Below are 64,274 nucleotides of genomic sequence, written 5' to 3'. Positions count from 1 at the left end.
TCTGCTGAGCCTGTATATCCAAATCTGTCATGTGGGATATGAGCCTGTGTATCTAATCCTGTCATGTGCGATACTGCCTGATGAGCCTGTGTATCTAATCCTGTCATGTGCGATACTGTCTGCTGAGCCTGTGTATCTAATCCTGTCATGTGCGATACTGTCTGCTGAGCCTGTGTATCTAATCCTGTCATGTGTGATACTGTCTGCTGAGCCTGAACCCCTCCCCTTTTGTAGCCCCCCCCCCCCCACATTCTGAGGGAAAGGTGGCAACCCTAATACATACACATACATAGATTCACTTGCTCACATATATAGGCATATACATAGAGATAGACACACACACACACATACATACATACACATACAAAGATTCACTTGCTCATATATATAGGCATATACATAGAGATAGACACACACACACATATACACACATACATACATACATAGATTCACTTGCTCATATATACACACATATACATACATGCATGGATGCATACATACACACATACATACATACACACACACATACATACATACACACATACATACACATATACATACACACACATACATACATACATACACATACATAGATTCACTTGCTCACATATATAGGCATATACATAGAGATAGACACATACACATACACACACATATGTATACATACACACATATATACATAGATACACACATACATATATACATACACACACACTGACATACAATCACTCACATATATACATACACACACACTGACATACAATCACTCACATATATACATACACACACACTGACATACAATCACTCACATATATACATACACACACACTGACATACAATCACTCACATATATACATACACACACACTGACATACAATCACTCACATATATACATACACACACACTGACATACAATCACTCACATATATTTACAGTTACTTACAGTAAGGGCTGCACAGGCTGAAGTCTGTGTCAGGACATGCTGTGGGCGGGGCTTCTCTCTGCCTCTGCTCCTGTCTCCTCTGTGTGGAGAGAAGCAGATAATGACAGGGTGAGTGGTGCCCCCTTGCTGCAGGGAGGGCACAGCACCCTCCATAAACCCCATACAAATCTCCCAGCAATGGATCCTTTTTACTTCACCTGTCACCCTGAGTCTGCAGCTCCTTTTGTGAGGGCACTAGAGGGGCAGGTGAGGAAAAGGGCAGGGCTCCAGCCCCCTTTCACTCCTATGTGTGCACGTCCCTGACCCTATTGATTCCAACATAACATGTGCCTGCAGCGAGCATGGTGTTTTTTTTCTGTCAAACACGCCAAGTGTAATCCCAGCCGAAATGAATGTTTTCACAATAAGTTGGGACAGGCAGCAGGCTGTGCTATATATTTGCATAGTTGCGGCGTACAGCACGTACCACATTTATACGGCTGCATTCTGATGGCATATATCGCTCGTGACCTTTTGGCTAAGATCAAGCGTAGTATCTGTTCTTATCGGTGGTTTAGTCTCTGCCATTGATGTAGGATGGATGCTGTATGGAGGGGGCAGGTGCCCCGGGGCTGGTTCTGAGGAATCAGCTCGACGGCTGCTCTGATGTGACCTGTTCGCTCCAGGTCTCACCGTGAGGCTGAGGAGGTTGAAGGCCGAGGTACTTCTGTGACCCTGAGGTGCCAAAACTCACTGGGTGTAATAGCTTACTGAGTGGAAGCACTGCACCACGTACTCTTCACATTTGGCAATCATCCTGGCCTTCTGGCTATGATCGGGGACATTTTTATAGATTGGGCCGTACGTCACGGCGCACATTCACTTAACCCCTTAACGACCACGGATGTAAATGTACGTCCTGGTTTGGCAGAACATACATTTACGTCCTGTGTATGACCGCGAGCATCGGAGCGGTACTCGCGTCATACACGGCAGGTTCCGGCTGCTATCCGCACCAGGGCACCCGCCGGTAATGGCCGACATCCGCGATCGCGCAGATGTCCGCCATTAACTCCTCAGATGCCGTGATCTGTAAATTAACCCCTCAGATGCCGTGATCTGCGGCATAATAAAACAGATGATCTGATGGCCCACAGCGCTGCCGCGGCGATCCGATCATCTGTAATGGCGGCCGGAGGTCCCCTGACCTTGCTCCGGCCATCTCCTGGCGTCTCCTGCTCTGGTCTGAGATCGAGCAGACCAGAGCAGGAGATAGCCGATAATACTGATCAGTGCTATGTCCTATACATAGCACTGAACAGTATTAGCAATCAAAGGATTGTTATAGATAGTCCCCTATGGGGACATAAAAAGTGTGAAAAAAAGTTGAAAAATTTAAAAATAAAAAGTAAAAAAAAGTGAAAAATCCCCTCCCCAATGAAAATTAAAATTGTCCATTTTTCCCATTTTACCCCCAAAAAGCGTAAAGTTTTTTTTTTAATAAACATATTTGGTATCGCCGCGTGCGTAAATGTCCAAACTATCAAAATATAATGTTAATGATCCCGTACGGTGAACGACGTAAATGTAAAAATTTTTAAAAAAAGGCCAAAAATGCAGCTTTTTTGTTACATTTTATAAAAAAATTATAAAAAATTATATAAAAGTTTTATATATGCAAATGTGGTATCGATAAAAAGTTCAGATGACGGCGCAAAAAATGAGAAAGTTATAGGTGGTCACAATAGGGCGATTTTAGATTACTGATTTTGTACAAAAAGTTTTAGAATTTTTTTTTTTTAAGCGGTACAAAAATATAAGTATGTAGCCATGGGTATAATTTTAATCGTATTGACCCACAGAATAAAGTACACAAGTCATTTTTACCGTAAATTGTACAGTGTGAAAACGAAACCCTCCAAAATGTGCAAAATTGTGGTTTTCATTTAAATTTCCTCCCTAAAAAAACATTTTACGGTAAAATCTGAGAATTCATTACTAAGTACAATTGGTCACGCAAAAAACAAGCCCTTATATGGGTCTGTAGATGGAAATATGAAAGAGTTATGGATTTTAGAAGGAGAGGAGGAAAAAACGAAAATGAAAAAATAAAATTGGCCTGGTTCTTACGGTGAAAATGGGCTTGGTCCTTAAGGGATTAAAGGGGTACTCCAGTGGAAACCTTTTTTCTTTTAAATCAACTGGTGGCAGAAAGTTAAACATATTTGTTAATTACTTCCATTAAAAAATCTTAATCCTTCCAGTACTTATTATCTGCTGAATGCTACAGAGGAAATTCCTTTCTTTTTGGATCACTGATGACATCACGAGCACAGTGCTCTCTGCTGACATCTCTGTCCATTTTAGCAACCATGCATAGCAGATCTATGCTAAGGGTAGCGTGGTGGCTAAGGGGTTAGCACTGCTGCCTTGCAGTGCTGGGGACGTGGGTTCAAATCCCACTAAGCACAACAATAAATAAAGTGTTATTATTATTATAATAACATCAGCAGAGAGAACTTTGCTCGTGATGTCATCAGAGAGCATTCCAAAAAGAAAAGGGTTTCCTCTGTATTATTCAGCAGCTAATAAGTACAGGAAGGATTAAGATTTTTTAATAGAAGTAATTTACAAATATAGAAGTCATTTAAAAAAAAGGGTTTTCACCAGAGTACCCCTTTAAAGGGGTTCTCGACCTTTTGGCTAAGATCAAGTGTAGTATCTGTTCTTATCAGTTTCATGCTGGTGGCAGGCGACGCCAGTGTGGAGCTGGTGGGGATGGGTGCTGCATGGTAGGGAGCAGGTGTACTGGGGCGTTCCAGGGCTGGTTCTGAGGAATCAGCCTGACGGCTGCCCCGATGTTACTTGCTTCCTCCGGGTCTCGCAATGAGGCTGAGAGGGTTTAGAGCCGAGGTACTTTTGTGCCTCAGGGAGTGGTGACCCCGAGGTGCCGAAACTCACTGGGTGTACTGGCTAACTGAGTGGAAGCATGGGCACCATAATCTCTTCACCTTGTGGCACTCACCTCTTGATTCCCGGCCTTCTGGCTAGGATCAGAGACATTTTTATAGATCCGGCTGGATGTCCGGGCAGTATATCTGCACACATTCACTTATTTCTTTTTGTCTCACTGTGTCACTTTTTGCGTGTTGTGTGTCCACAGGATTTGTCAGAAGCCCTTTTGGGTGTCCCTCCTGGCGGTCTAGGCGAGGTGTGTGTGGCCATTAGGTTCCGCACCTCCCTGCAAACACCCCTGGTACTCCTGCCTTGGCAGGGTACCTACCGTTATCGGCTCTGCGGGCAGATACCTTGGCTAATGCAAAGGGGGATGCCGGGAGCATTTGTGGTCCCTTAGTAGCTTCGGCGAAAAGGGACATCGAACCTGGAACCTCGCAGGTACCTTTTGGTCCGGAGACGAAGGGTAAGGTTTGTTGGGGGGCCTCTCTCCTATCAGAGAAGGGCTTGCGATAGACCGCATCCTCTGTGCACATTTTTTTTTGTTTAACACGTTTGCACTTTTTCTTGCACTTTGGGTGATTCGAGAGCATGTTCCTTGGCTCTTAGATAAAAAAAAAAAAAAAAAAAAAAGATTGTGGTTATTCTTTACTTAAGATAGACATATGTAGGTCAATTGGTACTTAGGAAAGTGTTTGAACTGGGGTCAAGTGGATTCCATATATGGGCAACTAGGTCAATTGGAACAGGAAGGATTGTATAAAGTGTAATGTAGTAGGAATGAATGGAGGGGTTGTAAATTACACAGTTCGCCAGTAGATGGCAGCAAAACATTACAATTTAGCAGGAGATGGTATAATGCATAGAAATAAGTCAGACACCCAGTTTTTTGGGATAGCTAGGTGTTTGTGTGGATAATGGTGTTATCATAACTATAAAAAATGTAAACAAAAATAAAGAAAAAAAATAAAGTAATATAAATAAAACTAAGGGAAAAAAAAACGTAGTAGTGGCATCAAATAATAATAGTGTTAAAATAATAACATCATAGTATCTTACCAGCTTGCATGAGGTAGTTTAATAGGATAGATAAGAAAAAACTATTTTTTATTGGAGGAATTCTCCGTATAATTTTGGGAATCTGGGTACATGATCAATGGGGCAAATCGTAAAGGGGTCTTCTTCATCATCCGGGTGCTGTTCGGTACAATGTCTTGAGATACTGTGACGTAAAAATGTCTTTTTACTGTTGTTCCTATGTTTATTAAGGCTACAGTGGAGTTCCTGTGTTGTCCTTCCCACATATTGCTTCTTGCATTTGCAGGTGATCAGACATATGATGAAGCTGGATTTGCAGTTAAAAAAGCTTTTGATTGGGAATTCCTCACCATTGGTGGTGCTTTTACAGGTTTTTTGATTGTGTGCTATGTTCTTACAGCATAGACATTTTGTGCTCCCGCATTTACATGTTCCCTTTTATGGGTAAGGTACTGATATTGTTTTTGAGTTTGATCTGTTGCTTCGGTTTACTTGGGACCAACATATTTCGTAGGGTTGGGGCTCTTCTGAAGGTAATGTTGGGTTTGTCCGGAAGAATGGGTTTCAGTACTGGGTCAGTTTGTAGTATGTACCAATGTTTGCTGAGTGCTGTGCGAATGGCATTGTGTGCACAGTTGTATGTGGGGATGAAGTTCAAACAGATGTTTTCTGTTGTGTCGGGGAACACGGTTTGGGGTTCTTTTGGTTTGAGACAGTCATCTTGAGTGAGTATCTTTTAGGAGGGGTTCAGGGTATCCTTTTGCTTTGAATCTGTTCTGTAGGGTTTTGGCTTGTTGTTCGAAAATGTTATTCCTGGTACAGTTTTTGCGAATTCGCTTGTAATGACTGAATGGTACGTTTGTGCGCCACATTTTGTAGTGTCCACTGTCGAATGCCAAGTAGCTATTTGAATGTACTTTCTTGAAATGGGTTGCTGTGATTTCTCCATTTTCATTGCTGATCTCGAGGTCAAGGAATTCTATTTTCTCGCTGGAATGATTGGATGTAAGTTTGATCACCCAGTCGTTGTGGTTGATGTTCCCCTCAAAAAGTCGGATGAGGTGTGGGGGCCCTTTCCATACCAGGAAGAGGTCGTCTATGTAGCGTCGGTATAAGTGAATAGGCTGGATCTATAAGATTGTGATATTTTTTTTGCCCATTGAAGCCAATAGGCCCATTGTGGTCTATGGAGAGCTTGCAGCAAGTGGGGCAGACAGCTAAACAGCAAGGTCCTGGTAGTAGTGTGGATGGGAGACCCCAGTGTGGGTTCAAGTCCCGGGTTGAGATTTAATATTGTGGTTATTCTTTCGCCTCCCCCTTACTTTTCGCGTGGCCCCCTTGCAACTTGCACCACACGCACCGCTCTTGTACACTGTAATGTGGTCTGCGACACATGAATACAGTCCGTTACTTTCTGAGGGGGAGTACAATTTCAATAGTGGCAACAGCAGTAGGCACACACCCGAATCCTGTTCGTGCGATGCCAAAAAGGCTATGTGGTAACCTTGGGCCTTGTGGGGTGTAGGGTAGTTAGGATGTTGCTGTGCTGTTCAGAATAATAAAGGGCGCTGTTAACCCTTGTCACTCGTGACGCCAGGGTGCAGGTTAAATTCTGTAATCTTGATAGGCCTATTGCCACCCTTCCCAAGAGCAATAGGTGATGCAGAAATAAAGGATTGTCCACAACCACTGTTAACTGAAAACTTGCAGGAACTTTTACTGAAGAATTTCTGTACATGTAGTAATAGTAACAGTCCAGATAACAGAGTCTCTATAGATATAGCTGAGCAGCGATTGACATTTGGTTGGGATCAGATAAGCTCAATTTAGCTTCTTAGGGATTTTGTAGCATTGATCCGCTGGATTTAAGGGTGCGTTTAGGTCCAGTGATCTTGCGGTCAGTAGCGGGGAATTGCTTAGTATATCCGCTATGTTAGAGGCCGAGGCCGCAAGGCTTTGGCCTAGTAAATTGTCTTGTAAGCTGCGGAGGTCCTACCTCTTCCAGAATCAGCAACCCAAGACAGAGATCAAGATGGCGCAGTTCCCCTATATGGGCAGGGGCTGGCCGTTTTGGATTGGTCCATAACAACTGTCACTCACCGTTACAGTGCATTGTGGGTGAACACGTCATGGAAACCTCCAAAGGTCCTGTAGCAAAACCATAGAGTTGTAACCTAATCACGTGATCCGCAGGTCCTGCTACACTGAACAGGTAGGCAATTAAATATATACACATTTATACTTATATTTATAAGAACATCTATATAGTCATAGACTAACTGAGGGGTGACAAGGGGATAACTATAGGAGAGGGACCCTGACGTTCCTAGGGACTCTGACTGTGGGGACCTCTACAAAGGTAACGTATTAAATACGGTACCGGGGCACCACATCAGTGTACAGGGCCCCGCTTGTCCTCGGTGTACAGGGCCCCGCTTGTCCTCGGTGTTCAGATCCCTGCCTGTCCTCGGTGTACAGATCCCTGCCTGTCCTCGGTGTACAGATTCCTGCCTGTCCTCGGTGTACAGATCCCCGCCTGTCCTCGGTGTACAGATCCCCGCCTGTCCTCGGTGTACAGATCCCCGCCTGTCATCGGTGTACAGATCCCCGCCTGTCCTCGGTGTACAGATCCCCGCCTGTCCTCGGTGTACAGATCCCCGCCTTTCCTCGGTGTACAGATCCCCGCCTGTCCTCGGTGTACAGAGCCCCGCCTGTCCTCGGTGTACAGAGCCCCGCCTGTCCTCGGTGTACAGAGCCCCGCCTGTCCTCTGTGTACAGAGCCCCGCCTGTCCTCGGTGTACAGAGCCCCGCTTGTCCTCGGTGTACAGAGCCCCGCTTGTCCTCGGTGTACAGAGCCCCGCTTGTCCTCGGTGTACAGAGCCCCGCTTGTCCTCGGTGTACAGAGCCCCGCTTGTCCTCGGTGTACAGAGCCCCGCTTGTCCTCGGTGTACAGAGCCCCGCTTTTGCTCGGTGTACAGATCCCCGCCTGTCCTCGGTGTACAGATCCCTGCCTGTCCTCTGTGTACAGAGCCCCCCTTGTACTCGGTGTACAGAGCTCTGCCGAAGAAGTGCCCTGATCTCTCTGCCAGCTTTCTCAGTCGGCATCTGCATGGACACATAAACAGGCTAACCTGGCCAGGTGGGTGGCTTATGAATTGTATAATTGTATGTATCTTCTACCTGCCTTTCACCGCTCCCTACATGATGGAACAGTCTGACTTAGTTATATGTGAAATATAACTTATATCTCTGACTGTGCCATCATGTAGGGGGCGGTAAAAGGCAGATAGAAGATGGAGTAGGCTTCCCAGCAGCACAGAGTATCTCAGACAGTCTGCCTCACTACGGTTCCCTCCAGAAATACTCTGTGCTGCTGTGCTATTTCTGTAATAAATCTAAGAGGCCTCACCCAAGCAGGAGGCAAAAAGGCAAAGTGTGTGGCTTATAAATGGACTAGTTGCTATTTTCTACCTGCCTTTCACCGCTCACTATATTATGACACAGTCAGAGATGAGTTATATATCTGACTGTGCCATCATGTAGTGAGCAGTGAAAGGCAGGTACTCCGGTGAAAAACTGTTTTTTTATTTTTTTTATAAATCAACTGGTACCAGAAAGTTAAAGGGGTACTCCCATGGGAAACTTTTTTTTTTTTTTTTAAATCAACTGGTGCCAGAAAGTTAAACAGATTTGTAAATCACTTCTATTAAAAAAATCTTAATCCTTCCATTACTTTTTAGGGGCTGTATACTAAAGAGAAATCCAAAAAAGAAATGCATTTCCTCTGATGTCATGACCACAGAGCTCTCTGCTGACATCATGACCACAGTGCTCTCTGCTGACATCTCTGTCCATTTTAGGAACTGTCCTGAGCAGCATATGTTTGCTATGGGGAATTTCTCCTGCTCTGGACAGTTCCTAAAATGGACAGCAGAGGTCAGCAGAGAGCACTGTGGTCATGACATCAGAGGAAATGCATTTCTTTTTTGGATTTCTCTTTAGTATTCAGCCCCTAAAAAGTACTGGAAGGATTGAGATTTTTTAATAGAAGTTATTTACAAATCTGTTTAACTTTCTGGCACCAGTTGATTTAAAAAAAAAGTTTTCCACCGGAGTACCCCTTTAAAGGTGAGTGGAGGCTGGAGTCAAGTTGGACTGGGTATCGCAGACAGAGATCCCAAGTTGGCACAAAAAGGAGGAGTTCAGTGTTTTAAGGCACTTGGGGGGAGATTCATCAAAACCTGTCCAGAAGAAAAGTTGCTGAGTTGCCCATAGCAACCAATCAGATCATTGCTTTCATTTTTGAAAAGGCCTCAGAAAAATGAGAGAAGCAATCTGACTGGTTGCTATGGGCAACTGGACAACTTTTCCTCTGCACAAGTTTTGATAAATCTCCCCCTCGGTGTAGTTAAGGTGATTGGCATTGCCATCCCTCAAAGTACCCCATAGCCTCAAGCGCACTGCACCCCCTATTCCTTTCTATGGCAAATATTCATATGCATACTGGGCGGGAATAGGGGTGGGGCAGAGGTGGGGCCAGGGGTGGAGTCTTGCTGGGGGCCCTTGCTTTATTTGGTCTGGGGCCCTGGGTGGTGTCGGTCCTCCCCTGACAGGAAGTGATAGAAGAGATACAATTCATATGCAGGGGATTGAAATGGCACAGGAACCCTGCCTGTTTGGCAGCTCGGGCCATGGCCGCCAAGGCTGGTGCAAGGATTTTTGTCACCCTAGGCAATACCTCATTTTGCCGCCCCTTTGTCTCTGGCCCTTGGCCCTCACCCTTATTTGCACCGCCCCACCTTTTTAACCCCTTAAGGACCCAGCCAATTTTCACTGTAGGACCCGGCCATTTTTTGAACATCTGACCACTTTCACTTTAAGCATTAATAACTCTTGGATGCTTTTACCTTTCATTCTGATTCCGAGATTGTTTTTTCGTGACATATTCTACTCTATATTAGTGGTAAAATCTTGTTGATACTTGCATCGTTTCTTGGTGAAAAATTCAAAAATTTTATGAAAAAATAGAAAATTTTGCATTTTTTTTAACTTTGAAGAAAAATGAATATTCCAAATAAATTATATATTGATTCACATATACAACATGTCTACTTTATGATTGCATCATAAAGTTGACATATTTTTACTTTTGGAAGACACCAGAGGGCTTCAAAGTATAGCAGCAATTTTCCAATTTTTCACAAAATTTTCAAAATCGAAATTTTTCAGGGACCAGTTCTGTTTTGAAGTGGATTTGAAGGGCTTTTATATTTTATATTCGAAATGCCCCACAAATGACCCCATTATAAAAACTGCACCCCTCAAAGTATTCAAAATGACATTCAAAAGGTTTGTTAACCCTTTAGGTGTTTCACAGGAATAGCAGCAAATTGAAGGAGAAAATTCAAAATCTTCATTTTTTACACTCGCATGTTCTTGTAGACCCATTTTTTTAATTTTTACAAGGGGTAAAAGGAGAGAAATCTTCCTAAAATGTGTAACCCAATTTCTCTCGAGTAAGGAAATACCTCATGTGTATGTCAAGTGTTCGGCGGGTGCACTAGAGGGCTCAGAAGGGAAGGAATGACAGAGGGATTTTGGAGAGTGAGTTTTTCTGAAATGGTTTTTGGGGGCATGTTGCATTTAGGAAGCCCCTATGGTGTCAGGACAGTAAAAAAAAAAACCCACATGGCATACTATTTTGGAAACTACACCCCTAAAGGAACGTAACAAGGGGTCCAGTGAGCCTTAACACCCCACAGGGGTTTCACGACTTTTCGTTAAATTTGGATGTGTAAATGATTTTCTTTTTTTTTTCCACTAAAATTCGTTTCCCCCCAAATTTTAAATTTTTAAAAGGGTTAATAGGAGAAAATGCCCCCCAAAATGTGTAACCCCATCTCTTCTGAGTATGGAAACACCACATATGTGGAGGTCAAGTGCACTGCGGGCGCACTACAATGCTCAGAAGAGAAGGAGTCATATTTGGCTTTTGCAAATCAAATTTTGCTGAAATGGTTTTGGGGGGGCATGTCCCATTTAGGAAGCCCCTATGGTGCCAGGACAGCAAAAAAAAAAACACATTGCATACTATTTTGGAAACTACACCCCTCAAGGAACGTAACAAGGGGTACCGTGAGCCTTAACACCCCACAGGTGTTTGACGACTTTGGATGTGTAAATTAATTAAAAATTTTTTTTTTACTAAAATGCTGTTTTTCTCAAAACTTACATTCTTACAAGGTGTAATAGAAGAAAATGTCCCCCAAAATGTGAAACCCCATCTCTTCTGAGTATGGAAGTACCCCATGTAAGGATGTCAAGGGCTCTGCTGGCGCACTACAATGCTCAGAAGAGAAGGAGTCACATTTTGCTGAAATGGGGGGGCATGTCACATTTAGTGCCAGAACAGCAAAAAAAAATAAAAAATTGTAAATACATTTCTTTGGAGTAAGGACATACCTCATATCTGGGCGTAGATCGGTTCTGCTCACTGGTCACGGAGGAACAGGAGGGCAGTCAGGAGCCTGGAGCTTCTAGACAGCTGCCTATGGAGCCAGAACAGTGGGACCCCCCCCTCAAGGGGCATTATATGGGGTACACTAATAACTAACAAGGGTTACAGTGGGACATAAAATTATAAAACAGGATATGTTCCAAGAATGATGACCCAGAGCATAGCCAAAACTAAAAAAAATATGCCCACCCCAAACCCTATGCTCTGAATCATCATTCTGGGAATGTGACGTGTGTGGCCGTCCCTAACCTGTTGCCTCAAATGCGCACCCCGCTCAGGTGGAGAGAGCGCTGCGCATTTGAGGCAACATAAAAAGTCCCCGATGATAGTGACTCAGTGACCCATGACCCATTTTTGGAAAAAATACCCCCTGAGGTCTTATCAGTTTATTTATTTTTTTTTTTTTTATGAAATAGTTTTTTGGGGCAATTTAGTGGTTTTATGGGGTTAAAATTTGGAATGTACTCTGGACTTGGTACATTGGGGTCAAATTATGGAAAATTTAAATGAAGAGGGAAAATTTTGTACTCCATGGAAGTGTGATACTCCCTGAAGCAGTCCTTAATGCAGAGGCCCGGATGATCGGGGCAAGTGTCACACTGAGTGGTGGTGTCCTTCCGTATCCCCCTCCTGTTACACACTCTGCATTTTTTCTGGGATCGTTCCTTCTTTCCAGTGTGGAGGACCTCACCTGGAAAGTGTTGGCCTGGGACGATCCTGGCACCTATTACTCCAGTTCCTTGGGAAGTCCGGCCTGCTCTTTCCCGGTCAGCAAAGATCAGGACCTTTAGGACTTCTTCTTGGAACTGGAGGTATGTCCCTGTGTTGCCAGCGTTCCCGTACAGTACAAAAGAGTTGTACATGGCAACCTGCACCAAGTAGACCGCAACTTTTTTGTACCATATACGTGTTTTCCGCATGGCCATGTATGGCTTGAGGACTTGATCTGAGAGATCAACTCCCCCCATATACTGATTGTAGTCCAGAATACAATCAGGCTTGAGGACCGTTGTTGTGGTACCTCGCACAGGGACAGGTGAGCTGCCGTTACCATGAATAGTGGTCAGCATAAGGACATCCCTCTTATCCTTATACTTGACCAGCAACAGGTTTTCATAGGTAAGGGCACGGGACTCACCCTTGGAAATAGGTGTCTGGATCAAATTTAGAGGGAGGCCTCTCTGGTTTCTCCGCACGGTCCCACAAGCGGACGTCGATCTGGCGGCAAGGGATGTGAAGAGAGGGATGCTGGTATAAAAGTTGTCCACGTACACGTGGTAACCCTTATACAGCAATGGGTACATAAGGTCCCAAACGATTTTCCCGCTAATACCCAGAGTGGGGGAACAATCTGGGGGTTCAATACGGGAATCTTGTCCCTCATACACCCTAAACTTGAGAGTGTACCCGGAGGTACTCTCACAAAGTTTATATAGCTTCACGCCATACCGCGCCCGCTTCGAGGGAATATACTGGCGGAAGATGAGTCTCCCCTTAAAACTGATAAGAGACTCATCAACCGAAAGCTCCCTAAGCGGTACGTAGGCCTCCAAAAATTTGGCCCCAAAGTGATCGATGACCGGCCTCACTTTGTAAAGCCGGTCATGGGCGGGATCACCTCGGGGTGGACATGCCTCATTATCTGCATAATGAAGGCATTTCCAAATAGCCTCGAACCGCTTACGTGTCATGGCCATACTGTACAGCGGGGTCTGGTATAGGATGTCCCCGCTCCAGTACTGTCTGACACTGGGCTTTTTGACCAGGCCCATATGCAGCAAGAGGCCCCAAAATGTCCTCATTTCTGCTGCACTGACGGCGTACCATTCATTGGACCTGGCCAAAAAAGAATCAGGGTGGTGGGCGATGAACTGCCTGGCGTACAGATTCGTCTGCTCCCCCATTAGATGGACCAGGCTGTCACTGAAAAAATAACTGAAATAGTCAAATTCAGTGAACCCAGCCGTGTCAATCCGGATTCCGGAGTCGCCAACAAACTCCGGAACCCGTGGCTGATAACCCTCTGGGGGTCTCCAGACAGGTTCACCGGAAGGGAGCTCTGGTAAATTCGCCTGGGGGGTCGGACTCCTAGTACGAGCGGCATCACCACTCGCACTAGTGCCAACCACTGGGGCACTTTCATGGGGGGTGCGTGGCCTCGCCTGGTGGCGTCTCCGCCGCCGTGCAAGGGGCTCATCATCACTACTAGATGATGAGGAGGACAAGGAAGAACACAGGAATGTTGGATCTTCCTCGTCCTCACTGGCAGATTCGGATTCGGAGGCAAGAAAAGCGTATGCCTCCGCTACCGAAAATGCCCGGCGAGCCATCGCCTTTTATCTACAGTGGAGGGGGGGGGGTGGTGGTGGTGGTGGTGGGGTTTGGGTGTGGGGGAGGGGGGGTGGTGTTGGTGGTGGTGGGGTTTGGGTGTGGGGGGGGGCGAGGGAGTGTGTAGTGAGTGCTTGGTGTAACTATGTATAACGGTGTGTGATTAGTAATCACACACCGTTATGTGAGCAAAAAACAAACAAACGCTGCGGCCCAAAATAAAAGGGGGGTGCAAATCACACCGCCCTGAACCCCTAATAGGGCCCGGGTCACGCTATAAAAAGATGAGACGTACTCTTGAGCCCTATTAGGGGGTCGGGGGGGTTTATTTTTTAAACTTTTTTTTTTACTTTTTTTTTAACTTTATTTACATGTATTTCCCTACCTTTCCCTCTGTTGATTCTGTCCCTGATCTAGGGAATCTTCGGGTCTCCTGAGGCGATCGGATGGGGCAGAGGGGGGGTCCCTGGCTCCTCTTGCAGCTCTGACCGCTGACTGAACCCAGCTAACGGTCAGCGCTGCAGAGGATGCCGTTTAACCCCTCCCCTGCCGGCTGCTATTGGCTGGACCATCGTCCAGCCAATAGCAGCTCTATTGAGGGGGTGGCGAAATCGCCACCTCCCCATAGATACAGTAGGTGATAGGGGGTGTATTCTACACCCCCGATCACCTTGTATCTCCGGGTCATCGGGTCACACGTGACCCGTAAGACCCGGAATTGCGCAAATCGCAAGTGCGATTTCACTTGCGATTTGCGCCGATCGCCGACATGGGGTGGCCTGATGACCCCCCTCGGCATTTGCGCGGGCTGCCTGCTGATTGATATCAGCAGTCACCCCAGTCCGATCCCTGCCCGGTGCGCGGTAGGGACCGGAATTCCCACGGGCGTACCTGTACGCCCTGGGTCCTTAAGACCCAGGTACAATAGGCGTATGCATACGCCCTAGGTCCTGTACGGGTTAATGACTGTTAGACTATGTTCACACGTTAGGTTTTCCATGCAGAATTGCACAGGAATATACTGTACGGAAATTCCACTGCAGCAGAGTCCCATTAATTTCAATGGGGTTCTGGCACACTGTGCACACAGCAGAATTTCTGCACAGGAAATATCTGGCACCGAAATTCAAATTCGGTCATCCGCAGAAAGAATAGACGTCTGTTCTTTCTGTGTATTCTGCTCAGAAATACATTGCCGCCTATGATAAAGCGAATTTATGAACAATCTTAGCGCCAGCATGTTCTGACACCGCTCCACTATCTTCAGAATATCCGCACATAAATTTTCTGTGTGGACATTCGAGCTTTACAATCAAAATTGAGTAGGTGGACCCTGTAAAAGTATGTCCTGATGTGATTGGATGTATATTTACACCCTGTACATGATGCAAACAATGGATCGGTGCTCGCATCATGTATGACAGGTCCTGGCAGCCAGAGACCTGCCAATAATGGCAATCATCAACGATCGCTCTAATGTTTGTCATTAACCCCTCAGATGCCCTGATCAAAGCAGGTTATGGCAATGTGGACATTATATTCAAGGATGGATTCACCTGTGGCGATCTGGTGATCATTCAAAATGGTGGATGGAGGTCCTCTCACCTTCATTCTCCGCTCTCCTAGGGTCCCGTTCATCAGAAAAAGGCTCATGCATGGAAATTGCTGGGTGTCCTATGGTTGCCACCCAGCATCAGTTGCCTCTCTCCGCACCGCATTATGCAGATCATTGCAGGAGAGCAACTTTGGACACTTAAAAAATAACCTCATGTCATCCACGTTTTGCTAACACTATTTTTCACACACAAATAAAATAAATGAGTCAAACAAGTTAAAGAATGGTTTAAAAAGGGGAACTTTATTTATTATATATTAAAATGTTTGTGTAGGGATTTTATGTAACCTCCATCACTCACAAAGAGCGTACAGTAACTAATACTCAGGACAGGAAAAACCTCCAGAGGGGAGAAAACCTGTAGGGAATCCATGGCTACTGTATTGCCCTTCCTCTGGGCATACTAAAGGAGGTTACCTCTAGAATTTGGGCCAATGTGTCTGTGTATGTGCGTGATTCGAGGGGCTGTGCCTTCATCCAAATTCTTGCTAGGTCTGGAAATCCACGTCTTCATCCAACGTCTTGCTGTAGGGCCGGAAATGCTACTCCACATCCTGGAAATAATGCATCTAAGATAGGAAAACAAAAGATAGATTATTTACATGTTTATTATAGAAAAGCACATTGAACTGCACTAAAGACCTTTTGGTCACAACAATGTGACACTTACCAGTCACAGTAGTGTATATGACTTTGCATTCTCGGTCCCTACAGTGTCCAGCATCAGCCCCTCACTGATGAAGAATGAGCAGGAGCAGTGTTATATCTGCTCATTGCTGCTCTCTGGTGGACAATGGCTATGACATCACATGTGTGACACGCGGTTACCTCCTGAGAGTTCTATTTCAGTAGTGCTGCTCTCTGATTGGCTGAAAAACAAAAAGCTTTCTATATTCTGCATGACTGTTATCTAAGGGATTTGGGGCAATTTTTTATTAAAATGGGGCTACTCCCTGTGGGTGCAATATACTTGTTTCTCCTAACCAGACACTCAGTATTTGTAATTATAATTTGGTGGCCCCAACAGCCTGGGCCCATAGGTTTCTTACACAGATCAGTGCGGCTCTGGCAGGCTTAATGAGCAGCGCTGGCTGCCGGGACATCTGACGAGTGACATCCCTGACGTTGTGGTCTGGAGCAAAGGATGTCACTTTGGAGTTTATCAAAACCTGTGAAGAGGGAAGTGGACCAGTTGCCCATAGCAACCAATCAGATCGCTTCTTTAATTTTTAAAACGGCCTCTGAAAAGTGAAAGAAGCGATCTGATTGGTTGCTATGGGCAACTGGTCAACTTTACCTCTGCACAGGTTTTCATACATCTCCCCTAATGTGCATAATAATAATAATTATTTTTATTATTTTCCCCCTGGCTTTTCTCATTATGACTCATGTGATTCTTTCATCATGTGACTCAAGGATTTCTATTAAAAACATTGGGAAGAAAAACACCAAAACTTCATAAAAAAAAAAACATGTTTTCGGCATCCCACAGATTTGATAGCCTAAAAAGACCATAAAAGGATGAAGAAAACACCATTAGTGTCTGGCATTTCATATTACCCTATTGATTCCAACATAACATGTGCCCGCAGCGAGCATGGTGTTTTTTTCTGTCAAACACGCCAAGTGTAATCCCAGCCGAAATGAATGTTTTCACAATAAGTTGGGACAGGCAGCAGGCTGTGCTATATATTTGCATAGTTGCGGCGTACAGCGCATACCACATTTATGCGGCTGCGTTCTGATGGCATATATGGCTCTTGGCCTTTTGGCTAAGATCAAGCGTAGTATCTGTTCTAATCGGTGGTTTAGTCTCTGCCATTGATGTAGGATGGATGCTGCATGGAGGGGGCAGGTGCCCCGGGGCATTCCGGGGCTGGTTCTGAGGAATCAGCTCGACGGCTGCTCTGATGTGACCTGTTCGCCACAGGTCTCACCGTGAGGCTGAGGAGGTTGAAGGCCGAGGTACTTCTGTGACCCTGAGGTGCCGAAATTCTTCACAATTCCGTACTCTTCACATTTGGCAATCACCCTGGCCTTCTGGCTAGGATCGGGGAAATTTCGATAGATTGAGCCGTACGTCACGGCGCACATTCACTTAACCCCTTAACGACCACGGATGTAAATGTACATCATGGTTTGGCAGGACATACATTTACGTCCTGTGTATGACCGCGAGCATCGGAGCGGTGCTAGCGTCATAAACGGCAGCCGGGCACCCGCCGGTAATGGCCGACATCCGCGATCGCGCTGATGTCAGCCATTAACTCCTCAGATGCCGTGATCTGTAAATTAACCCATCAGATGCCGTGATCTGCGGCATAATAAAATAGATGATCTAATCGCCCGCAGCGCTGCCGCGGCGATCCGATCGTCTGTAATGGCGTCCGGAGGTCCCCTGACCTTGCTCCGGCCATCTCCTGGCGTCTGAGATCGAGCAGACCAGAGCAGGAGATAGCCGATAATACTGATCAGTGCTATGTCCTATACATAGCACTGAACAGTATTAGCAATCAAAGGATTGTTATAGATAGTCCCCTATGGGGACATAAAAAGTGTGAAAAAAAGTTGGAAAATGTAAAAAGAAAAAGAAAAAAAAAGTTAAAAATCCCCTCCCCAATGAAAATAAAAATTGTCCGTTTTTCCCATTTTACCCCCAAAAAGCGTAAAGTTTTTTTTTATTTTTATAAACATATTTGGTATCGCCGCATGTGTTAATGTCCAAGCTATCAAAATATAATGTTAATGATCCCGTACGGTGAACAACGTAAATGTAAAAAATCACCCCCTTTAGTTATGTACTCACCTCCGCTCGGCGCTGGTCCGGTGCTGCAGGACTGTCCGGTGGGGAGGTCGTCCGGTGGGATAGTGGTTCTGGGCTGCCATCTTCATCGGGGGGCCTCTTCTCCGCGCTTCGGGCCCAGAATAGAGGCGTTGCCTTGACGATGATGCAGAGGTACGTTGGTAATGAACGTACCTCTGCGTCGTCGTCAAGGCAACGTGACTCTTCCGGGGCCGGGCCCGAAGCGCGGAGAAGAGGCCTCCCCGGTGAAGATAGCAGCCCGGAACCACTATCCCACCGGACGACCTCCCCACCGGACAGTCCTGCAGCACCGGACCAGCGCCGAGCGGAGGTGAGTACAGAACTAAAGGGGGTGAGAGGGGGCTGGATGATGTCGAAGGCCGCAGTGGTCTTTAACCTGCGGACCTCCAGAGGTTTCAAAACTACAACTCCCAGCAAGCCCGGACAGCCGATGGCTGCCCAGCCTTGCTGGGATTTGTAGTTTTGAAACCTCTGGAGGTCCGCAGGTTGAAGACCACTGAGGGCGGATAGTTCACAAGAGGATGATGACAAGAGGGGGGTGTTTTCGTGCTGAAAAACTCGGCTTATGCTCGAGTATATACGGTACTGATTTTGTACAAAAAATTTTAGATTTTTTTTTTAATCGGTACAAAAATATAAAAGTATGTAGCCATGGGTATAATTTTAATTGTATTGACCCACAGAATAAAGAACACATGTAATTTTTACCGTAAATTGTACAGTGTGAAAACGAAACCCTCCAAAATGCTCAAAAGTGTGGTTTTCATTTAAATTTCCTCCCTAAAAAAAATATTTTTTTGGGTTCGCCGTACATTTTACGGTAAAGTCTGAGGTTTCATTACAAAGTACAATTGGTCACGCAAAAAACAAGCCCTTATATGGGTCTGTATTTCCTTATATGGAAATATGAAAGAGTTATGGATTTTAGAAGGCGAGGAGGAAAAAACGAAAATGCAAAAATAAAATTGGCCTGGTCCTTAAGGTGAAAATGGGCTTGGTCCTTAAGGGGTTAAAGGGGTAATCCGGTGAAAACCTTTTTTCTTTTAAATCAACTGGTGGCAGAAAGTTAAACATATTTGTAAATTACTTCTATTAAAAAATCTTAATCCTTCCAGTACTTATTAGCTGCTGAATGCTATAGAGGAAATTCCTTTCTTTTTGGAACACTGATGACATCACGAGCACAGTGCTCTCTGCTGACCTCTCTGTCCATTTTAGCAACCATGCATAGCAAATCTATGCTAAGGGCAGCATGGTGGCTCAGTGGTTAGCACTGCTGCCTTGCAGTGCTGGGGACTTGGGTTCAAATCCCACTATTATAATGTCAGCAGAGAGAACTGTGCTCGTGATGTCATCAGAGAGCATTCCAAAAAGAAAAGTATTTCCTCTGTATTATTCAGCAGCTAATAAGTACAGGAAGGATTAAGATTTTTTAATAGAAGTAATTTACAAATATAGAAGTCATTTAAAAAAAAGGTTTTCACCGGAGTACCCCTTTAAAGGGGTTCTCGACCTTTTGGCTAAGATCAAGTGTAGTATCTGTTCTTATCAGTTTCATGCTGGTGGCAGGCGACGCCAGTGTGGAGCTGGTGGGGATGGGTGCTGCATGGTAGGGAGCAGGTGTACCGGGGCGTTCCAGGGCTGGTTCTGAGTAATCAGCCCGACGGCTGCCCCGATGTTACTTGCTTCCTCCGGGTCTCGCCATGAGGCTGAGAGGGTCTAGAGCCGAGGTACTTTTGTGCCTCAGGGAGTGGTGACCCCGAGGTGCCGAAACTCACTGGGTGTACTGGCTCACTGAGTGGAAGCATGGGCACCATAATCTCTTCCCCTTGTGGCACTCACCTCTTGATTCCCGGCCTTCTGGCTAGGATCAGAGACATTTTTATAGATCCGGCTGGATGTCCGGGCAGTATATCTGCACACATTCACTTATTTCTTTTTGTCTCACTGTGTCACTTTTTGCGTGTTGTGTGTCCACAGGATTTGTCAGGAGCCCTTTTGGGTGTCCCTCCTGGCGGTCTAGGGGAGGTGTGTATGGCCCTTAGGTTCCGCACCTCCCTGCAAACACCCCGGGTACTCCTGCCTTGGCAGGGTACCTACCGTTATCGGCTCTGCGGGCAGATACCTTGGCTAATGCCAAGGGGGATGCCGGGAGCATTTGTGGTCCCTTAGTAGCTTCGGCGAAAAGGGACATCGAACCTGGAACCTCGCAGGTACCTTTTGGTCCGGAGGCGAAGGGTAAGGTTTGTTGGGGGGCCTCTCTCCTATCAGAAAAGGGCTTGCGATAGACCGCATCCTCTGTGCACAGTGTAACACATTTGCACTTTTTCTTGCACTTTGGGTGATTCGAGAGCATGTTCCTTGGCTCTTAGATAAAAAAAAAAGAGCGTGGTTATTCTTTACTTAAGATAGACATATGTAGGTCAATTGGTACTTAGGAACGTGTTTGAACTGGGGTCAAGATTCCATATATGGGCAACTAGGTCAATTGGAACAGGAAGGATTGTATAAAGTGTAATGTAGTAGGAATGAATGGAGGGGTTGTAAATTACACAGCTCGCCAGTAGATGGCAGCAAAACATTACAATTTAGCAGGAGATGGTATAATGCATAGAAATAAGTCAGACACCCAGTTTTTTGGGATAGCTAGGTGTTTGTGTGGATAATGGTGTTATCAGAACTATAAAAATTGTAAACAAAAATAAAGAAAAAAAATAAAGTAATATAAATAAAACTAAGGGGAAAAAAAAACGTAGTAGTGGCATCAAATAATAATAGTGTTAAAATAATAACAGCATAGTTTCTTACCAGCTTGCATGAGGTAGTTTAATAGGAAAGATAAGAAGAAAAAAAAATTTATTGGAGGAATTCTCTGTATAATTTTGGGAATCTGGGTACATGATCAATGGGGCAAATCGTAAAGGGGTCTTCTTCATCATCCGGGTGCTGTTCGGTACAATGTCTGGAGATACTGTGAAGTAAAAATGTCTTTTTACTGTTGTTCCTATGTTTATTAAGGCTACAGTGGAGTTCCTGTGTTGTCCTTCCCACATATTGCTTCTTGCATTTGCAGGTGATCAGACATATGATGAAGCTGGATTTGCAGTTAACACCTTAAGGACCATGGACGTGTATACACGTCCAGGCTGGATGCACGTTCCGCCATTAGGACGTGTATACTCGTCCATGGCTCTCGTGGGTGCTGCCCAGTGCACCCACGAGATCGCAGCAGGGACTCTGCTGTAACACACAGCCGGGACCCTTACGCAATGCCGGGACTGAAGTAAACTTCAAAAACTTTAATGCCCAGGGCGGGAAAAGGGGTTAAATAAACCAAGAAAAACCTCCAAACCCCAGTCATGCGCGAGTCCTCACAGCGCTGATCGCGCATTGAACAGTGAGCCCGGAGATAGGGCGCATGCGCGATCTACGTAACGGAACATGTAAACAAAAGGAAAATACGGGTAAGTACGGCGACCCATGAATGTCATTAACAAGCGCCGGAAGTTATCCTTTAACCCCAGTTACCTGTAATAAACGGTCAAGTGATAGGTGGCATAGGAACAGGTAAGTTCATGTGTGATCATGATTGGCTCTAAGGTATGGGGAGTGTCCAGAGGACGTTATAAAAGGAAGCACTTGCATATACACGTGGCCATTTGTCTCTTAACCCCTGAGGACGTGGGTCATACCACGAAACATGTAGGGGAGACAGATTGATTACATTTTATTTGCAGCACTTTCCCCAATCGACAGTGGTCTGCAGCCACTGTCAAGTACATATTACTGTGAACTCCAGATAGGAGAAGTTACACTAGTTGAGGGAATAGCCTGCTAATTTTATTCACTACAGGGGACTTTTTTAATTATAGTGAAATAAAAGTGAAGTTTTATATTTACAGTTAGGGAGGGAATTTTCAATAAGGGTTTTTTTTTTTACCCCGTCACCTTGGTGACTGGGGTTTGGAGGTTTTTCTTGAAGTAAACTTCAGTCCCGGCATTTTAACCCTTACAGCAGCGGTCGTAAGTGACCACGGGCTGTAAGTGTTATGACAGAGGGAGCTCCCTCTGTCACCCTTGCAGCACCCCGCAGCGCGATCGCGGGGTGCTGTGTGTAATCCCCGGCGGGCGGGGACCTGCGTTACTGCCGGGACAGAAGAAAACTTCGGTCCCGGCAGTTTAACCCTTACAGCCACGGTCTCTCTCCTGTAGAACCCCGCAACTATGCTTACCTGAGCAGCCGGGGGTCTTTACTAGGACCCCCAGGTCTGCCCCAGTTATTGCCTTACAGGACGTGCCTGAGGCATGTCCTGATATGCTGCCTGCCAGTGTAAAACTGGCAGACAGCATATAACTGCAATGCTTTGGAATACTAAGTATTCCAAAGCATAAAAAAAAAGTCTCAAAATAAAATAAATAAAAGTGTAAAAAAGAAAGTGTAAAGACAATAAATGTAAAAAAAAAGTGTAAAAAAATGTAAAAAAGTGTAAAAAATATAAATAATAAAAATACTTTTATTAAATAAATATATCGTATTTATCGGGGTATACCACGCACCGGCCTATATCACGCACCCTCATTTTACCAAGGATATTTGGGTAAAAAAAGTTTTTTACCCAAATATCCTTGGTAAAATGAGGGTGCGTGTGTGTGCATGTGTATACCCCAATACACCTCCAGGAAAGGCAGGGGGAGAGAGGCCGTCGCTGCCCGCTTCTCTCCCCTGCCTTTCCTGGGGTTTAGAGCCCTTCTGCCGCTGCTTCTCTCCCGCTGGCTATCTGCGCCGCTGCCCGTTCTCTCCCCCTAACTATCGGTGCCGGCACCCCATTGCTGGCGCCCATAGCCAGGGGGAGAGAAGGGGCAGCGGCACCTATTGCCGGCACCGCTGCCCCGATGCCTCCCCCATCCCCGGTTGTATAATTATCTGTTACTGGGGTCGGGTCCGCGCTGCTTCAGGCCTCCGGTGTGCGTCCCATGCATCGTTGCTATGCACTGCACGGCGCAGCGCAATGACGAGTGACGTCATTGCGTCTCGCAGCGCATAGCCAGGACGGGCAGCGGCACCGATAGCCAGGGGGAGAGGAGGGCCGGCAGCAGGGCTCTAGACCCCAGGACAGGCAGGGGCAGAGAAGCCGGCAGCGACGGCAGGTCTCTGCACCTGCAAAGCTGCTGCAGTTCATTGATTTAAAGCGCCCGCTTTAAATCATTGAACTGCAGCGGCTTATCGGCGTATAACACGCAGGTAGACTTTAGGCTAAAAATTTTAGCCTAAAAAGTGCGTGTTATACGCCGATAAATACGGTAATCAAAAATAAAAATGCATAATGTGTAGGATCACAAGGCGCACACCCGCAGCATATTACATGCTGCAGATGCCCGGCAGCAGTCACAATGATGAGCTCCCTGCTGAGGCTAGGTAGCTTTGTGTGTCCACTCATAGCGGCGGATTTCCCGCCGGCAGTCATGAGCAGACACACTGAGCTACCCAGCCGCAGCAGTGATATCGCCCCTTGTGACTGCTGCCGGGGGCATCCGCAGAGTGAAATAAGCCGCGGATGTGCTCTATGTGAACCTACACTGCGTCCCGTTCATACTGCGATTGTGCAGTGTTAGAGGTATCTGTCAGCATCACGTCAAAAAGAGTGATGCTGATGTATACTGTAGCAGCTCCATTTATTTCTGAATGAGACTGCTACAATATACGTTGGCATCCCTTTTTTGACATGACAACGGACACCTATACTGCAGAAACGCAGTATGAATGGGGACTATTCATATAATGATGCCCTGAAAGCCAAAGGGGGCTCCTCTCCTTCTTGGTACTACCAGGCGGTCAGGCAACCAGATATAGCCTAATTAAATGTATTGCCCAGCCCGGGACGAACAGGGTGATAAAATATGGGGCGTAGTTCCTGCATTTCAAAGCTACTTACCAAAATGATGTCCCACAAATAAAGAATTTGTGGGCAAAAAAGCTAATTTCTATTTTTTTCTACTGACTTTGAAATAATTCTAGCCACACAATAAGGGCTCAACGTACTCACTTTTGCCCTGGGTGAATACTTTAGGGGGCGTAGTTTCGAAAATGGGGTCACTTCTGGGGGTGTGGTATTGTTTTGACAGCTAGAATGCTTTGCAAGATGAAGTGCGGCCTATAATTTGTATAATGATATCCTGAAGGCCAAATGGTGCTCCTCTCCTTTTGGGTCCCACTATGTGGCCATGCAACCAAATATGGTCTAAGCGGGGGTATTACCGAACACGGGACGAGCAGCGTAATAAAATATGGGGCGCATTTTCTACTTTTCAGATGCAATGTACAAAAAATATGTCCCACAAATGATGCAATTCCATGCAATTTCCACTGATTTTGTATCCATTCCAGCCACACAAAAAGGACTCAAAGTACTCCCTTTTGGTCTAGATGAATACTTTAGGGGGTGTAGTTTCCAAAATGGGGTCACTTGAGGGGGTTTTATATGGTTCTAGCAGCTAAAACCCTTTGCAGGCATGAAGTGCAGCCTACAATCCATTCGGCCTAAAATGATTCCCTGAAAGCCAAATGGCGCTCCTCTCCTTCTGGGTCCTACCACGCGGCCAAGGAACCAAATATGGCCTAAGTGGGGGTATTTCCAAACACTGGCCGAGCAGCGTAAGAAAATATAGGGTGCATTTCTTGCAATATCAGAAGTGATGTACAAAAAATATGTCCCTCAAATGATGCATTTGTGAAAAAATGCAAATTTTTAATTTTTAACACTGACTTTGTAATAATTCCTGCCAAAAAACTATGGTGTTAAAATACTCACTGTACCCTCAGCGAATACCTTGAAGGGTCTAGTTTTTAATATGGGGTCATTTTGGGGGTGTTCCTATGTTCTACCACCTTCAAATTTCTGCAAACCTTGCATAGCACATAAAAAAAGATGTACTTTTAAAGTTTTAAATTCTTAGGCTTCTAATTAATTTAAAATGTGAATTAAAAACAAAAAAAAATGCTGTCAAAATAAAGTAGACATCTAAAAGTATAAGTTTCATAAACTATTTGGTCAGTAAGTATAAATATATGCAACCTATTAGTGTTAAAATATGATATCGGCTTACTTTTACTATTTACATGAAGGACAACTTGTGACAAAAAAACAATGTCAAAAATATCATGATTGGCAAAATGTCACCAGAGTTATTCTCTAATAAAGACAGACATCCCCGATGTGAAAAAACAGGCCTGGCCTTTCAGGGGCGTACAGGTTTACTTGTGTTGGTCCTTAAGGGGTTAAAAAAGATTTTGATTGGGAATTCCTCACCATTGGTGGTGCTTTTACAGGTTTTTTGATTGTGTGCTATGTTCTTACAGCATAGACATTTTGTGCTCCCGCATTTACATGTTCCTTTTTATGGGTAGGGTACTGGTATTGTTTTTGACTTTGTTCTGTTGCTTCGGTTTACTTGGGACCAACATATTTCGTAGGGTTGGGGCACTTCTGAAGGTAATGTTGGGTTTGTCCGGAAGAATGGGTTTCAGTACTGGGTCAGTTTGTAGTATGTACCAATGTTTGCTGAGTGCTGTGCGAATGGCATTGTGTGCACAGTTGTATGTGGGGATGAAGTTCAAACGGATGTTTTCTGTTGTGTCGGGGAACACTGTTTGGGGTTCTTTTGGTTTGAGGCAGTCGTCTTGTGTGAGTGTCTTGTTTTTTTTCATAGGCCTCTTTTAGGAGGGGTTCAGGGTATCCTTTTGCTTAGAATCTGTTCTGTAGGGTTTTGGCTTGTTGTTCGAAAATTTTATTCCTGGCACAGTTTTAGCAAATTTGCTTGTACTGACTGAATGGTACGTTTGTGCGCCACTTTTTGTAGTGTCCACTGTCGAATGCCAAGTAGCTATTTGAATGTACTTTTCTCTATCGGGGACACAGACCATGGGTGTATGCTGCTGTCTCTAGGAGGTATGACACTATGGCAATAAAAAAGTCGGCTCCTCCCAGCAGGATATACCCGCCTCCAGGCCCTGAGCTAATCAGTTTTAAGCTTAGTGTCTAAGGAGGTGGACATGGTCTGGAGTTCTCTCCAGACCAGGTCTTAAGTTTTATTATTTTCCTAGATTTAGGGATGTGTTAGATTTTTTTATTCCATCTTCTTTCCTGTTTTCAGGTGGGGACTCAGGAACTGCGGCTCACTTTCCCCATTGCGAGTAAGGGGGCACAGACATTGCGTATATGCGCTGTTCACCCTCTCTCACGAACGGTCAGCGCCTGGGTTTGTACCTCATGGTTCCGGGTCCCCCTATCTCCCTGCTCGCCTCGCTCGCACATGGTAGCTCGGCATGATACAGGTGATAAAAGCTGGCTGAAGACTTCATAGGAAGACTTCATGAGGTAAGTTCTTCTGACTGAGGTGAGTATATTTCCCTTTCTCCTTAGGTGCAGATTTGCAACATCTGGAGACCCTTAGTTTTTGGCCCACTTTTCTCATGGATCTAATGGGGCTAGCCTGGACAGGGGGTCCTTTATTACTGGGGTGAGCAGTGGCAGTTTGAATGGGGCACAGTTTTTTCACTTTATTAATATATGTGTGTGTGTGTGTGTAAACGACTGTGTGTGTGTTTTTTCACATTGAAGCGGCTGACAGCCGCGGCGTTCTTCTATACGGGCGATCTGAGCACCGGCTTACTTTCACTTTCAGCAGCGGCTGCTGCCGGCAGCATCTAATCCGCTCAGTTCCCCGCGAGCCCACATGTGTTCGCATGTGCGCTCGGGGCAAGGAGCGGGCGCCATTAGCTGACTTCTTGTTAATACTTTAGCTTTAGCTAAGCTTCTCAGGGCGCGAACTGTCCACCAATCAGCGCTGTGCGCGCGATTATGGTGGCAGGGGCCATTCAGCAGTGCCCCCTGCTCCTAACACGCCCCTCACTTGCTATTGGCCGGCATTTCTCCTCTTTGACAGCCTGGAGACCACCACGGGTTCGAGTCTCGGGGTGGGACAGAGTGTTACAGTGTTGTGGTTTTATTTTAAAATAGGTCCATTGTGGTCTATGGGGATCTCAAGGCATGTGAAACAGTAAGATAAGCAGACTGTATCAGCAACACAGTGAAATGGAACACAGTCTTGGGTGAGAGAGGTCCAGATCAGCCTCCCTCTAAACAGTTAACTGGAGTGTTAGCCACTCCTTTTATCTGTTAATACTGTAACTCTAAACTGTCTGGTTCTGCTGAACCACTTGCTCTGGCTGCTCCACTGCTCCCCCAAACCCCCCTGCCACTCTACCCCGGTTGTTCTTCCAAACCCGGTGGGTTCGGCCGCCCCTCCAGCCTGGGTTCCCTCCCTCTCTCAGTCTATATCCGACTTGGCTCAGGTCTCCCGTTATGTGGTGACTGCCTTGGAGAGGCCCTCCCTACACCAGCCCTCCGGAAGGTCCCGCTCTCCCCCTATTCTAACGCTCTTGCAGCATCATAAGGGTGTGTCATCTGACTCATCCCCCGAGTGTTCTGGCAGGCATGGGTGCTCCCCTCGCAGGCATCACCCCGTTACTCCGACCTGTAGCAAGCGTCGCTCCTCTAGAGAATGCTCCCAGGGTCGCCGCTCTGGCTCTCCAGACCCGCGTACCAGGTCCGTCTCTCTCTCTCTTCTAGGGCCGCCTCACATGTTCCCATTCACCTGGAGAACTTGTGGAAGAAGTTTCTGATGGACCGCACGGATGTGCCTAATGTGGTGTACTCATTGGTTGCGGCCACAAGAGACACCTTCCAGCTAAAGGATCCAGGAACTTTGGACATGGTCCAGAAGTTTCCTTTCATCGTGTCCGACCCTTCCAGGGCTGCCTCACCCGATTTCCATTCACCTGGAGAATTTGTGGATGAGGTTTCTGATTCGGCCTCCGACTCAGAGGACCGCACGGATGTGCCTGATGTGGTGTACTCAGTGGTTGCGGCCATAAGAGACACCTTCCATCTAAAGGACCCAGGAACTTCGGAAGTGGCTCCAGAAGTCTCCTTTCTTTGTGCCCGACCGGCACTCAAGACTTTCAGCTCTCACGCTGAATTTTACGCCCTGCGGGTATCCGCCTGAAGTCACCCTGACAAGAAGTTTCAGGAAACGAAGAAGATTCAAGCGCGGTATTCCTTTGCCAAGGACCTCATTGCTCGGTGGACCTCCTCTCCAACTGTGGATCCGCTGGCCTCCCGCCTCTCTTAGGCGCTAACCCGGCCGTTGGCTGATGCGGCTGCCTTCATGAATCCAGCGGACATGAAGGTGGATACTTTGGCAATCTCTGCCTTTGAGGCAGCAGGTTCTTCCTGCTTTTGCTTCTGTCTGTGTGTCAAAGGCCCTTTTAGTATGGTCTTTCAACTCCGCCAGGGTAGTCTTCAAGATCCCTCTGGAGGATTTATTTAATCTAGCTCTCCGATGCTCCGCAGCCGGAGATTTTTGTGTTCTGCTTCCATGTGCAGCCACTGTGCTGCCTTTACCACAAGCTACCTGGTAGCCACCGTCCCTTCATGTGGCTTTAAGCCTGGAATGCGGACGCCACCTTCAGGAAGTGAGGCGTCGGGCGCAAAAAGAGTTCTTTATTACCTCTTTTAAGACTCACAGAACCGCTTTCCGTCGTAAGTCCTCCTTCCGGTTCTGCGGACCTTTGGTACCAACAAACGGTACCAACAAAGGGTCCAGCCAGGCGCCTTCATGGGAAGAGGGCTCCTCTTTCCAATCCCATTCCTCCCGGAGGTCGGCTATCCGTTCTGGACGTTTGGCGGCCCCATCAGGCACCCGTAGGCCTTCCTCGGCCTGAAGGGTCTCCCCCACCCGCCGACCTCTCTCGGGTGGTTGGTCGCCTCTTACCCTCCGGGATGCCTGGACATGCAGCTTCAATGGAACGTTTTCAAGGTTTATTCCAACCTCTTTGTGGTCTCCAAGAAAGGCGTTTCTGTTTGCCCAGTCTTGGTTCTCAAGTATCTCAGCCAGCATCTTGCGTTCCCATCCCGAATGGAGTCTCTCTGTTCGGTGCTGGCGTCCATGGTTCAAGGGGAGTTTTTCGTTCCTCGATGGACATCAAGGATGCCTGCCTCCACATCTCATTGTTTCCCGGTCATCAGCGGTACCTCCGCTCTGCAGTTCCGGACGGTCATTTTCTATTGTGGCTATCCATTTCGGTCTGACCACTTCTCCGCGGACCTTTACCAAAGTCCTGACGCCTGTGATAGCCTTTGTACGGACAACAGTTGTGTCCGTGATTCCTTATTTGGACTACCTCCTGATCTGAGCTCCAGCCAGGACCCAGATCCTGGAGAGTCTAAGTCTCAACCTCCAGACCTTGTCTCATTTCGGTTGGAGGGTCATTTGGGACAAGCCCAACCGCTCTCCTGTGGCTCCAGTTCGATGCGGCCTCTGCCCACTTTCGACTCCGCCCACTCGTTTCAAGAGTATGATGACTTCGGTTCCCTGCTCCAGTTTCCATTCGCTTTTGCATGGATGTCCTGGGTCGATTGGCGGTGGCCATTGAGGCCCTACCCTTTGCCCAGTTTCATCACCAACCTCTTCAACTGGTGATTTTCTTCCGGTGGGACAGGTCTCCATTGTCTCTTGACCGCAAGATCGTTCTCTCTCGTCAGTCTTGTCGGTCCTTTCTATGGTGGCTTTGTTTTCCCCTCATTTTTTTCGGGGGTGCTCCTTCCTGTCCATCCCTGCCAGTCTGTCAGGCTGGGGAGGTGTTTTCAGGGATCTTGGGGTCTTGGCCCCCCGAGAAGCTTTTTCCCCTTCAGTATTTTGGGGCCTAGCGCAATTCTTTCTTTGCTTGCTTCTTGGGAATTTCCCTCCTGGGCGGAACTCAGGTTTCCGGCCATCTCAGTTATCTTCAGTCTGGCCGTCCCTGGGATGTGGTCTTCTCGGCCGGTCCTCAGTCGTCCAAGACCACTGGTCCCTACATCCAGGGGTGTTTGCTGTGATCTGGGGCACTCCAGGCGTGGACCTCTGCTTGTCCCGTCACAACTGAAGCGTTCCTTTCTCTTGGTCGAGCCTTTCCCTACCTTGTCTATTTGGTGGTCGGCCTTTGCCCTACCATATGTTTCCTCCCTTTCTTCTCTTTTCGGGGTCCTGAGGAAACTCTGTGGGACGTTTCCACCATTCTAGTGGCCCAGCGGGCGTGGTACGTCATCATGGTCAGCCTCCTGAACGACTTAACGTTGCGCCTTCCCTATCGTCCAGACCTCCTATCTCAGGTCTCCTGTGCCACCACTATTACCGTCTCTGCTTTGACGACATGGCGGTCGAGACCGCGGTTTGGAGAGCCGCGGTTTCTCTTCCCAAGTCATTCGCATCATGCTCAGGGCTCGTAAGTCCTCCTCGGCAAAAAATTTACCACCGTACCTGCCGGTCTTATTTTAGTTGGTGTGAAGCTTAGGTCTTGTGTCCTGTTACCTTTTCGGTTTCCCGTCTTCTCTCTTTCTTGCAGTCGAGATTGGAACTGGGGTTGTCTCTCAGTTCCCTTAAGGGTCAGGTTTCGGTCCTTTCTATTCTTTTCCAGCGTCCTCTGGCTTCTAATTCTCATGTCCGGACCTTTCTTCAAGGAGTGGCGCATGCTGCCCCTCCTCATCGGTCACCTTCTCCCCCTTGGGACTTGAATCTGGTTCTGGGGGTCCTCCAAAGTGAACCTTTTGAACCCCTTAGGGAGGTGTCCCTGCGCCTCCTTTCTTGGAAAGTGGCGTTTCTTGTTGCTATCACCTCCATTCGGAGAGTGTCTGAATTGGCAGCTCTCTCCTGCCGTTCTCCTGCTTCACCAGGACAAGGTTGTCTTCCGCCAGATCCTTTCTTTTTGCCTAAGGTTGTTTTGGCCTTTCATCTCAATGAGGACATTGTTCTTCCGTCTTTTTGTCCCGCTCTTTCTCATCCTAAGGAGCATTTACTCACAAACTTGATGTGGTTCGGGCTGTTAGGCCTTACCTCTCTATCACTTCTTCGTTTCGTCAGTGTGATTCCTTTTTCGTCCTTACGTCTTTAGTCTTCCGAAATGGCAGACCGGATCCACCGAGAAATGGTGGCCTTGAAAGCAGGTTGTCCCTTGCGACGACCTGCTTTCAAGGCCACCATTTCTCGGTGGATCCGGTCTGCCATTTCGGAAGCCTATCGCTGTAGGGGGAGGGTTCCTCCCTTCAGGGTTGTGGCTCATTCTACCGTTCTGTTGGAGCATCCTGGGCTCTCCAGACCAAGGCCTTGGCCTCGCAGATTGGCAAGGCGGCTACTTGGTCGTCTTTGCACACTTTCTCGAGGTTCTACCTGGTTCATACCTTCGCATCAGCTGATGCTAGTCTGGGCCGTAAAGTGCTGCAGGCGGCAGTGGATCAACCGTCTGCCTAACTGATTATCTGCCCACCCAAGGGACAGCTTTGGTACGTCCCACGGTCTGTGTCCCCCAATGGAGCCGATAGAGAAAAGGAGATTTTTTTAACACTTACCGTAAAATCTCTTTCTCGAAGGATCCATTGGGGGACACAGATCCCGCCCTTTTGGGTTTCTCTTTGGTTTTCTTGTTCGTGTTTTTTCCTTGACCTGTCGGTCCTCTCCTATTGCTCTGGTACTAAAACTGATTAGCTCAGGGCCGGGAGGCGGGTATATCCTGTTGGGAGGAGCCGACTTTTTTGTTGCCTTAGTGTCATACCTCCTAGAGACAGCAGCATACACCCATGGTCTGTGTCCCCCAATGGATCCTTTGAGAAAGAGATTTTACGGTAAGTGTTAAAAAAAAAATCTCCTTTCTTGAAATGGGTTGCTGTGATAATTTCTCCATTTTCATTGCTGATCTCGAGGTCAAGGAATTCTATTTTCTCGCTGGAAGGATTGGATGTAAGTTTGATCCCCCAGTCGTTGTGGTTGATGTTCCCCACAAAAAGTTGGATGAGGTGTGGGGGCTCTTTCCATACCAGGAAGAGGTCGTCTATGTAGCGTCGGTAGATCTTTGTACAGTGTCTGGGTTGTTATGATTTTTCTTCAATGGCCCCCATAACCAAGTTAGCGTAAGACGGCGCCACCTGCCGTCGTATCTGAAGAAGTTGTTGGTGAGAATGGTCCAGAGGCAATCGAGAAGGAACTCTTTTTGATTGGGGGGTATAGTGGTGTCAATAAGTATGGTGTTTCTGATGCATTCTAAACCGATATTGTGTTTGATGTTTAAATACAGTGCAGTGACATCTAATGTGATGACTCTGTAGTCTTCTTGCCATTTCAGGGGGCGTAAAATTTTCATCAAGTCATCGGAGCTCTTTAACCCCTTAGGACTCGGGGGTTTTCCGTTTTTGCATTTTCTTTTTTTCCTCCTTACCTTTAAAAAATCATAACTCTTTCAATTTTGTACCTAAAAATGGCTTATTTTTTGCGCCAAGAATTCTACTTTGTAATGACATCATCAGTCATTTTACCCAAAAATGTACGACAAAACTGAAAAAAATAACCATTGTGAGACAAAATAGAAAAAAAAAAGCCATTTTGTAACTTTTAGGGGCTTATACCGCCCAGCCAAAGGAGAGGTTAAAATTTTTGAAAAGGGCGTATTTATCTGAGTTATTGTTCATTTTTGCTCTATCTTCAGTTTCTCTGTTAGGTTTTTCTAAAGTCTCCTTTCTTTCTTCTCGCTTCTATGGTTTTTCTCTTTCTTGGGGTGATTGGGAGGAAGAAATGTTCCCTCTTTTTCCGATGCGGTTTCAGGCTTACCTCTTGAAAATTCACAAAACAATTGGTTTCTGGTTCTCATCAACTCGAACCCACACTGGGGTCTCCCATCCATGCTACTACCAGGACCTTGCTGTTTAGCTGTCTGTCCCACTTGCTGCAAGATCTCCATAGACCACAATGGGCCTATTGGTTTCAATAGTCAGAAAAAAAATCACAATGTTATAGATCTAGCCCATTCATTCCTATACACCAACAGAACCTTTACAACAGACCCTGGAGGCTGACGTCACACTCAGCCTCCAATGGCTTCCAGTCCCGCCAAAATTCAAATGTATAATGTGTTATTTTATTCATGTATGTGAGTATATAAAAAAGATGCTTTACTTATACAATGTAACCTGGACCTGAGAAAGTAGCGAGCCCCTCCAAAACGCGTAGTCCAACCCTGTATGTCACTTTTTTATGATTAATTATAAAAAGTACTACTACTTTACACCCGACTCCTGTGTCATCACGCCAGTGTAGCGCTACAGTGCCACAATCGGATCTTCACTGGAAGGACAGGGAAACCCCTGCCGGTATTCCCACCTCCCACATCTGTACTCCTGCTTATCTGGTAGGTGACATTATGCAGCGTTATAAACAAGTCCATTCATTTTAACCTCCCACTAGTAGTATGGAAAATGTTCTTCTCTAATGATAAATAATCTGCTTTTAACATGGTGTTCAAACTATATAACATTTAGACCTTTTATGAAAGACATCTGAGAATCTTTGTAAGCTCTCCAGTCTCTCCTGAAGAGAAGCCAATCTTTGGATACAAATCAAGTACTAAGAATGCAATTTTTACATTTGTCTGTAGAGGCGCTGCAGGGAAAAAGGTTTTAGTTTCATTTGGTTGTCTAGGCTCCATCTTTTTGTTCTTACAGTAGTTGATGTTCCTGTCTCTCACATTGGCCTTCTTTGACAATTATCTGATTCCCATAAATCTTCTCCCCCCCCCCTCCCCCTCCATCACAGATGTGTCTGGCTGACTAGTAAATTGTTTGATTTTGAAAGGATTTTAAATTTGTTAAACTACTTTGTGTGTAGATGAGTGCAAAGTAGTTGAGCCTTTGTGTGTTCATGAGCCTTTGTGTAGATGAGGCTTGGCACTCCATGTAAAAACTAGATGTTTTTAAATTAGCCCACAATGCCACTTAAGTAACTAAATTCTTCCTTGTCTTGAATTATTTTTTCCCAGGTGTGGTTGTGTAACAATGCTAAAGTCTCCAAACAAAGCAATAGCAGTGAAGCAATGGGAGCAAAGATGGATTAAAACCTGCCTATGTGGAGGACTGTGGAGAAAAATGCCCCATACCTACTCATGACATCTCACCTTCCCCAAGTTTAAGAAAAAAAAAGACTGTTTGAATCTTGGCACTTGTGTTTGACTTAACAAAGTCCATATATCAAGTCTGTGGTTTAAAGTTTTTTAATAATTCTTTATCCATCTACCAGTTTCAGTCCATTGCTAAGTCTCCAAGGCTTTCTCGAGAGATCACCTAACTGTAAATATGAGTTACTGTATTAGGAATAAAAACTTCTTTTTTATATTTGGTGTCACTGTTAAGTAAAAGCAGATAACTTAGAATTAGTCTTGGGTAATATTTTCCTGTCCTTTTAATGGATATAAGTTAATTTACTATTCCTCCTTTAAGGGGTACTCCGCCCCTAGACATTTTCTCCCCTATCCAAAGGATAGGGGATAAGATGTCAGTACGCCGCGGTCCCGCTGCTGGGGACCCCTGGGATCCCCGCTGCGGCACCACGCTATCATTACAGCACAGAGCGAGTTCGCTCTGTGCGTAATGACGGGCGATACGGGGGACGAAGCAGCGTGACATCATGGCGCCGCCCCTCGTGACATCACGGCCCGTCCCCTTAATGCAAGTCTATGGGAGGAGGCGTGACGACCGCCACGCCCCCTCCCATAGACTTGTATTGAAAGGGGCGGACCGTGACGTAACGATGCTCCGGCCCCTGTACTGCCCATCATTACGTGCAGGGAGAACTCGCTCTGTGCTGTAATGATAGCGCGGTGCCGCAGCGGGGATCCCAGGGGTCCCCAGCAGCGGGACCGCGGCGTACTGACATCTTATCCCCTATCCTTTGGATAGGGGATAAGATGTCTAGGGGCGGAATACCCCTTTAAAGGGGTTATGCATAATTAGTAAATCAGATATGATTCTTTAAAAGAGCACCACACTAGGATCACGGCATCTCAAGAGTTAAAGGGGTACTCCGCCGGAAACTATTTTTTTTAATATCAACTGGCTCCGGAAAGTTAAACAGATTTGTAATTTACTTCTTTTAAAAAATCCTACTCCTTCCTTATCAGATGCTGTATGCTCCACAGGAAGTTATTTTCTTTTTGAATTTCTTTTCTGCCTGACCACAGTGCTCTCAGCTGACACCTCTTCATGAGCAAAGCCCCATAGCAAACCTATGCAGCTCTAGACAGTTCCTGACATGGACAGAGGGGTCAGCAGAGATCACTGTGGTCAGACTGAAATGAAATTCAAAAAGAAAAGACCACCACGCTGCTTTAATGCTTGGAGCAGCACCTCACCCAGTCGTGGAGGTTTATCTTGCCAGTAGAAGGATCTCAGAACACCACCCAACTTCACAAATAACCTCTTAGGGGGAATCAGGGGGGACAAATGGAAAACATACAGAAACGTAAGGAGATATATCATTTTGAAATTTTTTTATTCTACCCGATAATGAGGCAAGGAGGTCCAGGATTGCAATCCGGCAGCCATAGAGGCCAGAACAGGATTCAGATTGAACACCATATAATCCCTCAGACACGCAGTCACCTCTACTCCAAGATATCTAAATTGGGTAACCACCTGCAAACCATTGGGAAAGAGAGGGCAGAGGATCAGCAACCACCGACAAAGGCATCAGGGAAGATTTTGGCCAGTTAATCCTCAAGTCCGAGAAGGAACCAAAGCTTTCCAGAAGATCAAATAAAGCCTCCAGGGAACCACGAACATCCGCTAAGTAGACCAAAGTATCGTCTGCATACATGGAGACCTTCAAGGGACCCCCTACGTAACCCATGGATATCAGGTGAAGCTCTGATGGCCGCTGCCAACAGTTCAACAGCTTAAGCAAACAGAAACGGAGACGGCAGACACCCCTGCCTTTTACCCCTGCCCAGTAAAAAAAGAGTCAGAGATATCCAAATGTGTGCGTATTCTAGCCCTCGGATTATCGTATAGCAAACTTACCCAAGCTCTGAACCTCGGACCAAAAGGAAGGATCCTCAACACTGTCCAAAGATAAGGCCATTCTACTAAATCAAAAGCCTTATAAATGTCAAGACTGACCACGTAGCCCACAGGAGCATCATTCTCCGCAGCAGCAATATTAAGATGTGAGTGTTTAACATTAATGTCTGTAGCTCTCCCAGGCATAAATCCCATCTGATCAGGATGAACGATAACCGCTATGACCCCTTTAAGGCGATTAGCCAGAATCTTAGCCAAAAGTTTAATATCTACATTAAAGGGGTACTCCACCCCTAGACATCTTATCCCCTATCCAAAGGATAGGGGATAAGATGTCAGATCATCGCGGTCCCGCTGCTGGGGACCTCCGGGATTGCCGCTGCGGCACCCCGCTGTCATTACAGCACAGAGCGAGTTCGCTCTGCACGTAATGACAGGCAGTACAGGGGCTGAAGCATCGTTACGTCACGGCTCCGCCCCTCATGACGTCACGGCCCGCCCCCCTCAATACGAGTCTATGGGAGGGGGCGTGGTGGTCGTCACGCCCCTGCCATAGACTTGTATTAAGGGGGCGGGCTGTGATGTCACGAGGGGCGGAGCCATGAAGTCACTGCTCCGTCCCCTGTATCGCCCGTCATTACGCACAGAGCGAACTCGCTCTGTACAGTAATGACAGCGGGGTGCCGCAGTGGCAATCCCGGGGGTCCCCAGCAGTGGGACCGCGGCAATCTGACATCTTATCCCCTATCCTTTGGACAGGGAATAAGATGTCTAGGGGCGGAGTACCCCTTTAAGGAGGGAGATCAGTTGGTAAGAATCTGGCTGAGTCAGATCCTTCCCCGGCTTGGTGAGAACCACAATAAGGGCTTCCCTCATGGAGTCCGGAAGTTTCCCAGTCTCCGCAGCAACGCTAAAGAGATTTTGCAAAATAGGGATCAGCCTCTCCTCGTTCACCCTATACCAGTCCCCAATCGTACCGTCTAAACCCAGAGTTTTCCCCGTTTGCAGCGAAGCAATAAGCAGGGAGACTTCCTCAGCAGAAAAGGGGGCATCTAAAGCAGTTGCCTGTGCCTATTAGGCATTTAAGGGGCAATTCCCTCAAAAACAAGATTATGCCCTGTGGGATATCTGACAAGTCCCGCTAAACATAATTAATAAACAGCGGGTCCGTCTTCAACACCCCAGATTCTCCTTTAATACATGGACTGGATACCACCGGCCTACTCTCCCTAGTTTATACGCCAGCAGCTTACCATTTTTGTCTCCAAACTCAAAAAGGGCCGCCTCCCTATCCACCATCGTTTTCTGAATTCTCTCCTTCTGACTAATCAATAAAGCTCTCTGGGCCTTAACTCAATTCCTCTCTACTTCGGGGGAAGGGTTTCTCACCATTTCCGCCTCCAAAACCCCAATCTCCATCTGCAGTGCCCTACTCCCTAGCAGAATAACAATCCTCTGTCCCGCAACCCCTGCCATAAATGCACTCCTAACATGCGCCTTATAAGCATCCCACTGCACTAATTTGTAGGGGTGAGACCTGTTATGTTCCCCAAAACAATTATGAGCTTCATGCAATGAGGCAGCCACCACCTCCTCCTGCAGCCAGCCAGGGTGCATAAGCCAAATTCTAGAGGAACGACTAGGGACCAAACATAGGGTGAGTACAAGAGCTGAGTGGTCTGAGATCCCCCTAGTGGTGTACGTGATATCTCTTACCATACATAGGAAAGTGTTTGAACTGGGGTCAAATGGATTCCATATATGGGCAACTAGGTCAATTGGAACAGGAAGGACAGGAGATCTGATGACGCATACACTAAATCAATTCTGGAGGACATTTTATGGACTGCTTAATAAAAGAACACTGGGTCAGATGGGTGCTTCCACCATACCTCAGTAAGAGACAACGCAGAACTCCAGGCTTTAGACCAGGAGAGACAGAATCCACCGCACCAGTGTGATTGACAATTGGATTCGGAACTGCATTAAAATCACCTATAATAAGAACAGCAAGAGGGGGAAATGAAAGCATTTTAGACGTAATACACTCTAAGACATCAACATGAAACTCAGGGGGACATACACTGCCGCCAGGAGAAAACTAAAGGCATGTAAGGAGCAGTGGACAATCACATCTTCCAAAATGATCATAAGCCACCTGTTCAATTACCAGGTGGAGGGATTTAGACACTAACAGGGACACCCCCCTAGCGGAAGAAGAGAGTGATAACACCTTGCAATCCATGCCCTCTTTAGGGCTAAGATTGGTTGCCCTGTGATGTGAGTTCCCTGGGGCCTGGCGTTTGATAAAATCTAGACGCAGAAATCTTTTAAACTTAGAGTTGAGACCTCTGACATTCCAACTCAATACCTTTAAGCGTTCCCGTAATCCCAATAGAGAATAAAATATATCTGGAAAAACCAACTGGGCTGAAAACTCCTCCTTGGGGGGCTCTCTCCGACCACACACACCACATACACACCAACACAGCAGACATACGAACATTAGACCAAAACAACACAAAAACAAATAATATAGCAATAACATCCCCATTAAACCCTGTCTTACACTGGGAATAAATGTAAAACTAGACCCTAAACTCTAACAGATGGGCAGTAGCAAGAAGTCAAGTACTCGAACCATCCCACTCCCTCTCCCCAACCCAACCTCAACTAAAGTAGCTAAGTGGGCCAACTCTCTAAAAGGCCCCTTAAACTGGTCAGATACTTGTAGATGAGCGTCTGCAGGTTGTCTCTTAGCAGGGAAACCTTGGATAGAAACCCTAACTCCCTAGCCTAACAAGACTAACTAAAAGGCGGGGAGCAGCAGGAGTCTTGACATGGAAGTCTGTCCGGAGGGCCCGCCACAGGTGCAGCGTCCACCCACTGCAGTGCCTCAGCTGGCAAGTAAAGAACTGTGCATTCGCTTCATCCACCACTTGAAGCCTGGCCGGGAACAGCATCCCATAGCGGTACAGTATCCTTTAGTGCGCAGGCGAAGATGGACTTCCGTAATTTAATCCTCTGTTTACGGAGTTCAGTGGAGAAGTCCGGATAGAAGGCAGCCCTGGAGTCATTAAAGCGCACCTCTCCTTTGATGCGAACCGCCCCCAAGACAGGGGCGGATCCAGAGTAGAGTCTCGGGAGGGGCACTATTAGAGTATTTTGTGTTGGCGGACAGAAAATAAGATGTTGCTCACGGAACTTACAATATTATTAAATGTATCATACAGTCCTAACCTTGTTTAAGACTCTTAGGCCGTGCACACATGTCAGAATAATAATCAAATATACCAATTGCCACAGAATGGGAAAGTACTAAAGAGGTTTTTACCATTTAAAACTACAGCTCCCAGTATGACCTAAGTAGTGGTAAGGGGATGCTGGGAGTTGTTGTTTCACCCATCATTACTGCAGAACTTACAAGTGACTCCAGCTCTGATGGGAGACACACAGGAGGATACAGAATGATATCAGTGATTACAGTTGACGTCTTCTCTATAGTCTTTCCTTATCTAATTCAGATGTACTTACCACGGGACTTGTTCCAGCTAAATCTTTGCAGAACTTGACGCCCAGATAGCTCCTCACTACGATTCTGATCCTCTATATTCAAACAAATATTATTCTAAACCTGCCAGACACTGTATTCTTCGAATATAATACTGGCACATACCTTCTGAATATAATTCTGACACACTGTATCCCCTGAATAAACAACACACTGTACCCTCTGAATATAATACCGTGACACACCGTACCCTCTGAAAATAATACTATCATACACTGCACCCTCTGAATATAATACTACCACACACTGTGCCCTCTGAATATAATACTACCACACTGTGCCCTCTAAATTTAATACTACCAAACACTGCACTCTCTGAATATACTACCACACACTGCACTCTCTGAATATAATACTACCACACACTGCACTCTGAATATAATACTACCAAACACTGCACTCTCTGAATATAATACTACCACACACTGTACCTTCTGAATATAATACTATCATACACTGCACCCTCTGAATATAATACTACCACACACTGTGCCCTCTGAATATAATACTACCGAACACTGCACTCTCTGAATATAATACTAGGACACATTGCACTCTCTGAATATAATACTACCACACACTGCACTGTCTGAATATATCTTGCTGTGCAGTGCACCCTCTGAATAAAATACCCAAATGTATTGTTGCCCATAAAAAAAATGTACCACCCCAGAAATTCCTCATAATCTACAATATACTTCTGAAATACAAAACACTCTGTGCCTTCACATATAGTAATAATGCCCCATCTTGTGCCCCTACATATAATAATTATGACCCGTCCTGTCCCCCCCACATAATAATGCCCTGTGCCCCTAACATATATTGCCCCCTGTGCTGTGCCCCTCACATATAATGCCCCATCATGCGTCCCTCACATATAATGCCCCCATCATGTTCCCCTCACATATAATGCCCTTCGTGCTGTGCCCCTCACAAATAATGCTCCTGTTATATGCCCCACACATATAATGCCCCCTGTGCTGTGCCCTTCACATATAATGCCCCGTTCTTTTCCCCTCACATATAATGCCCCGATCATGTGCCCCTCGTATATAATGCCCCCATCATGCACCCCTCACATATAATGCCCCCATCATGCACCCCTCACATATAATGCCCCGTGCTGTGCCCTTCCCATATAATGCCCCCGTTCTTTGCCCCTCACATATAATGCCCCCATCATGCGCCCCCTCACATATAATGCCCCCTGTCCTGTCCCCTCAGGGGGCATTATATGTGAGGGGAACAGCACAGGGCGCATTATATGTTTGGGGCACATGACAGGAGCATTATATGTGAGGGGCGCATGATGGTGCATTATATATGAGGGGCATAGGATGGGGGCATTATATATGAGGGGCGCATGATGAGGGCATTATATGTGTGGGGCACAGCACAGGGGGCATTATATGTGTGGGGCACAGCACAGGGGGAATTATATCATATAATGCCCCCTGTGCTGTGCCCCTCACATATAATACCCCCTGTGCTGTGCCCCCCACACATATAATTTATATGTGTGGGAACAGCCCAGGGGCCATTATATGTGAGGGGCACAGCACAGGGGGCATTATATGTGAGGGGCACAGCACAGGGGGCCCCCTGTCATGTGCTCTTCACATATAGTGCCCCCAGTGCTTTGCCTTGCAGCCCCTCACATTAAAAATTCCCCTAAGTTTTTAAATCCTCCTCCCCCTCCTCCTGTACGATATAGTGCCCTTAACAGTGGCACATATTCTGTCCCCCAAATCCCCTGGGCCCTGAGCATACTCTAAGTACTTACTGTACGCTGGCCGCGGGGACGGAATTTCCAGGCGCCGACGCGATGATGTGACGTCATCGCGCCGGCCTGCAGTGGATTGCGACCCCGCAGCTCACATGCTGTGTACTCACAGCCAGTGGCGTTGCTAGGGTTTGTGTCACCCGTTGCGGTAGAAAATAGTGTCACCCCAACATGCTGGGAGTTGTAGTTTTGCAACAGCTGGAGGCACCCTGGTTGGGAAACACTGACATAGATAGATAGGGAATATATATAGACCAGGGGTTCTCACCTATTTTTAGTGAGGGTCCGCTTTTCCAGGTCTGCCATCCGGTAAAGGTCCAAGCTGTATGCTAATGCTTGGTGCACACCTAGCGGCCTCAGCGCCATGAAGGCAATAGCAAACTAACAACTGAAGTGTGGAGGATGTATAACCTGAATACTGCTGCACACTGTAACCACTGGATATAATACTGCCACACACTGTACCCACTGAATATAATACTGCCACACACTGTACCCCTGAATATAATACTATCATACACTGCACCCCCTGAATATAATATTGCCACACACTGTACCCCCTGAATATATTACTGCCACACACTGGGCCCCTGAATATAATACTGTCACACACTGTATCCATGAATATAATACTGCCACACACTGTACCCCCTGAATATAATACTGCCACACACTGTACCCCCTGAATATAATATTGACACACACTGTACCCCCTGAATATATTACTGCCACACACTGGGCCCCTGAATATAATACTGCCACACACTGTGCCTCTGCTATATTACTGCCACACACTGTACCCCTGAATATAATACTGCCACACACTGGGCCCCTGAATATAATACTGCCACACACTGCACTCTCTGAATATAATACTGCCACACACTGTACCCCCTGAATATAATATTGCCACACACTGTACACCCCGAAAATATTTCTGCCACACACTGGGCCCCTGAATATAATACTGCCACACACTGTGCCTCTGCTATATTACTGCCACACACTGTACCCCTGAATATAATACTGCCACACACTGGGCCCCTGAATATAATACTGCCACACACTGCACTCTCTGAATATAATACTGCCACACACTGTACCCCCTGAATATAATACTGCCACACACTGTACCCCTGAATATAATACTACCACACACTGGGCCCCTGAATATAATACTGGCACACACTGTACCCCTGAATATACTACTGCCACACACTGTATCCCTGAATATAATACTACCACATACTTTGCCCTGAATATAAACCTGCCACCCACTGTGCCCCTGGTATATTACTGCTACCCACTGTGCCCCTTAAAATAATACTGCCATTCACTGTGCCTCTGAAAATAATTCTGCCACACACTGGGCCCCTGTTATATTACTGCCACACACTGGGCCCCTGTTATATTACTGCCACACACTATTCCCCTGCAACATTACTTGCAGATGCTATGCTCTAACGCTGACTAATTGTACCTCTGTGTCTCTTAAAACAATAAAATGAAGCCACTGTGCCTATAGAATGAATGATGCCACTGTGACCCCAGAATTAATGATGCCACTGTACCCACAGAATTAATGATGCCACTGTACCCACAGAATTAATGATGCCACTGTGTCCCACATAAATAATGATGCCACTGTATCCCCAGAATTAATGATGTCACTGTGCCTACAGAATTAATGATGCCCCTGTGCCCCACAGAATTAATGATGCCACTGTGCCTACAGAATTAATGATGCCACTGTGACCACAGAATTAATGATGCCACTGTGACCACAGAATTAATGATGCCTCTGTGACCACAGAATTAATGATGCCACTGTACCCACAGAATTAATGATGCCTCTGTGACCACAGAATTAATGATGCCACTGTGCCCCATAGAATTAATGATGCCTCTGTGACCACAGAATTAATGATGCCTCTGTGACCACAGAATTAATGATGCCACTGTACCCACAGAATTAATGATGCATCTGTGACCACAGAATTAATGATGCCACTGTGCCCCACAGAATTAATGATGCCTCTGTGACCACAGAATTAATGATGCCACTAGGACCACAGAATAAGTGATGCCACTGTGACCACCGAATAAGTGATGCCACTGTACCCATATAATTAATGATGCCACTGTACCCACAGAATTAATGATGCCACTGTACCCACAGAATTAATCACACAACTGTATCTCCAGAATTAATGATGCCACTGTGCCTACAGAATTTATGATGCCATTGTGCCCACAGAAGTATTGATGCCACTGTGCCCCACAGAATTAATTATGCCACAGTACCCACAGAAATGATGATGCCACTGTGCCTACAGAATTAAGGATGCTACTGTGCCCCACAAAATTAAGGATGCCACTGTGACCACAGAATTTATGATGCCACTGTGCCCACAGAATTTAGGATGCCACTGTGCCCACATAATTAAGGATGCCACTATACCCACAGAATTAAGGATGCCACTATACCCACAGAATTAAGGATGCCACTGTGTTCCGCAAAATTAATGATGCCACTGTACCCACAGAATTAATGATGCCACTGTACCCCAGAATTAATGCCACTGTGCCCCCATATGAACTTTGCCACTGTAACTATCCATTTGTTGTAAAACTACAACTCCCATCATTCACAGACAAAAGGTCATGATGGTAGCTGTAGTTCTACAATAACTTGAGAGTCACAGATGGGGGAACCCAAACTTTTACCTGAGAGCTTAGGATCGCCGTCCCAGGTCCCGCACTGCTCCGCTGCTCTGGCCTCTTCTAGTCAGGCCTGGCCAGAGCAGATGATGCAGGCAGCTAATCGTGCTGCCTGCATCATAGGAGAAGCGCCGGGCAGGGACACAGCGCTCCTTTGCTCTGGGCCGCGGCTATTCATTTGTATTGGCGTCTCAAAGACACAGCTACAAATGAATAAGGTGAGATCCAGCGGATGGTCCGAACGACTGGCGGACGCAGTCCGGATCTGCCAGTTCAGTACCCCTGATATAGGACATAGATCAATGTTTCCTAACCAGGGTGACTCCATTTGTTGCAAAACTACAAAACTTACATTTTGTAGTTTTGAACAGCTGGAGGCACCTTGTTAAGGAAACACTGATCTATGTCCTATCTCAGTGTTTCCCAACCAGAGTGCCTCCAGCTGTTACAAAACTGCAACTCCCAGCATGCATGGACAGCAATGTAGCTTTGCTTTGGAGACACCTTGGTTGGGAAACAGGGAGGGATGATGCTGGAAAAGGGTGTGCATGGATGGTGGGGGGTAGTTTATCTTACCTGCCTTAGAACACTGCTGGGCTCCTGTATCCTCCAGGCACTTCCTGCTTGCTGGGGTCATGTGATGTTTTGGTGTCACATGACCCAAGCAGAGCAGTAGAAAGCTGCCAATCAGGAAGAAGAGAAGCCGAGTAAGTGCCCGATAACTCCACAGACTTACTGTGTGCACGCTCCCTCTGCACTGCAGACTGAGTATACAAAAATAGCTAATGATAGGGATGAACGCTGGGACAGGGTGTCACCCCACCATTCTAGGGGGCAGCAATCTCGGGGGGGGGGGGGGGGGCAATTGCCCCGTTGCCCCCCGCTGGATCCGCCACTGCCGCAAGATAGCGTCTTTGTCAAAATAATGAAACCAATGAAACCATTTTGCCAAGAACTGTCTGGGAGGGCCTCCCAGGGGAGGGGGTATGGCTGGGACCCTATGCTATGCGCCCTCTCTACGGTAAAGTAAGGTGTAAAGGTGTCAGCGGGTAGTATCTCCTTCATGGCATAACAAGGAAAATAGTCCGGCTCCCACGTGGATAAAATAGAATACTTTAATATACCAAAATAAAAATCCAAAACACACTGTGAATTAAAATTACAGGTGTACAGAACGAAACGCCCCCGACGCGTTTCGACTTAATAATAAGTCTTAGTCATGGAAGTAGCTATTCAAATACATGTTGCACCTTATATACCTGGGTAGCCAGTGGGCTGTTTGCTGGAAAAGCCAAGGCACGCCCCAAACACTCGGAAGTGAGGTAACCGTTCGGGTCAGAGCAAAACCAATGAAAATAACTTGCACCGGAACCATAAATATGCATACATATATATCAGTGCCATATTAAGAAAATATTCTAACTGTAATTAGTATATATAACTAAGATCATGTCTATAGTTCAGACCTGCTGGGAAGCGTGTGTCTAATCCAAAACGCTTCCCGTATGAATAGTGCTCTGTTCCAGTCTCCCTTCTCCGAGGTGGGTGCACCCTCTCCAGACCAGTCAATTCAATTTCAGGAATAATTCCTGCATGCCTCTCGAGTAGATGTTTAGAAAAACCTGACATGGATTGATTGCCGACCTTCTGAATGCCAGGTAAATTGAGATGTTCTTGAATCCGGATTTATAGTTTTCTACTCGTACATCCAATGTACTGTAAGTTGCATGTTTTACACACCAAGCTATATTTTTTACACTAACATGCTGGTGTTGCCCCAACTTTTCATTTTTATAAGAGGTAAAAGGAAAAAAAGACCCCCAAAATTTGTAACACACTTTCTCCCAAGTACGGAAATACCCCATATGTGGGCGTAAAATGCTCTGCGGGCGCACAACAAGACTCAGGAGTGAGAGCGCACTATGTACATTTGAGGCCTAAACTGGTGATTTGCACAGGGGTGGCTGCTGGTTACAGCGGTTCTGACATAAACGCAAAAAAAGAATACCCACATTTGACCCCATTTTGGAAACTACACCCCTCAAGGAATGTAACAAGGGGTGCAGTGAGCATTTACGCCCCCCACAGTTGTCTGATAGATTTTTGGAACAGTGGTCCTAGAAAAAGAAAAATGTAATTTTTCATTTGCACAGCCCGCTGTTACAAAGATCTGTCAAACGCCAGTGGGGTGTAAATGTTCACTGAACCCCTTGTTACATTCCTTGAGGGGTGTAGTTTCCCAAATAGTATGCCATGTGGGGTGGTTTTCGCTGTTCTGGCACTATGGGGCTTCCTAAGTGCGACATGCCCCCCAAAAACCATTCCAGCAAAATTTGCGAAAATTCGTCAAACACCTGTGGGGTGTTAAGGCTCGCTGTACCACTTTTTACGTTCCTTGAGGGGTGTAGTTTCCCAAATAGTATACCATGTGGGGTGTTTTTCACTGTTCTGGCACCATAGGGACTTCCTAAATGTGTCATGCCTCCCAAAAACCATTTCATCTAAATTCACTCTACAAAATCCCACTGTCGCTCCTTCTCTTCTGAGCCCTCTAATGCACCCACAGAACACTTAACATCCACATATGAGGTATTTCCTTACTCAAGAGAAATTGGGTTACAAATTTTGGGGGACGTTTTCTCCTTTTACCCCTTGTAAAAATTAAAAAATATGGGTCTACAAGAACATGTTAATGTGTAAAATGAAGATTTTGAATTTTCGCTTCCACATTGCTTCTATTCCTGTGAAACACCTAAAGGGTTAACACACTTACTGAATGTGATTTTGAATCTGTTGAAGGGTGCAGTTTTCATAATGGTGTCCATTATTGGGTATTTCTAACATAAAGACCCTCAAATTCACTTCAAAACTGAACTGGTCCCTGAAAAATTCAGAATTTGAAATTTACTTGAAAAATTTGAAAATTGCTGCTATAATTTGAAGCCCTCTGATGTTTTGAAAAAGTAAAAACATGTCACCTTTATGATGTCAACATAAAGTAGACATATTTTATATGTGAATTAATTTATCATTTATTTGGAATGTCTATTTTCCCTACAAGCAGAGAGGTGCAAATTTTTCATGAAATTTTGGATTTTCTCACCAAGAAATTATGCAAGTATCGATGGAAATTTACCACTAACATAAAGTAGAATATGTCACGAATATGTCGGAATCAAATTCATAAGTACAATCATCCCAGAGTTATTAATGCTTAACCCCTTCCCGCAGAATGTCATATATAAACGCTTGTGCAGTGCATTCGCGCATCCCGACGTTTATAAATGACATTCAGTTAACCCGGCGATGCGCAGCATCGCACAGGTTAACCAGCAAAAGTCCCGCTGTTTCCAGCAGGGGACAACTTCTGCTTCACCCCCCAGAACCATCAGATCCCCCGCACTGCCCGCCCGGGCAGAACGGGGGACGATGGCTGCGGGGGCTCGTGGGGACCTGCGGCATAGGAGGGGAACACGTGGGGACCGTGGCCTCACCTGGAGCAGCGGCGGGACCGGGGAGCAGCGCGGGACCGGCCACGTGGACGAGCAGCGGCGGGACTGGCAGGTAAGTAAATGGTCCTCAGAGGCAGCAGTGAAGATCTTCACTGCTGCTTCTAGGAGTCTGAAAACTACAACTCCCAGCATGCCTAGACAGCCTTTGGCTGTCTGGGCATGCTGGGAGTTGTAGTTTTGCAACATCTGGAGGGCCCCAGTTTGGAGACCATTGTATAATGGTCTCCAATCTGTGCTCTTCCAGCTGTTGCAAAAATACAACTCCCAGCATGCACTGACTGTCCAGGCATGCTGGGAGTTTTAGTTCAGCAACATCTGGCCCTTCAGATGTTGCCGAACTACAACTCCCAACATGCCCTTCAGCTGTCTGGGCATGCTGGGAGTTGTAGTTTTGCAACAACTGGAGACACACTGGTTGGGCAAGGGTTTTACAGTGGGTTTCTCGCTGCAAGTTTGAGATGCAGCAAATTTTGCGCTGGGAAACTCGCTGTAATCCCCCGCCCGTGTGACTGTACCCTAAAAACACTACACTACACTACCACAAAATAAAATAAAAAGTTAAAAACACTACTGTTAGGTTCGACCCCAAAGGCCGAGACGTCTTCTGCCGGCGGATGCCCAATTTGTGCGTGGAAAGCCTGTATGGGGCTGCAGTCCCCCAACGCTACCTGCCATTCAAAATCACGACACAAACACAAGTGTTGTCTCTGTAAGCTGAAGGCAGAACTGGCCTCTCTTTCTCAGTGTATTGCTTATATACATGATATTCAATTGGACTTGCGTAGATTTTAACAATGAAAGGAAGAAGGAAGCAATAAACCTTTACATAATCATCAGACTTAGTAAAAACAAAATAAGTTTGTTTGTTGAAGGTTCCCCTAAATTGTCTTCTGCTACAGATGTTAAGGAAAAGATAAGAAGTCTCTTGTTCAGCATTCTCTCCAGGATCTTGAATATATAAATCACTAAGTGTCTCTTTAGTCAAAGTTCAGAAGAAGGACACAAGTCAAAATTAAAGTCTTATATAGAATGAAGATGAAGTCTATAAAGAATCAAAATTGATTCTCCTCTGGCTCGGACCTATCATTTTCCCTCCTTTGACATCATCATCTGAAAGAACTGGATCCTCCAGGTCAGGTATGGTAGCAGGTCTTTCCTCAGGTACTATCCCAGACCGCGAGTTGTCTGAGGGAACCAAGTCTTCTTAAATTGTCTCCGTCCCCTGAGTAATGGACCGGCATCCTCACCAGGAAGAGTGTTTCAGGTGTGATGTCAATCTAGAAACAAAGGACAAAAAAGGAGGAGACATAAGCACCTAGAAACAAATGCTGAACACTATTTCTTCTATATCCTGGTAAAACAGCATAAAATGTTTATATTAACATATTCATTTGAAGTAAACAATACTCAGTATTTACTGATTCTATATTTACAGTGACTTATGCATATCATCAAAAGCTTAATAACTAAATAAGATAAAAGAATAACTACTGTGACTTGTAATATTATGGAGAAAGTATCTCCCCACCATTTATCTTTATTTTTGTCATTGTTTTTTAGCGTACTGTTCCCTTAGTTTTTGTATGTTCTCAAGTTGGTGGTGCATCTGGATGGTACCTGTGGTGTCTATGTAGTGACAGCAAGTGGGGCCTATAATCTGGCACATTCCCCCTTGAGGAGCTGTAAGGTAATCAAGAACTATTGTGTGCTGGATAGTTGTACAGACACAGAGGTGTTAGTGATTTCCAGAATGTCATATATTTGGTTGTCAAGGTAGTCAGTGGTCTCAACTAATTTGTCCCATATTTGCATCATCATGGGGTATACAAAGAGAGTGCTGAAGAGTTTATTGGCTGTTCCCATTTGAACTACATTTGGTCTTCCATTTTCTTTTTCCTTGTTGTCTGCTGCTCTCTGGTATAGCATGTGTCTTGGGACTGCTCTTATGTCAACGTCTTTGTTGTGTATCACAAAAGTCGAGGGAATGAGTCTGGCTAGGGTGCATGTACCATTAACCCCTACTGGCAACCACTTGTAGGGAGTGTGTCTGTTGGGAGTGGCGTTAGTCATGTAGCACCATCCGGGTTTCTGTCCTAATGTACCACAGTAACCTACATCTGGGTTATTACATGTCGGGTCATGGGGCTGGTAATATGAAGATTCACTACATTTTTGGTGTCTTGTCATGTTATGACACTCTTCTCCAGTACCTTGAGGAAAAAGTGTATTATTCAGCCAGTTTTTATCATGTAAGCACCTCTCTATTTGACTAGGCTTAAATGTATCAGTACTTACAGATGTTCTGCTAAAACTGACCTTTATCCCCTGTGTGGGTATTCGTCCTAGGTCTAGTATTTGTTTGACTTCACGTGCTACCCAGAAGCCCCCCTTAAAGGTCAGTATCTGCTGTGGTCCTTGTCCAAAACTGCTCAGGTTTCCCTGCCACCAGGGTTGCCCAATCCACCCCACTATTGGAATCCCTACTGAAAAGTTCCAATTTTTTGTGTACCGTGGCTTGTTGCTTGCTAATGTGTCGAAGCAATTCCCCTGGAACATCTCATGTGGTGGTACAGGGATAGCCAAATAAGGCATACTCTGGGCATATGTAGGAGCATGTGTGCATATCCAGCAATCTTTCACTGTGAGATTTTGTGCCAACATTAAGTGGTGTTTCAAGAATTTGTTATCTGGATGCTTTTCTAGCTCATCATGTAAGGTTGTGATGTAACATATTAGACAGTTAAACAGAAACCAAAGTATTGTCATGGTCAGATACCGCCCTCTTGCAGTGTGACGCATGAATCCAGCTGGCTGTAGTCAAGAGGACTTGATATGGTCCTTCAAATCAGGGCTCGAGGGACTTCCTGGTATATTTCTTTACATACACGTAGTCTCCAGGCTGTAGCGTGTGGGTTCCTTCAATGCTGTCCGGATCTGGGAAGGAAAGACAACACTTGCCCACATGTTAGTTTCAGATGCTTTCACAAGAACTGCACATATGAGGACAGATTCTCATACTAATGTTATAACTGTAATACATCCTCCCCATGGGGTAGGCCTCAGGTCAGCCTAAAGAGATCAACACACACCAAGACAAACACATAGCCTGAACAAGGGGTCAAGCTTATGTAATCTACCTGGACTCTCTAGAGCAGACAGAGTGGCTTTGGGTATACTTTCAGGGGGCTGGTATAGTCCTCCCTGGATTGTATAAAGCACAGGTCATACAGGCTTGAAGAAAAGCTACTACGGTAGTGGAGATACCAGGGGCTATCCAGGATTTGTCTATGACTTACAGCATGGCCCCTTTGGACAAAATGTGTTTTACCATGTATTACTTGGACTATCATTGGGAAGCAGAGTTCTAGGCAGGCAGACTTTTGCAGAAGTCCCCCATATGCCGTCTTTCCTCCTCTGTCCCTTAACATCCTCCAAGATTCTTTTTACAGCAACATCTGCCTGTTGTGAAGGGTTTTTTTTCCACACTCACCTTCACGTCTCTGACAGATATTACTGGCAGTGCGGCGACTGCCTCTGTAGTTGTGTCAGCCAACTAATTATTTTTGGCTTCTAAGGTACCAGTCTTAGTATGGACCCTAATTCTGACAATTCCCATCTCCTCTGACATTAGCAGCCTCTCCACGAGTGCTCCAATTCTCTGCATATTTTATTGGTCTGCCTGAAGAGGTGAGAAAAGTCTTTCAGATAAGTCTGTTAGCGGTTTTACCCCAGCCAAGTCTGTAAGTTCCAGTTAGTGCAGCCAACTCATTACCTTTCTGCCCCTGGCAAGCAGGTAGAGCGTTTGTTCTTTTGACTACTTGGTGTAATGCAGAATGCATACCCCATCATGTGAGAACCCTGCTGTCTCCTGTAATATTAACTCTATACAGGCATTCATCATCATCATCATTATTATTATTATTATACATATAGTTTGTAATTATATTATGCCCCTCTCCCATCATCTCTTCCCCTCTCCCATCATCTCTTCCCCCCTCTGAATCCAGTCATTCTCCACCAGAGAGCAATGAAGCTGGATTCAAGGGCCAGTTATCTAGTGTAGAGAGGAGTGTAATGGATTGGAAAGAAGTCCAGACTACCAAGCTGCTACAAGTCAGTGAATGGAATCAACAGGTTGACTCCCTCTCACAAACCAAAATGTAATTCTGAAATTATCTCAATCTTTCACAGGAACAGAATTTTAACCCAATAAGACAACAAGGTTTCAGCACTATGGCAAAATTACCCAAAATAAAAAGGTGACTTAATATTTTTATCATAACAGATAAACTACATTTAAATAATCACAAGAAAAGCAAAGGGAAACAAACTAGGAATGCCGCTCTCACACAGAAAGTCTTGAGAGATAAAGACAGGAAGGGGGGCTGCCCCCCTCTGCAGCGTCCGAGCTGTTCACACACAGCTTAGAATGCTGTGTCAGCTTTTACACCGGACAGACCGTAAAGACTCAAAAAATACAAACACAAAAAGGGATTCACATAGCAATAAATCACAGATTGCATGACAACTAGCCACCAGCCTATTCCTGAACTACAATACAAGAGTGTCAAAACAGAACAGCATAAGCAAGAGGCAAGGGTTAAATGACTAATCCAAGAATGATCAGTGACATACAATTAGGTATAGATAGGGAACACTAAAATATTAAACAGATATCGTGACACAGGATCAGGATTAATAAACAAAAAAGTCACAAAGACCTAGTGTTCAAACACAAACATTGAATATTATATTTGGAGATCAGAAATCACAACCAAACAAACCTAATAGTGACACAAAGATACATATATATATATATATATATATATATATATATATATATATATATTCGGACACAAAAGCTTATCAGTAGCCTTCTAAAACAGCCTCACTGAGAGATTATATTCCGCTTCATTCAACTAAAACATTGCATACTCCAGAATTTCCACTAATCCGGCAACTTCCACATTTACTAAAAAGTATTCACAAACTATCCCATAAGGTAAACACTTATTTCTTTGTCTACAGTATGTGACGTACAAGCTCCTCCTCTTGGAATTTTTGGCGCTGGCTAGTCCCTAGATGCCATATTTAAACCATAAAGGTATCATACCTCACATAAGAGAAAAAAAGAGTTACATTTCACGTTCTCTATTATCACAAGACTCACGTAAAAATGTAGCATGTCAGACACACCATGTCCTGCATACACAGTGGACAACACAACTTGACAAAACAAACAATTTGTACGGCAATAACAAACATACACATAGATTTCACAGAAAGCTTCCATTTCCTTCACTTAGCTTTAGTCAACTCAACTTGTCAACATTCCCATAACCTGCTATCTCTCCAAACGCTTATTACTCAGTATTCCATCACTGTAACATTCTGATTTCATTCTTAACTCCGTACATCCCTTTAGTCCTGCTTGTCACTCCCCTCGTCAACAATACGTTTTCTGCAGTTTTTTTTTATGTGTCCTGACTTGCCACAATAATAACAAATTGGGGGTTTCCGGGGTCTATCTCCTTTGTTATTCTGACCACCACCTTGGGATTTTTCAGAGACATATGCTATTGTAGTCTTTTTAGGGGCTCCCCGTAGGTCAGGTCCTATCCCCTGGGCTTTCAGTTGTTCCCTTATCTGGGGTCTTAAACCGTCCACAAAAGCACATACAAACTGTCTCTGTATTACTTCACTGTCCATGTCTAATCCTTCGTCTAAGTAATCTTGCTCTAGACCAAGGTAATAGTCAGATACAGTCTGGGTCGGGGTTTGAGTGCCCACTGCTACCGTCCCCCTCTCTCTCTGTCTTTGCATGCAAAAGGTTCTAAGAGAGTTAGTAAACGTCTGCCTGGAGGCCTCTCCCCTGGGTTCATTAGGTCTAGCTGCATGAGTGACAGTTATAAATTGAGAGAACATGGTGGGTGGAATTTTTAACCTGCAAAGGTTTTCCCCATCCTGCCATGTGGCATTATGAGATTCCACGACCTGAGTCAGGTACCTAAAAAAAAACAAAGGCTTAGTAAGTGGGTCAGGGGCATTTTGCACAAGAGCCATACATTCCGCAGGGCTCCATGATTTATACAGGTGCCTATTTAAAGGTACTGTCTGATACTGGTTATCTCCTATCATCTCTCTAACCTCGTCCCTCAGTAGGTGTACAGGGGCTAGGTTGACAACCTGTCCTTGCCGTGTAATTCTTCAAGGATTGTTTTAAGAGCGTGTATCTGGGGTTCTCCGTCTGCATTCTTGGACTTTTGCTGACCCATCTCTAGCCGACCGGTCCTAAGTAGCTTATTGGGGGGAACTTCGGAAAGTATGTCCCCCTCATTGCCTTCTCCTTAGGCGGCTAGTAGGTTAAAAAGGCTCTTTTGGCCTTTTTACCTGATTAAAAGGCTCTCCTGGCCTCTACCTGTGATGCATGACAATTCTGTATTAGATATTAGCTAACTCATACTAGCCGTCCGGTCCTAGGTAGCTTATTGGGGAAACCCTCGTAAGGTGTCTTTCCCTCGTTGCTGTCCTCCTAGGCGACTAATATGCTAAAAGGCTCACCTGGCCTTTTCACCGTCATCCACATCACTCTCATAGGGTCAGTGTCCGTTCTAGATGTGTTTTACCACACCTTATTCCCCCCCCAGACTACACGGGCTTATAACACGAATCCTGTCCTGGACTTATGATGTATTCCATGCTCATGCTAACAACCAGATAATGGTTTATATGATAATATGGGATTTAAGCATAATCTGTGACCCCGTTAGGCGCTTTCACAGATCAGTTCGGCAATACCCTCATAAAATCACATACCATCCTCTCTTGGCTCATACATTCATTCCATGTCTCCTTGCGGAGTAACACTGTACTCATCCAACCGACAGAAGGTGTATTGGTTCATTGTCTATTCAAATAGACCCACTATCACAGACCCACTAGCTATTCTAAAACCCAGTCTAAGTGCAGGACCCACAGCCACAGATCTCAGGAGGGCACAGATATAAGAAAAATAAAGCTTTTTCTTACCTGGCCAGGTGATTTCAATCTGTGGTCTCCGGAGGCCCGAGCCGTAGTGGTCCCGCACTAACTGAGATACTCCTTGTGATTTCAGCAGCAGGTCCCTGTTCGGGCGCCAAATAATGTTAGGTTCGACCCCAAAGGCCGAGACATCTTCTACCGGCGGATGCCCAATTTGTGCGTGGAAAGCCTGTATGGGGCTGCAGTCACCCAACGTTCCTTCCAACGCTACCTGCCATTCAAAATCACGACACAAACACAAGTGTTGTCTCTGTAAGCTGAAGGCAGAACTGGCCTCTCTTTCTCAGTGTATTGCTTATATACATGATTGTCACGATGCCGGCTGGCAGGAGGTGGATCCTCTGTGCCAGAGAGGGATGGCGAGGACCGTGCTAGTGGACCGGTTCTAAGTCACTACTGGTTTTCACCAGAGCCCGCCGCAAAGCGGGATGGTCTTGCTGCGGCGGTAGTGACCAGGTCGTATCCACTAGCAACGGCTCACCTCTCTGGCTGCTGAAGATAGGCGCGGTACAAGGGAGTAGACAGAAGCAAGGTCGGACGTAGCAGAAGGTCGGGGCAGGCAGCAAGGATCGTAGTCAGGGGCAACGGCAGGAGGTCTGGAACACAGGCTAGGAACACACAAGGAAACGCTTTCACTGGCACGATGGCAACAAGATCCGGCAAGGAAGTGCAGGGGAAGTGAGGTGATATAGGGAAGTGCACAGGTGATCAGACTAATTGGAACCACTGCGCAAATCAGCGGCGCAGTGGCCCTTTAAATCGCAAAGACCCGGCGCGCGCGCGCCCTAAGGAGCGGGGCCGCGCGCGCCGAGACAGGACCGACGGGGAGCGAGTCAGGTACGGGAGCCGGGGTGCGCATCGCGAGCGGGCGCTACCCGCATCGCGAATCGCATCCCGGCTGGAGGCGGTATCGCAGCGCCCCGGGTCAGTGGATCTGACCGGAGCGCTGCAGTGAGGAGAGTGTAGCGAGCGCTCCGGGGAGGAGCGGGGACCCGGAGCGCTCGGCGTAACAGTACCCCCCCCCTTGGGTCTCCCCCTCTTCTTAGAGCCTGAGAACCTGAGGAGCAGACTTTTGTCTAGGATATTGTCCTCAGGTTCCCAGGATCTCTGTTCTGGACCACAACCCTCCCAATCCACTAAAAAAAAGGTTTTCCCTCTGACCTTTTTGGATGCCAGAATTTCTTTGACGGAGAAGATGTCCGAGGAGCCGGAAACAGGAGTGGGAGGAACAGATTTGGGAGAGAAACGGTTGATGATAAGTGGTTTAAGAAGAGAAACGTGAAAGGCATTAGGAATACGAAGAGAAGGAGGAAGAAGAAGTTTGTAAGAGACAGGATTAATCTGGCACAAAATTTTGAAAGGACCAAGATAGCGTGGTCCCAACTTGTAGCTAGGGACACGGAAGCGGACATATTTAGCGGAAAGCCATACCTTGTCTCCAGGGGAAAAAATGGGAGGAGCTCTTCTTTTCTTATCCGCGAACTTCTTCATGCGTGATGAAGCCTGTAAGAGAGAATTTTGGGTCTCTCTCCCTATGATGGAGAGGTCACGAGAAATTTCATCCACAGCGGGCAGACCAGAGGGCAACGGGGTAGGGAGGGGGGGAAGAGGGTGACGGCCGTACACCACGAAAAATGGGGATTTGGAGGAAGATTCAGAGACTCTGAAGTTATACGAGAATTCGGCCCATGGAAGAAGATCTGCCCAGTCATCCTGGCGGGAGGAAACAAAATGTCGTAAATAATCACCCAAGACCTGGTTAACTCTTTCTACTTGTCCATTGGATTGAGGATGATATGCAGAAGAAAAATTTAATTTAATCTTGAGTTGTTTACAGAGAGCCCTCCAGAATTTAGACACGAATTGGACGCCTCTATCCGAGACGATCTGCGTAGGCAACCCGTGAAGACGAAAAATGTGTACAAAAAATTGTTTAGCCAACTGAGGCGCTGAAGGAAGACCAGGAAGAGGGATGAAATGTGCCATTTTGGAGAATCGATCAACGACCACCCAAATAACAGTGTTGCCACGGGAAGGGGGTAAATCAGTAATAAAATCCATACCAATCAGAGACCAAGGCTGTTCGGGGACAGGCAGAGGATGAAGAAAACCAGCGGGCTTCTGGCGAGGAGTCTTATCCCGGGCACAGATAGTGCAGGCTCGCACAAAGTCCACAACATCCGTCTCCAGAGTCGGCCACCAATAGAAGCGAGAGATGAGTTGCACAGATTTCTTGATGCCTGCATAACCTGCGAGATGGGAGGAGTGACCCCATTTGAGGATTCCGAGGCGTTGGCGTGGAGAAACAAAGGTCTTTCCTGGAGGAGTTTGCCTGATGGAGGCTGGAGAAGTGGAAATCAGGCAGTCAGGAGGAATGATGTGTTGCGGAGAGAGTTCAACTTCAGAAGCATCCGAGGAACGAGAGAGAGCATCGGCCCTAATGTTCTTATCGGCAGGCCGAAAGTGAATTTCAAAATTAAATCGGGCAAAGAACAGAGACCACCTGGCCTGGCGAGGATTCAGCCGTTGGGCAGACTGGAGGTAGGAGAGGTTCTTGTGATCGGTGTAAATAATAACTGGAAATCTTGATCCCTCCAGCAGATGCCTCCATTCCTCAAGTGCTAATTTAATGGCTAGAAGCTCTCGATCCCCGATGGAGTAGTTCCTCTCCGCCGGAGAGAAGGTCCTAGAAAAAAAACCACAAGTAACAGCATGCCCGGAAGAATTTTTCTGTAGAAGGACAGCTCCAGCTCCCACTGAGGAGGCATCAACCTCCAATAGGAAGGGTTTGGAAGGGTCAGGTCTGGAGAGCACGGGAGCCGAAGAAAAGGCAGACTTGAGCCGTTTAAAGGCGTCTTCCGCTTGAGGAGGCCAAGACTTGGGATCGGCATTTTTTTTGGTTAAAGCCACGATAGGAGCCACAACGGTAGAAAAATGTGGAATAAATTGCCTGTAATAATTGGCGAACCCCAAAAAGCGTTGAATAGCACGGAGTCCGGAGGGGCGTGGCCAATCTAAGACGGCAGAGAGTTTGTCTGGATCCATTTGTAGTCCCTGGCCAGAGACCAAGTATCCTAGGAAAGGAAGAGATTGGCATTCAAACAGACATTTCTCTATTTTGGCATAGAGTTGATTGTCACGAAGTCTCTGAAGAACCATACGGACATGCTGGCGGTGTTCTTCTAGATTGGCAGAAAAAATCAGGATATCGTCCAGATATACAACAACACAGGAGTATAAAAGATCACGAAAAATTTCATTAACAAAGTCTTGGAAGACGGCAGGGGCGTTGCACAGGCCAAAGGGCATGACCAGATACTCAAAGTGTCCATCTCTGGTGTTAAATGCCGTTTTCCACTCATCCCCCTCTCTGATGCGGATGAGATTATAAGCACCTCTTAAGTCCAGTTTGGTAAAGATGTGGGCACCTTGGAGGCGATCAAAGAGTTCAGAGATGAGGGGTAGGGGGTAGCGGTTCTTAACCGTGATTTTATTAAGACCGCGGTAGTCAATGCAAGGACGTAGGGAGCCATCTTTTTTGGACACAAAGAAAAATCCGGCTCCGGCAGGAGAGGAGGATTTACGGATAAAGCCCTTTTTTAAATTTTCCTGGACGTATTCAGACATGGCAAGAGTCTCTGGGGCGGATAGAGGATAAATTCTGCCCCGGGGTGGAGTAGTGCCCGGGAGGAGGTCGATAGGACAATCATAAGGCCTGTGAGGAGGTAGAGTCTCAGCTTGTTTTTTGCAAAAAACATCCGCAAAGTCCATATAGGCCTTAGGGAGACCGGTCACAGGAGGAACCACAGAGTCACGGCAAGGGTTACTGGGAACCGGTTTTAGGCAGTCCTTGGAACAAGAGGGCCCCCAACTCTTGATCTCCCCAGTGGACCAATCCAGGGTTGGGGAATGAAGTTGAAGCCAGGGAAGTCCAAGGAGAATTTCAGAAGTGCAATTGGGGAGGACCAAAAGTTCAATCCTCTCGTGGTGAGATCCGATGCACATTAGAAGGGGCTCCGTGCGGAAACGTATGGTACAGTCCAATCTTTCATTGTTTACACAATTGATGTAGAGGGGTCTGGCGAGACTGGTCACTGGGATGTTGAACCTGTTGACGAGAGAGGCCAAAATAAAATTTCCTGCAGATCCGGAGTCCAAGAAGGCCATAGTAGAGAAGGAGAAGGCAGAGGCAGACATCCGCACAGGCACAGTAAGACGTGGAGAAGCAGAGTAGACATCAAGGACTGTCTCACCTTTGTGCGGAGTCAGCGTACGTCTTTCCAGGCGGGGAGGACGGATAGGACAATCCTTCAGGAAGTGTTCGGTACTAGCACAGTACAGGCAGAGGTTCTCCATGCGGCGTCGTGTCCTCTCTTGAGGTGTCAGGCGAGACCGGTCGACCTGCATAGCCTCCACGGCGGGAGGCACAGGAACGGATTGCAGGGGACCAGAGGAGAGAGGAGCCGAGGAGAAGAAACGCCTCGTGCGAACAGAGTCCATATCCTGGCGGAGCTCCTGACGCCTTTCGGAAAAACGCATGTCAATGCGAGTGGCTAGGTGAATGAGTTCATGTAGATTAGCAGGGATTTCTCGTGCGGCCAGAACATCTTTAATGTTGCTGGATAGGCCTTTTTTAAAGGTCGCGCAGAGGGCCTCATTATTCCAGGATAATTCTGAAGCAAGAGTACGGAATTGTACGGCATACTCGCCAACGGAAGAATTACCCTGGACCAGGTTCAACAGGGCAGTCTCAGCAGAAGAGGCTCGGGCAGGTTCCTCAAAGACACTTCGGATTTCCGAGAAGAAGGAGTGTACAGAGGCAGTGACGGGGTCATTGCGGTCCCAGAGCGGTGTGGCCCAAGACAGGGCTTTTCCAGACAGAAGGCTGACTACGAAAGCCACCTTAGACCTTTCAGTGGGAAACTGGTCCGACATCATCTCCAAGTGCAGGGAGCATTGGGAAAGAAAGCCACAGCAAAACTTAGAGTCCCCATCAAATTTATCCGGCAAGGATAGGCGTAAACCAGAAGCGGCCACTCGCTGCGGAGGAGGTGCAGGAGCTGGCGGAGGAGATGATTGCTGAAGCTGTGGTAGTAACTGCTGTAGCATAACGGTCAGTTGAGACAGCTGTTGGCCTTGTTGCGCTATCTGTTGTGACTGCTGGGCGACCACCGTGGTGAGGTCAGCGACAACTGGCAGAGGAACTTCAGCGGGATCCATGGCCGGATCTACTGTCACGATGCCGGCTGGCAGGAGGTGGATCCTCTGTGCCAGAGAGGGATGGCGAGGACCGTGCTAGTGGACCGGTTCTAAGTCACTACTGGTTTTCACCAGAGCCCGCCGCAAAGCGGGATGGTCTTGCTGCGGCGGTACTGACCAGGTCGTATCCACTAGCAACGGCTCACCTCTCTGGCTGCTGAAGATAGGCGCGGTACAAGGGAGTAGACAGAAGCAAGGTCGGACGTAGCAGAAGGTCGGGGCAGGCAGCAAGGATCGTAGTCAGGGGCAACGGCAGGAGGTCTGGAACACAGGCTAGGAACACACAAGGAAACGCTTTCACTGGCACGATGGCAACAAGATCCGGCAAGGAAGTGCAGGGGAAGTGAGGTGATATAGGGAAGTGCACAGGTGATCAGACTAATTGGAACCACTGCGCCAATCAGCGGCGCAGTGGCCCTTTAAATCGCAAAGACCCGGCGCGCGCGCGCCCTAAGGAGCGGGGCCGCGCGCGCCGGGACAGGACCGACGGGGAGCGAGTCAGGTACGGGAGCCGGGGTGCGCATCGCGAGCGGGCGCTACCCGCATCGCGAATCGCATCCCGGCTGGAGGCGGTATCGCAGCGCCCCGGGTCAGTGGATCTGACCGGAGCGCTGCAGTGAGGAGAGTGTAGCGAGCGCTCCGGGGAGGAGCGGGGACCCGGAGCGCTCGGCGTAACAATGATATTCAATTGGACTTGCGTAGTAGATTTTAACAATGAAAGGAAGAAGGAAGCAATAAACCTTTACATAATCATGAGACTTAGTAAAAACAAAATAAGTTTGTTGGTTGAAGGTTCCCCTAAATTGTCTTCTGCTACAGATGTTAAGGAAAATATAAGAAGTCTCTTGTTCAGCATTCTCTCCAGGATCTTGAATATATAAATCACTAAGTGTCTCTTTAGTCAAAGTTCAGAAGAAGGACACAAGTCAAAATTAAAGTCTTATATAGAATGAAGATGAAGTCTATAAAGAATCAAAATTGATTCTCCTCTGGCTTGGACCTATCAACTACATATACACATACCCCTACACAGCCCCCCTCCCCTCCCCCAATAAGAACATCCGGTACACCACTGTTTCCAAAGCAGAGCCTCCAGCTGTTGAAAAACAGCAACTCCCAGTATTGCCGGACAGCCATTGACTGTCCACGCATGCTGGGAGTTTTGCAACAGCTGGAGGCACCCTGTTTGGGTATCACTGGCGTAGAATACCCCTATGTCCACCCCTAGGCAAATCCCTAATTCAGGCCTCAAATGCACAGGGCGCTCTCACTTTGGAGCCCTGTCGTATTTCAGGGCAACAGTTAAGGGCCACATATGGGGTATCGCCGTACTCGGGAGAAATTGCATTACAAGGTTTGGGGGGGCTATTTCTCCTTTAACTTTTCATGAAAAGGAAATGTTGGGGTCTACACCAGAATGTTAGTGTAAAAAAATTAAATTTTTTACAGTAACATGCTGATGTTGCCCTATACTTTACATTTTCACAAGAGGTAAAAGGGAAAAAAGCCCCCCAAAATTTGTAACGCAATTTCTCCCGACAACGGAGATACCCCATATGTGGGTGCAAAGTGCTCTGGGGGACCACAACAAGGCCCAGAAGGGAGAGTGCACCATGTACATTTGAGGTGATTTGCACAGGGGTGGCTGATTGTTACAGCAGTTTTGACAAACGCAAAAAAAAAAAAAAAAAAACCACATGTGACCCCATTTCGGAAACTACACCCCTCACGTAATGTAATGAGGGGTGCAGTGAGAATTTACCCCCCCACAGGTGTCTGACTGATCTTTGGAACAGTGGTCCATGAAAATGAAAACTTGTACAGCCCACTGTTCCAAAGATCTGTCAGACACCAGTGGGGGCAAATGCTCACTGTACCCCTTGTTACGTTCCTCAAGGGGTCTAGTTTCCAAAATAGTATGCCATGTGTTTTTTTTTCTGCTGTTCTGGCACCTTAGGGGCTTCCTAAATGCGGCATGCCCCCCGAGCAAAATTTGCTCTCAAAAAGCCAAATATGACTCCTTCTCTTCTGAGCATTGTAGTTCGCCCATAGTGCACTTCAGGTCAACTTATGGGATACCTCCATACTCAGAAGAGATGGGGTTACAAATTTTGGGGGGTATTTTCTGCTATTAACCCTTGCAAAAATGTGAAATTTGGGGGGGAAACACACATTTTAGTGAATTTTTTTTATTTTTTACATATGCAAAAGTCGTGAAACACCTGTGGGGTATTAAGGCTCACTTTATCACTTATTACGTTCCTCAAGGGGTCTAGTTTCCAAAATGGTATGCCATGTGTTTTTTTTTTTTTTTTTGCTGTTCTGGCACCATAGGGGCTTCCTAAATGTGACATGCCCCCCAAGCAAAATTTGCTCTCAAAAAGCCAAATATGACTCCTTCTCTTCTGAGCATTGTAGTTCGCCTGTAGTGTACTTCAGGTCAACTTATGGGGTACCTCCATACTCAGAAGAGAAGGGGTTACAAATATTGGGGGGTATTTCCTGCTATTAACCCTTGCAAAAATGTGAAATTTGGGGGGAAACACACATTTTAGTGAAAAAAAATATATATTTTTTTTACATATGCAAAAGTCGTGAAACACCTGTTGGGTATTAAGGCTCACTTTATTCCTTGTTACGTTCCTCAAGTGGTCTAGTTTCCAAAATGGTATGCCATGTGAGTTTTTTTTTGCTGTTCTGGCACCATAGGGGCTTCTTACATGCAACATGCCCCCATAAACCATTTCAGAAAAACGTACTCTCCAAAATCCCCTCGTCGCTCCTTCCCTTCTGAGCCCTCTACTGCGCCCGCCAAACACTTTACATAGACAGATGAGGTATGTCCTTACTCAAGAGAAATTGGGCTACAAATATAAGTATACATTTTCTCCTTTTACCCCTTGTAAAAATTCAAAAATTGGGTCTACAAGAACATGCGAGTGTAAAAAATGAAGATTTTGAATTTTCTCCTTCACTTTGCTGCTCTTCCTGTGAAACACCTAAAGGGTTAAAACACTGAGTGAATGTCATTTTGAATACTTTGGGGGGTGCAGTTTTTATAATGGGGTCATTTATGGGATATTTCTCATATGAAGGCCCTTCAAATCCACTTCAAACCGGAACTGATCCCTGAAAAATAGTGAGTTTGAAAATTTTGTGAAAAATTGGAAAATTGCTGCTGAACTTTGAAGCCCTCTGGTGTCTTCCAAAAGTAAAAACCCATCAATTTTATGATGCAAACATAAAGTAGACATATTGTATATGTGAATACATTTTTTTTATATTTGTAATATACATTTTCCTTACAAGCAGAGAGCTTCAAAGTTAGAAAAATGCTAAATTTTCAAATCTTTCATCAAATTTTAGGATTTTTCACAAGGAAAGGATGCCACAAAAATTTACCACCATGTTAAAGTAGAATTTGTCACGAAAAAACCTTCTCGGAATCAGAATGATAACTAAAAGCATTTCAGAGTTATTAATGTTTAAAGTGATAGTAGTCAGATGTGCAAAAAATGGCCGGGTCCTTAAAGAAGATATCCCATGCAGCAAAGAAAAAAAAAATACCTAGCCATTCCATAGTATATTCACCTACCACCTCTCTGACATGTTTGTGATTTTTTTTCCGGCCCCCATTCACCGGCTATTCAGCTCATAAATTCCAGTTACTTCCTGGTTATGGTGGCTATGCCTGTGATCTCAAAGACTACATTTCCCTGCATGCACTGCTCACATTTCCTGCTCCCAGCTGCCTGAGCAGCGAGCTTGTTACCACCCCTAACTTATGTTAGTCACTCCCACATAACACTGAGCTCCAATCATAGCCCTATACAGCAGGGTGATCACGAGGAAACAAACTAATCTCAGTGCTCAGAGAGAGGGACCCTAGAGTTGAAGCTGCAGTTTTACACTGTAAAATCACTCCCTCCCCCTCCTCCTCTCAGTGAAACAGCTTTACACTGGCACAATCACCTTCCCCTTCTCTGCCCTGCACTCCTCTCTCCCCTCCATTCTCAGTGTGACAGGTCTACACTGGCAGCTCCCTCCCCTTCCCCCTCTCCTCCGTTCTCAGTCTAAAAACATTAGCAAGGAGAGGGGAGAGAATCAGCCTGTTATCTTGGGCTGCTATGATCTGAATCAGCCGGCATGTAGGCAGTGCTGCTCAGCCAATCACTGCAGAACAGAGGGAGGACAGTGTGAATATTCATCAGATGGGAGGGGCTAAGGCCGAGCACAGGGAGCTCTCTGCAGC

At 46.2% G+C, this 64,274-nt stretch overlaps 1 long non-coding RNA gene and 3 pseudogenes across 2 annotated transcripts; 3 read left to right on the top strand and 1 right to left on the bottom strand.

Moving 5' to 3' along the window:
• The first annotated feature begins 3,611 nt into the window (after window positions 1–3,611).
• On the top strand, window positions 3,612–3,685 carry LOC130344541 (U2 spliceosomal RNA; annotated as a pseudogene).
• An 11,854-nt stretch (window positions 3,686–15,539) lies between these two features.
• Window positions 15,540–44,840, bottom strand: LOC130267966 (uncharacterized). Of its 2 annotated transcripts, XR_008843356.1 has the most exons (4): window positions 44,787–44,840; window positions 39,667–39,738; window positions 16,046–16,244; window positions 15,545–15,944 (listed from the first exon to the last, which is right to left on the bottom strand). It is a non-coding gene; the product is annotated as an uncharacterized LOC130267966 (long non-coding RNA). The 2 variants fall into 2 exon arrangements; XR_008843354.1 differs by having other exon boundaries at window positions 15,540–16,244.
• Window positions 17,127–17,279, top strand: LOC130345070 (U2 spliceosomal RNA; annotated as a pseudogene).
• On the top strand, window positions 19,706–19,779 carry LOC130344530 (U2 spliceosomal RNA; annotated as a pseudogene).
• Window positions 44,841–64,274: the final 19,434 nt, after the last annotated feature.

Source organism: Hyla sarda, chromosome 1, assembly GCF_029499605.1.
Source record: "Hyla sarda isolate aHylSar1 chromosome 1, aHylSar1.hap1, whole genome shotgun sequence".
NCBI classification, from domain to species: domain Eukaryota; kingdom Metazoa; phylum Chordata; class Amphibia; order Anura; family Hylidae; genus Hyla; species Hyla sarda.
Note: the sequence above shows the minus strand (reverse complement) of the source record. Positions and strands in the feature narration are given on the sequence as shown.